Source organism: Ascaphus truei, chromosome 7 (genome assembly GCF_040206685.1).
Source record: "Ascaphus truei isolate aAscTru1 chromosome 7, aAscTru1.hap1, whole genome shotgun sequence".
Classification (NCBI taxonomy): domain Eukaryota; kingdom Metazoa; phylum Chordata; class Amphibia; order Anura; family Ascaphidae; genus Ascaphus; species Ascaphus truei.
In genome coordinates this window covers 35352264-35423959 of record NC_134489.1, presented here as the reverse complement: position 1 = coordinate 35423959, position 71696 = coordinate 35352264, and the positions used below count along the sequence as shown (strand labels likewise).

At 46.4% G+C, this 71696-nt stretch overlaps 2 protein-coding genes across 3 annotated transcripts; both read right to left on the bottom strand.

Annotated features, from left to right (window-relative positions):
- Positions 1–27827: 27827 nt before the first annotated feature.
- Positions 27828–32660, bottom strand: LOC142498513 (ETS translocation variant 3-like protein). Of its 2 annotated transcripts, XM_075606747.1 has the most exons (6): positions 32561–32660; positions 31354–31423; positions 30371–30608; positions 30070–30253; positions 29173–29293; positions 27828–28595 (listed from the first exon to the last, which is right to left on the bottom strand). In XM_075606747.1, exons 2-6 carry the CDS (start codon positions 31412–31414, stop codon positions 28009–28011), a joined length of 1191 nt encoding a protein of 396 aa, XP_075462862.1. In that variant the 5' UTR covers positions 31415–31423; positions 32561–32660; the 3' UTR covers positions 27828–28008. The 2 variants fall into 2 exon arrangements, with proteins under 2 accessions (XP_075462862.1, XP_075462863.1); XM_075606748.1 differs by lacking the exon at positions 32561–32660 and having other exon boundaries at positions 31354–31622.
- A 15264-nt stretch (positions 32661–47924) lies between these two features.
- On the bottom strand, positions 47925–70510 carry ETV3 (ETS variant transcription factor 3). Its single transcript, XM_075607641.1, has 5 exons — positions 70280–70510; positions 66340–66403; positions 63532–63769; positions 60037–60152; positions 47925–58216 (listed from the first exon to the last, which is right to left on the bottom strand). The coding sequence occupies exons 2-5, from the start codon at positions 66383–66385 to the stop codon at positions 57024–57026; spliced, it is 1593 nt and encodes a 530-aa protein (XP_075463756.1). The 5' UTR covers positions 66386–66403; positions 70280–70510; the 3' UTR covers positions 47925–57023.
- Between the last annotated feature and the right edge of the window lie 1186 nt (positions 70511–71696).

Below are 71696 nucleotides of genomic sequence, written 5' to 3'. Positions count from 1 at the left end.
GGTCTCCCCCGGGCTCTCCGCAGGGTCTCCCCCGGGCTCTCCGCAGGGTCTCCCCCGGGCTCTCCGCAGGGTCTCCGCAGGGTCTCCGCAGGGTCTCCCCCGGGCTCTCCGCAGGGTCTCCCCGAGCTCTCTGCAGGGTCTCCCCCGGGCTCTCCGCAGGGTCTCCCCGAGCTCTCTGCAGGGTCTCCCCCGGGCTCTCCGCAGGGTCTCCCCCGGGCTCTCCCCCGGGCTCTCCGCAGGGTGTCCGCAGGGTCTCCGCAGGGTCTCCCCCGGGCTCTCCGCAGGGTCTCCCCGAGCTCTCTGCAGGGTCTCCCCCGGGCCCTCCGCAGGGTCTCGCCGGGCTCTCCGCAGGGTCTCCCCGGGCTCTCCGCAGGGTCTCCGCAGGGTCTCCCCCGGGCCCTCCGCAGGGTCTCCCCGGGCTCTCCGCAGGGTCTCCCCGAGCTCTCTGCAGGGTCTCCCCCGGGCTCTCCGCAGGGTCTCCCCGAGCTCTCTGCAGGGTCTCCCCCGGGCCCTCCGCAGGGTCTCCCCGGGCTCTCCGCAGGGTCTCCCCGGGCTCTCCGCAGGGTCTCCCCGGGCTCTCCGCAGGGTCTCCCCGGGCTCTCCGCAGGGTCTCCCCGGGATCTCCGCAGGGTCTCCCCCGGGCTCCCCGCAGGGTCTCCCCGGGCCCTCCGCAGGGTCTCCCCCGGGCTCCCCGCAGGGTCTCCCCGGGCCCTCCGCAGGGTCTCCCCCCCGAGCTCTCCGCAGGGTCTCCCCGGGCTCTCCGCAGGGTCCCCCCCGAGCTCTCCGCAGGGTCTCTCCGGGCCCTCCGCAGGGTCCCCCCCGAGCTCTCCGCAGGGTCCCCCCCGAGCTCTCCGCAGGGTCTCCGCAGGGTCTCCCCGGGCTCTCCGCAGGGTCTCCCCCGAGCTCTCCGCAGGGTCTCCCCCGAGCTCTCCGCAGGGTCTCCCCGGGCTCTCCGCAGGGTCCCCCCCGAGCTCTCCGCAGGGTCTCCCCCGAGCTCTCCGCAGGGTCTCCCCGGGCCCTCCGCAGGGTCTCCCCCGGGCCCTCCGCAGGGTCTCCCCCGAGCTCTCCGCAGGGTCTCCCCCGAGCTCTCCGCAGGGTCTCCCCGGGCTCTCCGCAGGGTCCCCCCCGAGCTCTCCGCAGGGTCTCCCCGGGCTATCCGCAGGGTCCCCCCGGGCTCTCCGCAGGGTCCCCCCCGAGCTCTCCGCAGGGTCTCCGCAGGGTCTCCCCCGAGCTCTCCGCAGGGTCTCCCCCGGGCTCTCCGCAGGGTCTCCCCCGGGCCCTTCGCAGGGTCTCACCCGGGCTCTCCGCAGGGTCTCCCCCGGGCTCTCCCCCGGGTCTCCCCCGGGCTCTCCGCAGGGTCTCCCCCGGGCCCTCCGCAGGGTCTCCCCGGGCTCTCCGCAGGGTCTCCCCGAGCTCTCTGCAGGGTCTCCCCCGGGCCCTCCGCAGGGTCTCCCCGGGCTCTCCGCAGGGTCTCCCCCGGGCTCTCCGCAGGGTCTCCCCCGAGCTCTCCGCAGGGTCTCCCCCGGGCCCTCCGCAGGGTCTCCCCGGGCTCTCCGCAGGGTCTCCCCGGGCTCTCCGCAGGGTCTCCGCAGGGTCTCCCCGGGCTCTCCGCAGGGTCCCCCCCGGGCCCTCCGCAGGGTCTCCCCCGAGCTCTCCGCAGGGTCTCCCCGGGCTCTCCGCAGGGTCCCCCCCGAGCCCTCCGCAGGGTCTCCCCCGGGCTCTCCGCAGGGTCTCCCCCCGAGCTCTCCGCAGGGTCTCCCCCGAGCTCTCCGCAGGGTCCCCCCCCGAGCTCTCCGCAGGGTCTCCCCGGGCTCTCCGCAGGGTCCCCCCCGAGCTCTCCGCAGGGTCTCCCCGGGCTCTCCGCAGGGTCTCCCCCCGGCCCTCCGCAGGGTCTCCCCGGGCTCTCCGCAGGGTCTCCCCGGGCTCTCCGCAGGGTCTCCCCGGGCTCTCCGCAGGGTCCCCCCCGAGCTCTCCGCAGGGTCTCCCCGGGCTCTCCGCAGGGTCCCCCCCGAGCTCTCCGCAGGGTCCCCCCCGGGCTCTCCGCAGGCTCTCCCCGGGCTCTCCGCAGGGTCTTCCCGGGCTCTCCGCAGGGTCTCCCCCGGGCCCTCCGCAGGGTCTCCCCGGGCCCTCCGCAGGGTCTCCCCCCCGAGCTCTCCGCAGGGTCTCCCCGGGCTCCCCGCAGGGTCTCCCCCGGGCTCCCCGCAGGGTCTCCCCGGGCTCCCCGCAGGGTCTCCCCCGGGCCCTCCGCAGGGTCTCCCCGGGCTCTCCGCAGGCTCTCCCCCGGGCTCTCCGCAGGGTCTCCCCCGGGCCCTCCGCAGGGTCTCCCCGGGCTCTCCGCAGGGTCTCCCCCGGGCTCCCCGCAGGGTCTCCCCCGAGCTCTCCGCAGGGTCTCCCCGGGCTCTCCGCAGGGTCCCCCCCGAGCCCTCCGCAGGGTCTCCCCCGGGCTCTCCGCAGGGTCTCCCCCGGGCTCTCCGCAGGGTCTCCCCGAGCTCTCCGCAGGGTCTCCCCCGGGCCCTCCGCAGGGTCTCCCCGGGCTCTCCGCAGGGTCTCCCCCGGGCTCCCCGCAGGGTCTCCCCCGAGCTCTCCGCAGGGTCTCCCCGGGCTCTCCGCAGGGTCCCCCCCGAGCCCTCCGCAGGCTCTCCCCCGGGCTCTCCGCAGGGTCTCCCCGGGCTCTCCGCAGGGTCTCCCCCGGGCTCTCCGCAGGGTCTCCCCCGGGCTCTCCGCAGGGTCTCCCCCGGGCTCTCCCCCGGGCTCTCCGCAGGGTCTCCCCCGAGCTCTCCGCAGGGTCTCCCCGGGCTCTCCGCAGGGTCCCCCCCGAGCCCTCCGCAGGCTCTCCCCCAGGCTCTCCGCAGGGTCTCCCCGGGCTCTCCGCAGGGTCTCCCCGAGCTCTCCGCAGGGTCTCCCCGGGCTCTCCGCAGGCTCTCCCCGAGCTCTCCGCAGGCTCTCCCCCGGGCTCTCCGCAGGCTCTCCCCCGGGCTCTCCGCAGGGTCTCCGCAGGCTCTCCCCCGGGCTCTCCGCAGGGTCTCCCCGGGCTCTCCGCAGGGTCTCCCCGAGCTCTCCGCAGGCTCTCCCCGAGCTCTCCGCAGGCTCTCCCCGAGCTCTCCGCAGGCTCTCCCCCGGGCTCTCCGCAGGCTCTCCCCCGGGCTCTCCACAGGGTCTCCCCGAGCTCTCCGCAGGGTCTCCCCTGGGCTCTCCGCAGGGTCTCCCCGAGCTCTCCGCAGGCTCTCCCCGAGCTCTCCGCAGGCTCTCCCCCGGGCTCTCCGCAGGGTCTCCCCCGGCCCTCCCCAGGAAGTCGGTTTAGTTGGAAAACATTACAGTCGCTGCTAATAAAGTAATAGAGTTGTGTTTAGCGGATGTGAGCCGGTCTTGTTTTCTCCCTGCTGGACGATTTGCTGCCATTATGCACGCAGGCTGGAATTAACCTATTCCCTGACAGTGTTGCGTCTGTAATGTGCACAGGTCCAACACCGCAATAAAAGGTCCTTCCAGGGACGGGCTCACACAGCCATGGGTTCATTTTCTAAAAGTATAATGTGTTTTCTCAAGAGAATCCGTACGCAGGAGTAGAGCTACAGAGGAACGAGAGAGAGGAGAGGGAGGGGAGAGAGGGGAGAAGAATATATATATATCAGGCACTCACAGGATTTAGCACAAATATTTAAGGTTTAATAAAGAATCAACGTTTTCGGTTCAAATCTAGAACCTTTCTTTCTTGGGAACCGAAACGTCGAGCCTTTATTAAACCCTTCGTATTTGTGCTAAGTCCTGTGGCTGTGAGCGCCTGATTTTTCCTCTCTATGGGGCCTATGCAGAGAGCAGCGTTAGAATAAATTGGAGAGTTTAAGAAAAAGTAGCTTTAATGGAGAGTTTTATTCTCCATATGCAGAAATGGGCGAAATCCGCTATTTTTAGCATTACTGCATGTGGAGAATAGTAAATGAGGAGATGCGCGCAGCTGAAAGGGGGAAAAAAAATCACGCATTTTTTTTTTCCCTATAGCCGGCGAGCTCCTGCTTCTTGCCAACTTTAGTTGGCGGAGAAAATTGACGAAAATCGCGCCAAAAAAAGCCGCTAGATGGCGAGCGCGCCTTTCTGAATTCGGATATTTTTCAGACTGGCGAGATGTAGTTTCTCGCCAGCCGCGCGGCGAGATTTTCAAATAGAAAAAAAAAATGGCGCGTTTTCCCTAGCTCGCCATTTTCAGCTGTTTTTAGCGCGATTTTCTCCGGAAAATGGCGAGATTTCAAAAAGCGCTGCTTTCTGCATGAGGCCCTATGTCTTTATTTGTTATCACGATTACCCAGGCGATATTACCTTATATTGGCTGTGCCGTAGAATTTCCTTTATAAATCTAAAAAAAAAAACGAATGAAAGTGCCTAGCCAAGATTGATTGATTGATTGATATATATAAATATATATATATCTCAAACAAAAATATCACTTGTGAGCACATTCACGTCTCAGACTGCTCTACAATCCTACTTTTCCCAACTTAGCATACAGTGCTTCCATTGCAGCTAGGGATTCTGAGAAATGACAGTCATCTTTTGCTTCAAATCCATTTTGACAGGGACCCCTATAAGCATATTCCTGCCACATTACACAGCCTTGTTTAAAGAAGTGCACAGCCAGTGAACCAACTCACAGACAGCTATTTCGACCTTTAAGCGCTTTCCAACACATCTCCAATAGTTAAATGAAAGTTAACACTATAGGTGACGTGACTTGGAGGGGTGGGGGGCATTGCGTTGACGTTATTAACCCCTTCATAATAGGCAATGCATGCCTGCTCTGGTATGAAGGAGTTACACTGCAGTATATCTGCGTGGCAAAGCTGCCCTGACTATCTTTCAGCAATTCCTCCTGTACATTGTCAATTAAAGCTGCAGTTCAGTCAATATCCTGCATGTGTGATTTTTTTAATAAATCAGTTCTATAGTAAGAAAAAATACTTTTAGCATTTTCTGTTTTAAAAAAAACAACTTTGAAAGACCAATTTTCTTGTATTCTATTTTAACAAGCATGCTTGTTACTATAGCAACCATTTACATTCCCCATATCTAAAGATGTCGCCAAACATTTTTTGCTCAATAGACGGAGAACGAATCGGGATTCAAATTTAAAAAAAAAAAAGAATCGGCAGCTATGCAGTTCTTTAGGTAAATAGAGATTGCCCACATGAAACTATTGAAGTAAAAAAAAAAAACTAAAAAAAAAAGTTATCTTGAACTGCAGCTTTAATATGACTCACACTTTTGCTTATTTACTTTTTTAATCTGCATTGATGCTCTCTCTCTCTCTCTTCTTCTACCTCTCTGTTCTGGGTGCTGTCAATCCACGTAATGACCTCGACATTTTTGGTTACCAAAACTAAGTGGTTTCCCGTTGAGTTCATTGGGGCATTTGGGCTCCGAACGACCACTTCAGGCGATTTTAAAAAAGACCCTAAATCAGGGGTGGCCAACGCCAATCCTCAAAAGACACCAATAGGTCAGGTTTTAATGATATCTTAGCTGATTGAGCCACCTGTGCTAAAGCAGGGTTATCCTGAAAACCTGACCTGTTGGTGGCTCTTTAGGGCTGGAGTTAGCTACACATGCTTTAAACCTTTTCACTGGGATTCCCATTAGAATGATGGCTCTTCGGGCAGATTCGTTACTCCCGACTGTTCCGTTGTTTTTTTGGGAACTGGATTAGTGGTTTTGGAAGAACGGTGAGCGCCAGCTGATCTGCGAATGACCAGGCACAACATCCATTTCAGTTAGCAAGTCACAGTCTCCCTCCATGAAAAGGAGAGGCAGAAATTCAGCGCAGAGGACATGTTCAAAAAGGATTCATGTTGAAGTCAGGATTTGCCTGATCTGGAGTTACCAGTGGGCCAGTTTATCCGACGTTGGCTAAAATATGTCACTACACCACATCTTAGGACACCCCAAGGGTTAAACCAATGTATGGAGTCACAGCAGGAAACCAATGGGAATTCCCGCAGGGGACCTGCACGCAGTTCCTAGGGTGAACAGCTGTGAAAGAGATGGAGTGTTAACCTCTTAGCTGCTGGAAAAGGCCCATTTTAACACATAGCTGGGTTAAGCTGCCACTGTTATTTATTTAACTGCGGCTCCCCACAAAAAGAAATCACTTTGGGACAAACATGAGGAATGACGGAAGCGGATATTCCTCTGCGGCGACAACAAGGTACGGTTTTGTACACTTAACCCTTTCAACGCCAGGTGGGGACGACAACACATTGCTGCACCTCTCACCCTCCATCAACCCAGCACTGACTGGGTTAACTCAGGTGACACTTCCATATTTCCAGCTGATACTTCCATATTTCCAGCTGAGATATATATATATATATATATTTATTGAAGTGGGGAATCAAACTTTAGCATAATCCATGTTAGTTTTAGTATACTAATAATACAGTTATTATTGTACTGTTTGTTTTTTATATTTATTATCCCCCAAATCAGTAAACTCCCTCATTTTGGGGCCGTTGCAGTTGTTATTCTAAATGCAATCTCATTACCAATAGCCTGCAATGTGTCTAGATGCAACATGGGTAGTGTAAACTGCACATGTCCCTGTTCTTTGCGACGGCCTCGGTTTACGGCAGAGCTGCACGGTATCCAAGGGGATCATATGGAGCTCGAAGGCCAAGATAGGGCGCTTTCACAATGACGTCACGCGGCTGCCACACTTCCGGGAGAGCTCGTATTTCTTCAACCAGGCTTGCTGTTGCTGACACCCAGTGGTCACTTCTGTAGTCACACCAAACCTTTCTATGAAGTGTCTCTCTGCTTAAAGAACCAGTTCCCCTCTACTGTGGTTTTATTTTAGCCCACTTTTTATTTATTTTTTGACTCGGAGATTACAGGTTTCGGCCACTTATCTCTGGGCTACGGGTTTAGCTGAATAATCTCCAGGCGGCGGCGGCGGCGGCATCTCCCCCTGCAAATCCCGTCAACATGGCTGCACCGACGTCAAATAGCGCCACGTTGCCATGACAATGGACCTCCAAGGCGTCACGTGATGCACGTTGCCATGACAACCGGACGCTACGTGATGTCACGGGGCAATCTGTTGCCATGACAGAGGGGCGTCATAAGGCTAACCTGTTGTCATGGGAACTTGACACGTGACATCACATTGTCACGGCAACGTGCGCCATTTGATGTCACGGAGCCATGCTGACTGGACCTTGCATGGGGAGATGATGCCGCCGCCGCAGGTAAGATAATGGAGGTTTACGTCACCCACGTCCCACGGCCAATAGGAAGCTGCAACGTCGTCTGTCGTGGCTTCTTATTGGTCTACGTGACGCGTGGAATTTTAAACCTCTGTGAAGTTTTATTGGCGGCAACGTCTACGGTAAGCATCCCGGGATGCTCCGGAGACGCCCTAAACCTAAAGAAAAACGGGGGTCCAGTGGGAAGGTGCACCCATGTGGAGGCTCAATATCTGGGATGTAAAATACAGGCATTATGGGAGGCACCACGTCATAAGCGAAATATAACCAAGATCTGATTTTCACATCCGCCATGCCAGTTGTACACTCTTGTTTGGTCCAGCCTGGCCAGATCATCTACTGCAGGGGTAGCCAACTCCAGTCCTCAGGAGCTACCTAGAGGTCAGATTTTCATGATATCCCTGCTTCAGCACAGGTGGCTCAATCAGTGGCTCAGTCAAAGGCTTAGCCACTGATTGAGCCACCAGTGCTGAAGCAGGAATATCCTGAAAACCTGACCTGTTGGTGGGGTTGCCAGGTATCTTCTCCAAAAAGATTGGACACAATGCTGAAAGGTGTGACGAGCTTGAGACACACACACACTCTCTGTCTCTGTCTCTGTCTCTGTCTCTCTCTCCGCTCCATGCTGTTTCCTTCTTACCTTGGCCTCACACCCAGGCTCCTCAAACCTCCTCCTGATTGGCTACTGCTGGGTATTGCAGCCAATCAGGAAGGAGGAAGCTGCCCAGCCCCATAGCAGCAGCCCTGCTCTCTCGCTGCTCGGGGAAATCCCCCGGCCCTCCCCCCAAGCCGGTCAGGTCACTATGTCCAGAGAGGTAATACCAGACATATCCATTTTTTACTGGACAGTGTCCAAATACAGGACAGTTCGGTTCAATACAGAACACCTGCCAAGCCTATGTCCAGTGGCGTAGCGGCTGGAGGGTTCCTCGGCGGCCAGACGCTGGCGGAGGCTTGCTTTGCGGCGAGAGGGCCGGGGTCAAATGTCCAATTCCAGCCTGGGACTGACCTGCCGGGTGCCCAGGGATATCCACGGTGGGATTAGGCATCAGATGGGCCTTCGAGATCTTGATTGGCCAAATTATCCGGGATGACCAGGAGACTCCCGAAATCTTATGTAACGGGTTTTCTGGCCTAGCCTGACCCACCCAATCTCACATTGGCCCCTGTGGTCTAACCAGTCCCCATTACAGTGTAGTGTCTGGTGGTGCACCTGTTGGCAACAGGACTCCTGAGTCTCCCGCATGATGTTGTGTGGGGATTGCCAACCCAGACAGGTAGCTGAGGTAGTGTGCGTGAGTCCTACCTATATCCAGTGCAGCGCCTCCACCTCATCAGGATCCCAGCATCCGCTTGTGGATGGTCCTGGTGAGGAACTCCTCTGTGGTGCACTCCTCTGTGTAATCACTCCACACTTATACACGAGGGTATGGTTTAACAAGATCATCTTTATTGACTTGCGGCGGGCCAGCTGCCCCTCACAGAGGTTGTACTTAGCCTCTCATGTTCACCGCACTTCCCTTTGAAAGGTGTCCTTTTCCCAAATTGGTGGATTCCCTATCTCCCCTTAGAGAGATCTTCCCTGTGCCAGGTCCCTGGTCACAGTCTCATGAGCTGCATTCTCCCAAGTCTGTACTCAGACTTGCTCCTTCTACAACCAACCAACTGAACTCTACTGATGATCTAACTTTTGAGCAGTGCTATGCCTTATGTATCCTCTGGGGGCTGGCACAACTCTGACATCACTAATCATGGACTCAGAGCATGTGACCACTCCCATCCATACATAGGGCACCTCACCAGGGTGTGAGGGCAAACCTCCATAATTACTGCTGGCATGCCCATAACTTACCAGGCCTTACTGTCAGCAGGAGAGATGACTGCAGCCATTTTACAGCATGGTTACACTTATGTCTTAGCTGAATCTGCCATGACAGTCTGCGTGTGACGGGAGCTGCAGGGAGAGTCAGGGTGCGGTGTCTATCAGTGTGCGAGTGACGGGAGCTGCAGGGAGAGTCAGGGTGCTGTGTCTATCAGTCTGCGAGTGACGGGAGCTGCAGGGAGAGTCAGGGTGCTGTGTCTATCAGTCTGCGTGTGACGGGAGCTGCAGGGAGAATCAGGGTGTGGTGTCTATCAGGGTGCGTGTGACGGGAGCTGCAGGGAGAGTCAGGGTGCTGTGTCTATCAGGGTGCTGTGTCTATCAGGGTGCGTGTGACGGGAGCTGCAGGGAGAGTCAGGGTGCTGTGTCTATCAGTCTGCGTGTGACGGGAGCTGCAGGGAGAATTAGGGTGCGGTGTCTATCAGGGTGCGTGTGACGGGAGCTGCAGGGAGAGTCAGGGTGCGGTGTCTATCAGGGTGCGTGTGACGGGAGCTGCAGGGAGAGTCAGGGTGCGATGTCTATCAGGGTGCGTGTGACGGGAGCTGCAGGGAGAGTCATGGTGCGGTGTTTATCAGTCTGCGTGTGACGGGAGCTGCAGGGAGAGTAAGGGTGCTGTGTCTATCAGGGTGCGTGTGACGGGAGCTGCAGGGAGAGTCAGGGTGCGTGTGACGGGAGCTGCAGGGAGAGTCAGGGGGCGGTGTCTATCAGTCTGCGTGTGATGGGAGCTTCAGGGAGGGTCAGGGTGCTGTGTCTATCAGGGTGCGTGTGACGGGAGCTGCAGGGAGCGTCAGGGTGCTGTGTCTATCAGGGTGCGTGTGACGGGAGCTGCAGGGAGAGTCAGGGTGCTGTGTCTATCAGGGTGCATGTGACGGGAGCTGCAGGGAGAGTCAGGGTGTGGTGTCTATCAGGGTGCGTGTGACGGGAGCTGCAGGGAGAGTCAGGGTGCTGTGTCTATCAGGTTGCGTGTGACGGGAGCTGCAGGGAGAGTCAGGGTGCGGTGTCTATCAGTCTGCGTGTGACGGGAGCTGCAGGGAGAGTCAGGGTGCGGTGTCTATCAGGGTGCTGTGTCTATCAGGGTGCGTGTGACGGGAGCTGCAGGGAGATCAGGGTGCTGTGTCTATCAGTCTGCGAGTGACGGGAGCTGCAGGGAGGATCAGGGTGCTGTGTCAGTCTGCGAGTGACGGGAGCTGCAGGGAGGGTCAGGGTGCTGTCTCTATCAGTGTGCGTGTGACGGGAGCTGCAGGGAGAGTCAGGGTGCTGTGTCTATCAGTCTGCGAGTGACGGGAGCTGCAGGGAGAGTCAGGGTGCTGTGTCTCTCAGGGTGCGTGTGACGGGAGCTGCAGGGAGAGTCAGGGTGCTGTGTCTATCAGGGTGCATGTGACGGGAGCTGCAGGAAGAGTCAGGGTGCTGTGTCTATCAGGGTGCGTGTGACGGGAGCTGCAGGGAGAGTCAGGGGGCGGTGTCTATCAGTCTGCGTGTGACGGGAGCTGCAGGGAGAGTTAGGGTGCGGTGTCTATCAGGGTGCGAGTGACGGGAGCTGCAGGGAGAGTCAGGGTGCTGTGTCTATCAGGGTGCGTGTGACGGGAGCTGCAGGGAGAGTCAGGGTGCGGTGTCTATCAGGGTGCGTGTGACGGGAGCTGCAGGAAGAGTCAGGGTGCTGTGTATCAGGGTGCGTGTGACGGGAGCTGCAGGGAGAGTTAGGGTGCGGTGTCTATCAGAGTGTGAGTGACGGGAGCTGCAGAGAGAGTCAGGGTGCTGTGTCTATCAGGGTGCGTGTGACGAGAACTGCAGGGAGAGTCAGGGTGCTGTGTCTATCAGGGTGCGTCTGACGGGAGCTGCAGGGAGGGTCAGGGTGCTGTGTCTATCAGGGTGCGTCTGACGGGAGCTGCAGGGAGGGTCAGGGTGCTGTGTCTATCAGGGTGCTGTGTCTATCAGGGTGCGTGTGACGGGAGCTGCAGGGAGATCAGGGTGCTGTGTCTATCAGTCTGCGAGTGACGGGAGCTGCAGGGAGGATCAGGGTGCTGTGTCAGTCTGCGAGTGACGGGAGCTGCAGGGAGGGTCAGGGTGCTGTCTCTATCAGTGTGCGTGTGACGGGAGCTGCAGGGAGAGTCAGGGTGCTGTGTCTATCAGTCTGCGAGTGACGGGAGCTGCAGGGAGAGTCAGGGTGCTGTGTCTCTCAGGGTGCGTGTGACGGGAGCTGCAGGGAGAGTCAGGGTGCTGTGTCTATCAGGGTGCATGTGACGGGAGCTGCAGGAAGAGTCAGGGTGCTGTGTCTATCAGGGTGCGTGTGACGGGAGCTGCAGGGAGAGTCAGGGGGCGGTGTCTATCAGTCTGCGTGTGACGGGAGCTGCAGGGAGAGTTAGGGTGCGGTGTCTATCAGGGTGCGAGTGACGGGAGCTGCAGGGAGTGTCAGGGTGCTGTGTCTATCAGGGTGCGTGTGACGGGAGCTGCAGGGAGAGTCAGGGTGCGGTGTCTATCAGGGTGCGTGTGACGGGAGCTGCAGGAAGAGTCAGGGTGCTGTGTATCAGGGTGCGTGTGACGGGAGCTGCAGGGAGAGTTAGGGTGCGGTGTCTATCAGAGTGTGAGTGACGGGAGCTGCAGGGAGAGTCAGGGTGCTGTGTCTATCAGGGTGCGTGTGACGAGAACTGCAGGGAGAGTCAGGGTGCTGTGTCTATCAGGGTGCGTCTGACGGGAGCTGCAGGGAGAGTCAGGGTGCTGTGTCTATCAGGGTGCGTCTGACGGGAGCTGCAGGGAGGGTCAGGGTGCTGTGTCTATCAGGGTGCGTGTGACGGGAGCTGCAGGGAGAGTCAGGGTGCTGTGTCTATCAGGGTGCGAGTGACGGGAGCTGCAGGGAGAGTCAGGGCGTGGTGTCTATCAGGGTGCGAGTGACAGGAGCTGCAGGGAGAGTCAGGGTGCTGTGTCTATCAGGGTGCGAGTGACGGGAGCTGCAGGGAGAGTCAGGGCGTGGTGTCTATCAGTCTGCGTGTGACGGGAGCTGCAGGGAGAGTCAGGGCGCGGTGTCTATCAGGGTGCGTGTGACGGGAGCTGCAGGGAGAGTCAGGGTACTGTGTCTATCAGGGTGCGTGTGACGGGAGCTGCAGGGAGAGTCAGGGTGCGGTGTCTATCAGGGTGCGTGTGACGGGAGCTGCAGGGAGAGTCAGGGCGCGGTGTCTATCAGTCTGCGAGTGACGGGAGCTGCAGGGAGAGTCAGGGTGCTGTGTCTATCAGGGTGCGAGTGACGGGAGCTGCAGGGAGAGTCAGGGTGCTGTGTCTATCAGTCTGCGAGTGACGGGAGCTGCAGGGAGAGTCAGGGTGCTGTGTCTATCAGGGTGCGGTGTCTATCAGGGTACGTGTGACGGGAGCTGCAGGGAGGGTCAGGGTGCTGTGTCTATCAGGGTGCGTCTGACGGGAGCTGCAGGGAGAATCAGGGTGCCATGTCTATCAGTCTGCGAGTGACGGGAGCTGCAGGGAGAGTCAGGGTGCTGTGTCTATCAGGGTGCGTGTGACGGGAGCTGCAGGGAGGGTCAGGGTGCTGTGTCTATCAGGGTGCGTCTGACGGGAGCTGCAGGGAGAATCAGGGTGCGATGTCTATCAGTCTGCGCGTGACGGGAGCTGCAGGGAGAGTCAGGGTGCTGTGTCTATCAGGGTGCGCGTGATGGGAGCTGCAGGGAGAGTCAGGGTGCTGTGTCTATCAGGGTGCGGTGTCTATCAGGGTGCAGTGTCTATCAGGGTGCTGTGTCTATTAGGGTGCGTGTGACAGGAGCTACAGGGAGAGTCAGGGCGCGGTGTCTATCAGGGTGCGAGTGACGGGAGCTGAAGGGAGGGTCAGGGTGCGGTGTCTATCGGGGTGCGTGTGACGGGAGCTGCAGGGAGAGTCAGGGCGCGGTGTCTATCAGGGTGCGTGTGACGGGAGCTGCAGGGAGAGTCAGGGTGCTGTGTCTATCAGGGTGAGAGTGACGGGAGCTGCAGGGAGAGTCAGGGCGCGGTGTCTATCAGGGTGCGCGTGACGGGAGCTGCAGGGAGAGTCAGGGTGCTGTGTCTATCAGTCTGCGAGTGACGGGAGCTGCAGGGAGAGTCAGGGTGCTGTGTCTATCAGGGTGCGGTGTCTATCAGGGTACGTGTGACGGGAGCTGCAGGGAGAGTCAGGGTGCGGTGTCTATCAGGGTGCGTGTGACGGGAGCTGCAGGGAGGGTCAGGGTGCTGTGTCTATCAGGGTGCGTCTGACGGGAGCTGCAGGGAGAATCAGGGTGCCATGTCTATCAGTCTGCGAGTGACGGGAGCTGCAGGGAGAGTCAGGGTGCTGTGTCTATCAGGGTGCGTGTGACGGGAGCTGCAGGGAGGGTCAGGGTGCTGTGTCTATCAGGGTGCGTCTGACGGGAGCTGCAGGGAGAATCAGGGTGCGATGTCTATCAGTTTGCGCGTGACGGGAGCTGCAGGGAGAGTCAGGGTGCGGTGTCTCTCAGGGTGCGAGTGACGGGAGCTGCAGGGAGAGTCAGGGTGCTGTGTCTATCAGGGTGCGCGTGACGGGAGCTGCAGGGAGAGTCAGGGTGCTGTGTCTATCAGGGTGCGGTGTCTATCAGGGTGCAGTGTCTATCAGGGTGCTGTGTCTATTAGGGTGCGTGTGACAGGAGCTACAGGGAGAGTCAGGGCGCGGTGTCTATCAGGGTGCGAGTGACGGGAGCTGAAGGGAGGGTCAGGGTGCTGTGTCTATCAGGGTGCGGTGTCTATCAGGGTGCAGTGTCTATCAGGGTGCTGTGTCTATTAGGGTGCGTGTGACAGGAGCTACAGGGAGAGTCAGGGCGCGGTGTCTATCAGGGTGCGTGTGACGGGAGCTGCAGGGAGAGTCAGGGTGCGGTGTCTATCAGGGTGCGTGTGACGGGAGCTGCAGGGAGAGTCAGGGTGCGGTGTCTATCAGGGTGCGTGTGACGGGAGCTGCAGGGAGAGTCAGGGTGCGCGTGACGGGAGCTGCAGGGAGAGTCAGGGCGCGGTGTCTATCAGGGTGCGGTGTCTATCGGGGTGCGTGTGACGGGAGCTGCAGGGAGACTCAGGGCGCGGTGTCTATCAGGGTGCGTGTGACGGGAGCTGCAGGGAGACTCAGGGCGCGGTGTCTATCAGGGTGCGTGTGACGGGAGCTGCAGGGAGACTCAGGGCGCGGTGTCTATCAGGGTGCGTGTGACGGGAGCTGCAGGGAGAGTCAGGATGCTGTGTCTATCAGGGTGAGAGTGACGGGAGCTGCAGGGAGAGTCAGGGCGCGGTGTCTATCAGGGTGCGCTTGACGGGAGCTGCAGGGAGAGTCAGGGAGCGGTGTCTATCAGGGTGCGCGTGACGGGAGCTGCAGGGAGAGTCAGGGTGCGAGTGACGGGAGCTGCAGGGAGAGTCAGGGCACGGTGTCTATCACTATACATTTGTAGCTGACATCATTATCCCCGTTAATGCAAAATAACGCACACAATTTTGCGGTAAGTAATGTGTGCGTTATCTCCTTAACCGCTGTTTTCTATATCGCTACTCTTAAAGCGCCAGCGTTAAGGTATGTATCACGTTAACAGGAGTGCTAATGTCTGCTACATCTGTATGTATGTGTGTTCAGTATGTATGTATAAAGTATGTACGTGTAAGTGTATGTGTACATGTATGTATTCATGTGTATTTGTACATATATGCATGTTTATGTGTGAGTATGTATACATGTGTATGTGTATGCATATGTATGTATACATGTGTGTTTGTGTGAGTGTATGTATACATGTGTGCATGTGTATGTGTGAGTGTATGTATACATGTGTGCGTGTGCATGTGTATGTGTGAATGCATGTGTAACCCTGAGTACATATATGCCATGTCATAGTGGTTTTTTCTCTGTTACAATCCTTTAATGTGTTTCTCCTGCTGGGCCCTTGATACCATAATCTTACACTGTGAGGCCAGGTATGAAACTTTTCAAGGGGTAAACCAGTTCAACAATATGCACCCGATTTGTGAAAGCAAATATTGAACTGATTCCATTAGGAATTGTTGGGGGGGGGGGGAGGGGATCTTGGAGACTTTAATACATAACCTCCTAAAACCCTGAATGTAAATAAGGGTATGAACCGACCTTGCAGCCATGCGTTCTGCTGGCGGCTTCAATTAAACACCAGGAGGGTAAATCCACCATGATCAAAATCAGAAGAAACAGAGCAAAACCAGTATGTCCTAATTAGTGCAAATGTTATTTTTTCAGCTTCCCAAAATCTTACTCATTTGGGTCATTGAACCGTGGCCGTTCCGTGTCACATCTCCGTGGTCCTTTGAACTGTCTCTGGGAATTATCTTCATGTGATCAACTGTCATACACAGAAACCGTCTGCAGATCACTCTGCCCATCCAGTCGGGCCCTGTTCTTATCTGCTTTTAAGCCTCAGACCCCATTTGAATTTTGTGTCCGTATTAAGGTTCCCCCCCTTCCGACCCCCCGACCCCCCCAGGGTCTCTCCCAAGCAGCTTTGAATTCATGGTATTCTGTCTTGATGTTGTTCCATGCATCCACTACTCTTTCAGTGAAGTCCTTCCACGCGCTTCCCCTGAGCATCCCATCCTCCAGCCTCAAAGCATGACCCACGTATACTTAATCTGGGCCAAATAAAATACAAGAGAGTGGGAACCCAGGGAGGCTGCAGCACACAGCGTTATGCAGAGATTCTTTACTGCTTCCTCTGTGTTCTACAAGTCTAGGAACCACACTGCATCAGCAGTCAGCAGCTTGTAACAAGTAGACTAATAGTGTATGCCAGGTGTGCGCAACGTCAGTCCTCAACCCCCCCAACATGTCAGGATTTCAGCATATCCCAGCTTCAGCACAGTTGGCTCAATCAGTGGCTCAGTCTTTGACCAAGTCACTGATTGAGCCACCTGTGCTGAAGCAGGGATATCTGGAAAACCTGACCTGGATAGCTCCTGAGGACACCCCCCCCCCCCCCTCCCCCCAACCGGTCAGGTTTTCAGGATATCCCAGCTTCAGCACAGGTGGCTCAATCAGTCCCTGCTTCAGGTCAGGTCTTCAGTCTTTGACTGAGCCTCTAATTGAGCCACCTATGCTGAAGCTGGGATATCCTGAAAACCTGACCTGTTGGAGGGGCTTGAGGACTGGAGTTGAGAACCCCCGGACTGTACAGTATGCTATAATCTTTTCATTTAGTGGGCATGTTCTTTTTAGAGAATTCCACTAGGTGGTGCTGTTTCCAAGGCTGTTTTGGGGGTATTGTTTAATTTCTGCATTAGGCCGAGTCCATAGAAGGACAGGCTGCGCTGAGCCGTGCGGACGCTCCGCGCTGAGCCCCTGCATCCTCAATGAGGATGCCTTGAGAGGGGGCTCACGCGAGCGTCCGCAGGCGTGCGGAGGCTTTGGAGTTTTCAGCCGAGCGCCAAGCTGTTTTTCAGCGCGCTGTCGGCTGAAAACATCCAATCAGCCTGAAGCAGCGTCAACGTCACGTCGGCGCCGTGACGTTGACGTCAGTGTGTCGCGGGCGATTGGCCCAGCGACGTCACTGCCCCGCCTCCAAACACCTCCCCTCCGGCTCCCTTCGCGCACGCTGGCTCGCCTGCAAGTCTCAGCGTTAGCGCGCCTCCGCTCTCCTGAAGCCTCTATGGCCCCGGCCTTAGCCTACTGGAAGTGCATAGTGGTACTTGGGAAGGTAGGGGTAGATGTGACTGCTTTGACTAAAGGTTAAGCCCGCCATTACCCCTACCTGTCAGTAATACATCTGTATTATGTTATCAATATCTATGTATTATGTAGCCTGGTTCCTGCACTTCCGGAACCAGGGGTTAACTCTGTACTCAGGAGAAATGTTGCGAGTGTCCTGTGACATTTCCATGTAACTCTTTATGTAGCCAAAGTAATGTTTGCATGTTAACCCACCAATCAGGGGCTGGGTCATATTGAAGGCACCCTGGCCTTAACCCTCCCCTAAATGTATCTTTGTTATGCCATGCGGTATAAAGGTGGGGAGGGAGGCACCCAGTGAGTTTAGAGGGAAGAGGTTGCTGAACTGAACCTGAAGGTATTGCTGTTGCTGTGCTTGTTTCAGGCATAAGGTGCAGGTCCAATCCAATTCCCGTGGGATAGTGTATAGGAGAAGAACAGGGAAACTCCCCTCCCTGAAGTCCCTGCACCTCGGCCTGCAGGGTGTTCCCCAGGTGGGAGTGTGAATTTCTGTATTGACAGTTGTGGATATTATTTTCCCAATACATTCACTTATATTAACTCTGTTGTTCTATCTGGCGAGTGGATCCCTGGTGTGTCAGTCCCGGTCTCCCGTGACGGTATACATAGCTATCTTGTATTGCGGCAGTGTTTATTTCAGGAGGAGACCCCCTGGGCGTGCAGGGCAGCTTCCAATAACAACACCCTACTGAAAAAGTGTTGTAGCAAGATTAGGCAAAGAAGGGCGGGTCACCGGGTCGGTTCTTCCATGTACTAACAAAGGAGGGTTTGAGACCTTTTATTGGACAAACAAGTAGTTGATATGTTACAAGCTTTCCAACCTCTCAGGGTCCTTCACTCGAGGTTCAAAAGCTTGTAACGTATCAACTACTTGTTGGTCCAATAAAAGGTGTCATACCCGCTCCTCCCTCTCCCTCCTGCGTTACTTATAGCGAGATTGTAATACTTTGTAACCTTTTTGCTGCCAAAGAGGTCTAAACACATTGCAAAGTTTCTACAGTCTTAAATAAACCAGCACAGGGGCGGCCAACTCCAGTCCGGAAAGGCCACCAACAGGCCAGGTATTAGGGATATATCCCTGCTTCAATCATTCTGACTGAGCCACCTGTGCTGAAGCAGGGATATCCTTAACTTGGCCTGTTGGCGGCCCTCGAGGACTGGAGTTGTCCACCCTTGCACTAACACTACTGCTATACTGTAGTTGTAGGTTAATCAGTGGTACACTATCCCTTGTAGGAAAGCCTTTCATCGTTTAGGTACCAGATCTGTGTAGCATTGAACGGGTTAAGCCAGACATATGTTAATGCCTGTTCCGGTGTAACTAAAGGCTGCGGTCCGGTCAGGTCAATTACAGATCACTTCATAAGATGTTCATTATGAAAAGACATTTAATGAAAGGTTTATTGTGGTTAATGAACACTTGAGTCCATGTAAATAGTACCGCAGCTCTGTGAGGAGAGAGGAGACCGCACGTGAGATTAACACAGGATGGCTTTTTACTGGGCTCTTGTGAAGGCAGAAAATGTATTCGAATTTGCCGGTGTTACAGAATTTATTCTAATTTCTTTTAATTTCATGGCTAGAAATATTTTATTACATATCCATCGGTGTTTGGTCACAGGAATACGAGGGTAAAAAAAAGCTGGTTAGGGTTCTGAAAGGAAATGGTATTAGGCAGGGCCAGGTTAAAGTAAGTGTAGGCCCCGGGTGCTCTCATAATCGTAGGCCCCAAAGATAGATCTATAGATAAAGCTTTGCATTGTATACAATATATAGGTCCCATAATATAATCGTAGATCTACATATATATATATATATATATATATATATTGTGACAGAAACCAGGGGTTGGTAATAAACTCCATATACAGGGCTCCCAGGATACTGAACAGTTTCTGTCCTGTCTAAGCTGAACAGGGCAGCCTCGTGGTACAGGCACTCCATTCCACAGTTTGTCTGCTGCCTGTTTTCTGTCACCTGTCATGCTGATTAGAGTTCAGGTATATAAGACCTGTTTCCTGTTTCCTCTGAGCCCCGCCCAAGAGCCTGGAAGGCTGCTGAACTGCAGAGGGGTGAGAAAGCCTCTTTCCCAAATCGCTTCATTCATTCTGTTAGTTTGTCTAAAGACTGCAAAGGTACTTATTTTGTTGGTGGAAGTGGACAAGCCACTTCCAACTCTGAGTCAGGGACATCTAAGTTTAAGTTATCGCTCAGACGAGCAGCTTTTTGTTTGGCTTTGTTTTCTGTTTAAACTGTGGCAGTCTCAGTGCCTGGGACTGAATAAACCAGGCATAGCCTGTTTAAAGGAACAGTACGTGACGTCTCATCATTTAACCTACCCTAAAAGACCGTGTTCTAACAGTCCCGGACAGACGGCGGAGCCCCGGAGTAAGCCGTTTGTCACATATGGTGGAGAATGCGGGCAGAACACTAAAAGGTCTGGGGGTTAAAGAACTTTGAAGAAAAAAAAAAAAAAAAGGTTTTTTTTTCTCTCTCTCCAAACAAGATGGAAGACGTGGTGAGTGCGCTGGTACGCAATGTCGCTGTCCAGAGAGACGCGAATGAAGCCCTGCAACAGGCGAATGCAAACCAGCAAGAGACAAACCGCTTGCTGAAAGAGGAGCAACAGCGGTTCGCTCAGGGCTTACAGCAGGAACTCGAGATCCTGAGGGAGACTATCAGTAACCTTCCACTGGCAGCGGCAGCCCCAGTTCCGAAAATGACCAGGGCAAGCCACTACCTTCAGAAGATGGGACCCTCGGATGATGTGGAAGCCTATCTTCTCACGTTTGAATGCACGGCACAGAGAGAGGGATGGCCAGAAGCTGAGTGGGCTGGTCTAATCGCACCCTTCCTAAGCGGCGAACCCCAGAAGGCTTACTTTGATCTAGAGCCAGCCGAAGCTAACGTCTATGCAAAATTGAAGTTCGAGATCCTCGCCCGCCTCGGCGTAACCACGGCTGTTCGCGCCCAAAGGTTTCACGCATGGTCCTTCACGATGGATAAAGCCACCCGAAGCCAGATGTATGACCTCATCCACCTCGCCCGGAAGTGGCTACAACCCGAGATCAACTCAGCAAGCCACATCGTGGAACGGTTGGTCATGGACCAGTTCTTGAGGAAACTTCCCTCTGCCTTACGCCATTGGGTCAGTCGGAGTGACCCCCACAATGCGGATGAGCTTGTGGCCCTCGTAGAAAGGTACAATGCAGCAGGAGAGCACCCGCAACCCACAGTCGTGGAGCAACCCCACTACCCGAGGTTCCAGGACTCTTCCAGAGACGGTAAAAGGGTACCGGGGTTAAGGGGAGCTGAAGAGCGGCGACCACCTTCACGCAGCACCAGCAACAGTGGTTCGCACACTAAGGGCAATAGCCAACATGGGGAGCCGGGAAAAGGCTCTAAGTGGGACACAGACTATGTACCTAAATGTGTAAATTGTCATGAGAGGGGCCACACAGCAAAAATCTGCCCACTAAATGATGAGCCCATGCAATGCAACAGCGTGGAACCTTATTCGCTGTTGTCCCAATGTATGGGCCCTAGCCCAGAGGACCCCTTGAATAACCATCTGTGGGCATTTGTAAAGGTTAATGGTAAGAGGGTTCGGGCACTTCTTGACTCTGGGAGTATGGTCACACTAGTGTCCGAATACCTATTGCCCATTAAGAAGAAACAGGTAAACAGTTCACAAAGAGTGGCAATTTGTTGTATACATGGGGATAATCATGAATATTCCACTGTTGATGTTTTTTTTTAAACAGAATTTGGTTCTTTAGATTTCAAGGTGGGTGTTGTACCCAAACTGGCACATGATGTGTTAATAGGGACCGACTTTCCCCATTTTCTAAAAATGTGGTCCCCAGCTCAGAATAGCGCCCAGAGTTCAATAGCAGACCATAACGAAGTGTTAGAAGAAACAAATCCTTTCCCTTTTTCAGAAATGGAGGTTGACGAGGGCCCAAATAAGAAAGGGGAAAAGGAGGAGTGCTGTGAAATTCCCTTCCCCATCACTACTTTGGTAGGGAATACCCCAAATCAAGATGTTGATCAGGCACTTACCACCCCAGTACAGGATAAGACCCTCGCTGACCTAGAGGTCAGTCCTGGGAGTTTTAAGAAGGCCCAGTGGGAGGACCCCACATTAGCGGTAGCAAGGGGAAATATACGGGACCAGAATAGTACTCATGGCCAACCAGATAGGTCACTTGCTTACCCCTACTTCGAGGTAGAGAACGACCTAGTATATCGGGTTGATAAAAGAAAATCAGTTACAAAACAATTGTTGGTACCACGGACATTCCGTAACGTAGTATTACACCTCGCACATAGTCATCCATTGGGGGGACACCTAGGGGTGGAAAAGACAAAAGAAAAGGTTCTCCGAAGCTTTTATTGGCCTGGGGTTCTGGCAGAAATTACAAACTATTGTTCCTCATGCCCAGAATGTCAGATCACCGCCCCGTTCAAGGCATACCGCAGCCCATTGGTACCCCTTCCCATAATAGAGGTACCATTTGACCGGATTGCTATGGATCTAGTAGGACCCCTAATAAAGTCTGCTAGGGGACATCAGCATATATTGGTAATATTAGATTATGCTACCCGATATCCGGAGGCAGTTCCCCTACGTAGCACCTCTGCTAAAAACATAGCAAAAGAGTTAGTAGTTCTGTTTTCCCGGGTCGGAATTCCTAAAGAGATCTTATCTGACCAGGGAACACCATTTATGTCCCAAGTAACAAAAGAGCTATGTAAACTCCTAAAAATCAAGCATCTCAGAACCTCAGTCTATCATCCACAAACAGATGGTTTAGTGGAAAGGTTCAATAAAACCTTAAAGAGCATGTTACGCCGGGCGGTCGATAAGGATGGGAAAAACTGGGACTGTTTGTTACCATACCTGTTATTTGCCATTAGGGAAGTTCCCCAGTCATCCACAGGCTTCTCCCCGTTTGAACTATTGTATGGCCGACATCCAAGGGGCTTACTGGATATAGCCAAAGAAACTTGGGAACACGAGGTTACCCCTTACAGAAGTGTAATAGAGCATGTTGCCCAAATGCAGGACCGCATTGCTGCAGTCCTACCCATAGTGAGGGAACACATGGAGAAAGCTCAAGAAGCACAAAGGAATACGTATAATAAGGGTGCTAGGGTCAGAATTTTTTTTCCAGGTGATAGGGTACTAGTTCTGGTTCCCACCGTGGAGAGTAAATTCCTTGCTAAATGGCATGGGCCATATGAGGTCTTGGAAAGAGTGGGAGAAGTAAATTATAGGGTAAGGCAGCCAGGTAGGAGGAAACCTGAGCAAATTTACCATATAAACCTACTCAAGCCCTGGAAAGATAGAGAGGTCTTGTTAACTCTAGTACCCCCAGGTCCGTCAGAGAATCAAGAAACTGACCCAGAGGTTAGCATAGCTGAAACACTGTCCGTGCATCAGAAACGAGAGGTCCAGAGTTTAGTGAGAAGGAACAAAGAAATCTTCTCTACACAGCCAGGTAAAACTAACGTAATTAAACATGACATAGTCTCTGAACCGGGGGTCCGAGTTAACCTTAAACCGTATCGAATCCCAGAGGCCAAGAGAGAGGCTATAAGTTTAGAGGTTAAAAAAATGCTAAAACTAGGCGTAATTGAGGAATCCCAAAGTGGGTGGAACAGCCCTATAGTTTTAGTCCCAAAGCCAGACGGTACAACAAGGTTTTGTAATGACTACCGGAAACTAAACGCGGTGTCAAAATTTGATACTTATCCTATGCCCAGGGTGGATGAACTTGTAGAGAGACTGGGCAAAGCCCGATATCTCACAACCCTAGACCTAACAAAAGGGTACTGGCAGGTTCCCCTCACAGAAAGGGCAAAAGAAAAAACAGCCTTCTCAACCCCAGACGGCCTCTTTCAATATAAGGTGTTGCCTTTTGGCTTACATGGAGCTCCCGCCACATTCCAAAGAATGATGGATAAAATTTTAAAACCACATGTTCGGTACGCTGCCGCCTACCTGGATGATGTGGTAATCCATAGTGAAGATTGGCAGTCCCACCTTCCAAAGGTCCAAGCTGTGCTCGACGCAGTTCGGTCTGCTGGACTAACTGCTAACCCCGCTAAATGCACTATTGGTCTGGAGGAGGCCAAGTATCTGGGGTATTCTATTGGTAGAGGGTTACTCAAACCACAAACACTCAAAGTAGAGGCGATACAAAATTGGCCAAGGCCAGTCACAAAAAAAACAAGTAAGGACCTTTTTGGGGTTAATTGGCTACTATAGGAGGTTTATTCCCAATTTTGCAACTAAGGCAACCCCACTAACCGACCTCACAAAAGCAAGAGGACCGCTAATGGTAAAGTGGTCCCCCGAAGCCGAACAGGCCTTTAGAAGCCTGAAAGAAGCTCTCTGTGCCCAACCAGTGTTGGTCACACCTGACTTCTCCAAAGAGTTCGTAGTCCAAACCGACGCATCTGAGGTAGGGCTGGGGGCGGTACTCTCCCAGGAGTCTCAAGGGGAGGAGCACCCCATCCTTTATTTAAGTAGGAAACTAAATCCCCAGGAGAAAAATTACTCCATAGTCGAGAAAGAGTGTCTCGCAATAAAGTGGGCTGTAGAGACACTCAAGTATTATCTGTTGGGGAGAAAGTTCCGATTGGTCACAGATCATGCACCCCTTACCTGGATGTGTCAAAATAGGGAGAAGAACGCTAGGGTGACCAGGTGGTTCCTAAGCCTACAGCCCTTTAAATTTTCTGTGGAACACAGGTCGGGGCACAAACATGGCAATGCCGACGGGTTGTCAAGGATGCACTCCCTAATATCCATGGTCGCTCACCCCTCGAGGTCTGAGCTGGGGGGGAGGATATGTGACAGAAACCAGGGGTTGGTAATAAACTCCATATACAGGGCTCCCAGGATACTGAACAGTTTCTGTCCTGTCTAAGCTGAACAGGGCAGCCTCGTGGTACAGGCACTCCATTCCACAGTTTGTCTGCTGCCTGTTTTCTGTCACCTGTCATGCTGATTAGAGTTCAGGTATATAAGACCTGTTTCCTGTTTCCTCTGAGCCCCGCCCAAGAGCCTGGAAGGCTGCTGAACTGCAGAGGGGTGAGAAAGCCTCTTTCCCAAATCGCTTCATTCATTCTGTTAGTTTGTCTAAAGACTGCAAAGGTACTTATTTTGTTGGTGGAAGTGGACAAGCCACTTCCAACTCTGAGTCAGGGACATCTAAGTTTAAGTTATCGCTCAGACGAGCAGCTTTTTGTTTGGCTTTGTTTTCTGTTTAAACTGTGGCAGTCTCAGTGCCTGGGACTGAATAAACCAGGCATAGCCTGTTTAAAGGAACAGTACGTGACGTCTCATCATTTAACCTACCCTAAAAGACCGTGTTCTAACAGTCCCGGACAGACGGCGGAGCCCCGGAGTAAGCCGTTTGTCACAATATATATATATATATATATATATATATACAGTGGTTGACAAATCACAAAAAAAAATCTACTCGCCACCTAGTACCAAACGTGTGCTGCTTGGGCCAATATTTACTCGCCCGGGGGTTAAATCCACTCGCCCGGGGCGAGCAAATGTATAGGTTTGTCGAACACTGTATATATATATATATATATATATATATATATATATATATATATATATATATATATATATATATATATATATATATATATATATATATATATATACAGTTGTGTGAAAAAGAAAGTACACCCTTTTTGAATTCTATGGTTTTACATATCAGGATATAATAACAATCATCTGTTCCTTAGCAGGTCTTACAATTAGGTAAATACAACCTCAGATGAACAACAACACATGACAGATTACACCGTGTCATGATTTATTTAAAGTATTTTAGTGGAGAGACTAGTTCTTATTTGCATAGCCCATCAGGACCTTGCAATCTACTATTTATGATGTTCAGGTGATGTCTGAGTCATGCCCCAGAAGAAGTCTAAACTCAGGCGAAACTAGTAGGGTGAGGGTCACTTAGTAGATCTCCCTATTTTCTGTTATATTCAGGACTTTTAACTGTCGTTCTATTTGCTGCAAAGCCTTATTTAAAGGCTATTGGGACTGTTATATCAATTTTGCAATTGAGCCCTGTGGCTAATCTCACTGAGTGAACGGAGCCAGCGATATCCCCGTTTAGGGGAGTGACATCACCATCAGAGGACCTGCGCAACTGCTGATTACAGCTGAGCAATGACGCTTCCGCATCCGAGTACACAGACAGAGTGAGCGGTTCCTGAGATTATCAGCCCCTTTGATGCAGCGATCTGAAAGCATTGTACTGATATGCCTGTTATTTCTGCTACATTGTAAGTAGCCTCTGTTGCTTGCGCAATAATTGTATTCATAAACGAACTTCACCATATTGTTATCTTTTTCATTTATAGGTACATCTCGTTGTGGAATTCGAATATAGGACTTGTTCACGTATTTATCCTTCAGGTGTTGTATATCTATGCACCTGTGTCTCTGATTTGCACCTTTTGTGTTTTTTTGTACTTTGTATTTTCTTTGGGGTGGTGTGCACCCATTACATTGTGGCAGCACTCATAGACATCATTGCAACACTATTTAAAATCAGTTTTGAGCGCCTTATACTTTTTCCTTTTAGATATATATTTATATGACTAATGCTATAACTGATATTTTGTCTATTACACTGTTAGCGGTATTCATTCACAGGCGAATCTGCCCAAATCCGTTTCTCAGATCTTCTCGTATTTTACCCCCAGAATCCGTTTCGCGGTGTTAAATCCGTGGATGGATTTGGGGTCATTTTAATCTGTGCGGATTCATAAAAAAATCCGCCATTGGATACAACCCGTGGACGGATTAGTAGAATCCAATCCGCGGGCTCAGCGGATGGTTGGCGGATGTTTAAGAATTGCTGAATCTGCGGATTGGATAATACGAATCCGTCCACGGGTTGCGGAATCCGCAGAATGTATTGGTAATAATAATAACAAATCCGCAAATCGCCCATTTTGAGATTGATCTGTGAAAATCCGCGGACCAAAGGCACCGGCCAATCCGCTGTGGATCATAATCCGCCAAAAAAATTCGCCCATCTCTAGGAGCGTTGCTTTAGGCCGCGCTTATAGTCCCGGCAACGCGACGCTGATATCACACTGCAGTCGCTGAATAATCAAATTGAATCGACTTCCAGCGATCGCGACCAAGCTGTTGCGCCGTCGCGTCGCTCCTACTATAAGCGCGGCCTATATTTGTTTTGACGCGACTGGACTATAAGTGCGGCCTTATATGTAACTGGCCGCCTCTAATGATCAAGTTTTGGGGGGCCTAAAACTGGGAGCTTCGTCTGCCCTGGGCACTGTGCCCGTTGTGCCCAATGGATAACCCAGGCCTGGTACTAGGTCCTATTGAGTGCCAATAATTTTTTGTTTACTGAGTACTTTCATTCCCTGCATTGTGATTTAGTGAATCCCGGCATTAGTGCATTTTTCATAAAGTAATTGGACAGTAGATATAATACCAAAACTGTCAATCCCGTGGCCGCCTTTTGTACAGATTTAGAGCTTTATTCTATATTGTCCGAAACAGCCCTTTCTCTGGAAATCCCCATTTACTTCAGTGGAGTTTTTTGGTTTAAAATTGCCTGCGTCGCCTCTCCGGACACTATAGAATAAGGCCCTTAAGGGGGTCTCTAAGAAATCCCCTATATCTTACAACTTCCCGATGTTTCTTTTGGAGCCTCACAATTTTCATCTCCAGATAAACACCATCCAACCCGCTGGGATATTTCTAATGGAATATTTCCCCTCTGTATTTATCACCATCAAATTACAGCCCTTATAATTGCGCCCTGCCTAGAACTGGGATAATTGGACGAATTGTCAGTTCCAAGGATGTTCAGTGTCGGCATGAAACCATATGGTGGAATCAAGGGGGGTTTCCACCACAATAATTAAAAGCAATGTGAAGGAACGCCTTATTTTTACAAGTTAAAAAGACAGAAGGGCGGAGAGTGCCTACATGGAAACAGAGCTGTGTATTATTAATAGCAGGAGGTCGTGTTCATACTGTCAAGGAAAACGTACCGCTGTATCAGGGTAGAAAACACTATTTTGCATTAATCTGATGCTGAGAGAGGCATTTCTATCCTGGTTCCCATTGAAGTGTATCCGGGTCTTATGAAACCCATTCTGTCCAGCTTGTGATTTTAAGAGTTGAAGCTGCAGAACAGGCTGTATTGCGTTTTTAAATTATTATTATTGTTTCTGTTACAGGATTGAAGCAGGGGGTCGTTGGAGCTGAACTGTTAATTTCAGCTGCAGGGACCCCGTACTTCCGGAGATAACTTACCTCCATAGCAGTGCCAGTATTCCTGCAGCCAGAGAAAGTGTAGCCAACATAATGGCTTTAAATGTCCCGCGGGCCAATAAGAAGCCGTGACATCATCCAGTGCAAGCTTCCTATTGGCCCGCGTGACCGGGACATTTAAACTTCACAGAGAAACCCGGCAACCGCTACTGAGGTAAGTAGACTGTTCTGCTGCTTTAAGATACTTTTATAGGTGATTTCCTAGACCGTGTTATTATTTTTGTAAGGATTGAAGTTTTAACCCCTTTGCTAGTGGCACCAAGCTGTATAATAATGGCAAGCAGCACGGTGCTGGCCCCGCTGGCAGGGAAGGGGTGTAAACATGATCAGAAAGCCTCCCAGAAATTGTTGGTATCACAGGAGGACGAGGACTCCCAACCAAGGCTTTGTCATGTACCTGTTCACAGGTAGCTACGCCACTGCCTTTGTGGGTTTCCGGTCTCTGATCGGTTGCAACATATACTCTTACCTTGTCAATGCTCGCCATAACAAATCAAAACTAAGAGGCGGTGGGCGCTTCTTCTCATTGGACTTGTAAGATCTCCTCGCCAGCAGCTTTCACATATATACAGACTACATTTATAATGATATACAGTACACTTGAGTAATACACTGGTGGTACAGGAAGCTTTATTCATATAATGGCGTGGTACCATACAAAAAAAGGATGGGAAAGCATTGCTTTGTAATGGGTTAAATGCTTTTCAGTGTCCTTACAACCGACTGGGACCACAAAATACATACATTGATAGTGTCCATACCATGGTATTTAACTCAAGGTTGGTGCTGACTTTTATACTGAGAACAGCTAGGTAGGCTTTAGCTGCCATTTTTTTCTGATGCCAGGCGGATGTGGCATGTCGGGGCATACCAAGCGCTTGCTTCTCATGCTATGGTTCTCAGAAGAACGGAGAGGAGCCTTCTCACTTCCATGAGGAGCCATGAGCATGTTCTCCTCCTCTCCTCGTGATCTAAGCTGTGTCTCTGGTTCGGGTTTCACAGCAGAGGAAGCCTGGGAGCGATCTGTCTGCCCCTTTGCGTTGGCGGGCGGTGCCAGAAATGGCAGGGTTTCTTTGGATAGGGTAGCCATTTGGCTCGGAGAAAGGTTGGGAAATGGTCCTCCTGGCAGCCTGTTGTGAATTCCCCTATGACTGAGGCTCTGAATTCTCTCCTCCAAGGACATCAGCGTCTGATGAGGGTGAAACAAGTGATCGGCACAGAGCTGCCACTCAGCAGAACCTGGGAGAGGAGAGGAGTAAAGAGGTCGCCCACTGTGGGGAGCAAAGCCTACGGGATGAAGTTCTGCAGCGGAGGGAGGTACATGGGGGTAGATGTCGTGGAGGCCAAAATGGCAACAGGATCCCAAAAAACAGGAAGAGGAGGCCGAGCTGCATCCTGGGGAGAGAAGCAAAGATTTAGTATGAATATTATGCTACTGTAATCCCAGAGATTCAAAGGCAAAGGAATGAGGACCCAGAGAATCTGAGGAAATATTGACAGAAACTATAAGTATTAAGAACACATTTTTTAAAAAGTCAACGTAAAATATAATTAATGTTAACTTCATCTCTAAATAAGTCATACGCCTAATCATACAAGACTTCTTAGTTTGCTGGTTTGGCAATTACTGGCCTTTCACATACAGTAGTTGTTCCTTGCAATGCCAGAGGTCAGATTAACTCCAGGTGGTTTTATATTGTCCCTTCCTTATATCATCAGTTCCATACTATTTAAAAGCAGTTTTCCACCAATCTCATTTTATTGAACTCTTTCACTGCCAGAAATGTTCATTGGAAATGGATTGAGTTTACATTGACTTTTTAATGGATCTGGATGAAGACCATCGATGGAACATTATTAAAGGTTCTACTAATCTACAATTGAAATAGGCAGATAAGGTCAAACTGAAATGTTGGACTCCAATTTCGAACCCATACCACATCCAATGTCACCAGTTAACCAGAAGACTTACGCCCAGCACCCAATGCCTTTTTCTCCACACTCATGTCAAAGTCCACTGGATTCTGGATCACTCTACGAGAAGCGAGTTGGTCGGCCAATAACTTGTGTGCAAGGATCGTATTCTGTAGGACCTGAAGCGATGGGAAAACATGGTTTGTTCCTCATACAGTTTCAGCCTCACACCGATGTCAATACCAGGATTGTCACCCCCTCACCCCCCCTTTCCTAGTACATATGGGCACATTATACAGCTATATTTTAAGGAAGGAAGTGATATACTGGTTAAGTGTGTGTGTACAGAATCAAATAGATATATGCATAGGCAAATGCTTATGGAGAGGGGCGTAGGAGGGACGAGAGGGGGGGGATGGGAGGAGGAGGGGGAGAGGACCGGAGGGGGGGAGGATGGGGAGAGGACCGGAGGGGAGGGGGTGAAGAAGAGGTGAGGAGAAGGGGGGGTTGGGGGGACAAGGAAGGGGGGGTTGGAGGGACAAGGAAGTGCATGAAACATATACTAAATACCGGTCCTGACAAATGTTATTGAAAAATAAGAGGGTTTCTTTTTTTCCATAGAGCACCAAATATCCCGACGTTTCGGTCGCCAAACACACGCACCGATATGAGCTCACTGTTTCCACTATGAAACAAATACTTTATTATACCTTCATTACAACACAGCAGCACAGATGAACTCCCCCCCCCCCCCCCCTAACACATAATAAAATATTAGTTTCTCTATAATCACCATGCTCCTGTAAAGCTTCTAACTCCAGAGACACTGTGCGGTCTGTTTGTAGAACTTAGACATGTTTTTTGGAGGGTTCGCTTCTCCCCCCTGCACTCGGGAGATTGGAGTTGACTTGCAGCCTCCAGACTATTGTATGTGTGTATAATGCGAACGTATTACCTCCCTGTGCACCCCAGGCGGCACCGCTGCTGAACGATACATATTGCTCCCCATCAGTAGAGGTTGTGCCGGGGCCCTCACGTCCCACACTGGGTAGTTGACGAAAATGAGCTTGCTGAAGTTAAACTTGTAGGTGAATCTCTTCCCTTTGGTCTTGTGCAGTATCCTCTTGTTGTAGTAATACCTAACAAGTACACGTTTCAACCACAATTCAATGCACCGCCGGTCCCTCCGGCAGCACAGGTGATAAAACTGATAACATAACTAGGATTACCCAGCAGGTTCTCCGGTTCTCTCTCACCTGAGTGCCCGGCTCAGCTTGTCATAGTTCATCTGAGGTTTGCCCTTGCGCCGGCCCCACAGTCTCGCCACCTCTTCGGGGTCCTTGATGACAAACTCCCCGTATTCCCCCTGCTGCCACGCGATGACATTTTGGTACTCTTCCTTCTGCAGCAGCTCCAAGATGAAATGCCACAGCTGGATCTGCCGGGAGCCGGGGCTCGATTCCGCCTTGTACGCCCAGTCTGGGAACGCCAGCCCTGCAAACATGGGAGAGTGTTCACTGGACGGTAGAAGAGGGCTCGGGGTAACCAACGAGTCTCTGCATTATTTAGTAGGTTGCCAGGTGTCTTCTGCAAAAATACTGGACAGCTTGGCAAAACGTGCAACGTGCTCAAGACACACACACACACACACCTCCCTCAGCTCCATGCTGTTTCCTCCTCTCCTTGTCCCCACCCCCAGGCTCCTGACACCTCCTCCCGATTGGCTGCAGCTGGGTAATGCAGCCAATCAGGATGGAGAAAGCTGCCCAGCCACCTAGCAACAGCCCTGCTCTCTCCCTGCTCAGGGAAATCCTGCACACCCCCCCCCCCCCAAGGCAATTAGGTCACTACGTCCAGAGATTTAATACCGGACACATACAATTTTTTACTGGACAGAGTATATAAATACAGGACAGTCCGGTTCAATGCTGGACACCTGGCAACCCTAATATTTAGAGGGGTCCCTGGAATCAGTGGGATAGGTTACCTTTAAAAAATAAAAAAGTAGTGAATCCCCGGTTAGAATCTCTGTGTCCGTTTTAGATTTGGCAAGTCTTCTGATCTCCCTGTGCCTCGGGCACCAACATTAGATTGTAAGCTCTAAGGGGTAGGGACTCAATGGGAATGCAACATTAGCGCTGCGTACATTGTCAGATATATATATTTATATATATATAACAAATTGTAATTGCATGCCTACATACACACAACATGACCACATGCTCTTTCTCTACCGTACCTGGTATCCAGTAAGAGCTGGGAACAACGGTGCCTCTATCCGTCACACAGCCACAGTGCATCCTATCAGCCTGGGAGCAGAGAGAAAGATCCTTTCACTACTGGTCTAGAGTAGCAGGAGACAAGGAGTGCAGCACCGCTTACATTACTAGTGCGTGGGGTGTCGGTTATAATAGTCAACTAAACTTGTGAGTTCGATTCCCCTGTGGGGCTTGTGCACATGAGCATGTGGGTTATTTAATACGACATTGCAGATGCAGAACTGGTACAAAATCACTGCTTTTATCATGGAAATAGCGTCTCTTGGAAGCATTGGATAAACCTGGTGCTGTTTGTGTTATTTATCACAGTGCGGTTTGATACAAGGCAAAATATCATTCTAAATAAAATGAAAGCTCCCTGTAAAATAGGCATTATCAACACAGGGGGAAAAAACCCACGAACACATATCTGTCTATCTATAACTGCGGTTACGTGTAGCACGTTAAAAAAAAAAAAAAAGATGACAGCCCAGACGCGATGTTTGAGGTCTAGAAATCTCATGTTGGAAATCATCGCCGAGAATCGTGTGTGAAGAACAAACCTATGCGGTTTGAAAAGCTGTTCCACAAGGTGTGAAACCACTTTCATGTGAACCACAACGACGATCGCTAAAAAAGAAAGAAGTGAAACTGTAGCATGGGTATGTAAAAAAAAAAGATATTATCTATCACCCTTCAACCGCTGATCGTTACAGACCAGACGAGCGTGATGCAATGATACCGGGGCCTAATTGCTTTTCAACCAGGCGAGATTGTTACAGTCGCTGCCAAGATGAAAGGGTTAAAGGTTAAATTGCTGCGAAACGTGTATCTCACGGCTAGAACTCCAGCGCAGAGAATGTGAGTTATATGACATAATATAAATAAATATATTTTTTTAGATCTATGTTTTTTTTTTCTTCTTGTATTAAATCAAGAGCAAATATCTGCTATGTATAAAGCATAATGTGTGTGTGTGTGTGTGTGTGTGTGTGTGTGTGTGTGTGTGTGTGTGTGTGTGTGTGTGTGTGTGTGAATCTGGTAGAAATAAGAGAAGATAGGAAAGAAATACTAGAAAATAAGTGTTATAAAAAGAGAAAGGAAGAGGGTGAAGGAATTAAAGGGTTATAGAAGCCCAAAGTAAATAATAATAAAGAATATATATATATATATATATATATCACTTACACGGCTTCGGGGAGAGATTCTTTGGGTAATAAGTCGGTGTTCCCCACTGGATCAAACAGCTGAGAGACAAACAAGGAGAAAAACTAAGAGGTTATACAGAGTATCTAATTTATAGGGCGACGAGAGGAGGGGGCACCCTTCCAATCCTTATCTTCTTATCCACCCCAAAATAAGAAGTAACATACACCGCGGCTTAGTCACAGGGTTATCCTCCTACGGCTGGCTTTAAAGGGATTTGGGATTCTCCTGCTGGATGCTCACCGGCCAAAGAAAATATATCATTAGACTAAGCCCGTTTAGTGCAACAGTATGTAAATATGTCATTTCATTACTATGGACCCAAGTGTTGGGGGAGCGATGCTGTTGATGGGATGCGTGTAACATTTAAATATGAAGGATTTGATTGTATTTACCAATGGGTGGCCAATACCAGTCCTCAAGGGCCACCAACAGGTCAGGTTTTCAGGATATCCCTGCTTCAGCACAGGTGGCTCAGTCAACTGAGCCACTGATTGAGCCACCTGTGCTGAAGCAGGCATATCCTGAAAACCTGGCCTGTTGGTGGAGCTTGAGGACTGGCATTGGCTACCTCTGGTGTATAACATGCAACAAAATCAGTGATAAATCAGACACACAAGGTTACAGAGCCAAGTCTCCCGGGCTGCCACACTGGTTCACCCAATAGCACCCAAAATTCTAAAGCAAAGGAACCTTGAAAGAAAGTCATGTTTTATTTGAAATCTGGTGCCGTCTTTTGGCTCCCGGATACGTTGACAATGAAGTACTCAATTGCAATATTTAGATGGATTCAAATGTAACTCCTGTTTCTTTTATTATCGGGCAAACGTCTCAACTCACAAACACAGCCAGCGGAGCGCTAAGCAGCGAGACGTGGCTATAGGATTTTAAATAGCTGTTTAAATTCAGTGAATTCTTGTCAACAGTTTCCCGACGAGAAGGATTTTCTCTTTACGGCGTTGCATGATATTTCTTACGCATGTGGACATTCACGAATGTATTTCTCAATTTTTATGTTATATATATATATATATATATATATATATATATATATATATATATATATATATATATATATAGCCACTCATATAATAATGATTATAATTATAATGAATGAGCAATGTTTTAAATAACCTGAAAGAGAAGAGGGTCTCCAATGACTTGCTGATCCCTCCAGCGCAGAATTGGGGTAATCAGTGCCATATATTAAAACCCAGATACGGGATCCCGTACAATAACACGATGTGTCACTATCCCGATGGTAGCAGCAACTAATATTGTATTGCAGGCTTGACGCAACTTGTTGAATAAAATTAAGAGATAACAAATGGCTAATTATATGTGTATTGCAGGCTCTGAAGCAGCATTAAATGGAAAAAGGATAGGGATCTAGAGCAGTGTTTTTCAACCGAGTTTCTCCGGGCATCTCTACAAGTTTCATTTATAGAAATTGTACCATATACAAAAGAATTTACAATGCATCTGATCTCAGGCGCGCTATTAGAGAGGGTTGGGGTTCCTTACAATAAATCTGCTCTCAGACGCGCTATTAGAGAGGGTTGGGGTTCCTTAAAATGCATCTGATCTCAGACGTGCTATTAGAGAGGGTTGGGGTTCCTTAAAATGCATCTGATCTCAGCCGCACTATTAGAGAGGGTTGGGGTTCCTTACAATGCATCCGATCTCAGCCGCACTATTAGAGAGGGTTGGGGTTCCTTACAATGCATCTGATCTCAGCCGCACTATTAGAGAGGGTTGGGGTTCTGCAGAATTTCACAATATAATTCCTTAGCCAAAAAAAGATTGAACACCACTGATCTAGAGGGATGTGCAACGGTATGTTTTATTTGACCTGTTATAGATTGGGTTTCACCTCTGCAGCCCTCCTATAGAAACGGTATACTTGGGCATTACCATGTATTGGATGAGCTATTGCCAAACCGTGGATTCAGCTGTAAATATTTCTTAGGTAAATGCTTACATTTCCCTTTCATAATTAGTGATATAAGCATAAAAAGCAATTTTGAAATGGTAAACTTTGAACACTGCAATGGATTAAACAAACAAACAAAAATAATATATATATATATATATATATATATATATATATATATATATATATATATATATATAATCAAATAGGCACAAACAGGACTTTGGCAAACAAAGAAAATTCATTTATTCAAAAGATCAATGTTTTAGTTCTTATAGGGACCTTTCTCAAGACTATATATATGAAAACATTCAGTCAAGACACATTGAAGGGGATGATGATAAACACAAAGAAATAACAGCACCTTAGACAGGTGTTGAGAGTCAGGCAGGGCGCGCAGGCAGGCGAGGCGCGCACACAGTGTGCTGCAGGCAGGGCGTACACAGGCAGAGCATGCAGGCAGGGCACACAGGTAGCATGTGCAGGCAGGGCACACAGGAAGCATGCGCAGGCAGCATGCGCAGGCAGGACGCGCAGGCAGGGCGCGCAGGCAGCATGCGCAGGCAGGGCACACAGGCAGCATGCGCAGGCAGGGCACACAGGCAGCATGCGCAGGCAGGGCACACAGGAAGCATGCGCAGGCAGGACGCGCAGGCGGTGCGCAGGCAGGGCACACAGGAAGCATGCGCAGGTAGCATGTGCAGGCAGGACGCGCAGGCAGGGCACACAGGTAGCATGTGCAGGCAAGGAGCGCAGGCAGGGCGTACAGGTAGGATGCGCGGGTAGCATGCGCAGGCAGCACGTGCAGGCAGGGTGCACAGGTAGCATACGCAGGCAGGCAGGGCGCACAGGTAGAGCATGCAGGCAGGGTGCGCAGGCATGGCGCGTAGGTAGCATGCGCAGGCAGGGCATGCAGGCAGGGCGTGCAGGCAGGGCGCGCAGGTAGCATGCGCAGGCAGGGCGCGCAGGTAGCATGCACAGACTGGCGCGCAGGTACCGCGCACAGGCAGGGTGCGCAGGTAGGGCCCAGGAGGAAAAACATAAACACAACACATTAATTTAAAACACAAATATTCTCTACAAACTGAGAATTCCACTATCATCAAGATAGTAACAGATCTCATTTTATAAAATGTAAAGTGAAAGCAAATGTTAAAATTGGGCCTTTTTCCGAGGTTTTACTTTTACATGGTTCACCTGTCATATTATTACTCATTTTAAATATTTCACAGTAAAGCCTGTGTTTTTTATGCTTGTCATTTGAAACATTGCACATCACCTTTATAATTATACATGTGAGCCACTAATTAAATACTTGGAAACAAATATATTAGTAAAATCTATTTATTTTTTTAAAAACCCCATAAATGTAGAAATATTTTTAGAACAAGTAAAACATGTGAAGCCGTAAAGATAAAATCCTGGTCGTCATGAAATTGTTGACAAGAATTAACTAAATTAAACAGTTATTTAAAATCCAATAGTCATTTCTCACTGCTTAGCACACAGAATCAATAGTGTCTCTAGAAATAGGACTGCTGCCTATATTTATGGATCCTGTATATGCCGATTTTAAAATAATACAAATTGCCCAAAATTAAATAAAGACAGAAACACAGATTATATTCTTATTTATAGCATCTAAAACACTTTCCCCCGTGTCATTTTTACATCATAAAGTGGTTTAAATATCCAGGTATTTTTTGTAATATATAGTATTTTAAATAAGAGAGACAAATACATGTCATATAAAAACTTAAAATATATCAACGTAAAATAATAACCCTGTATGCAGCGATAGTAAATGCATTAGATATATAATGTCAAAGGTAAATAAACGCAGAGGAAGCAGAAAATGATTTGGTAGGAGGTGGGTTGAGGGTGTTAGGCTTTTTAATAGGGTATTTAATACCAGACTACACTGCCATCCCACTGACTAATTAATCCTTCACCACTTTGCAGTCTCTTTAATTAATTCTCTAACAGCACTGATGGACACATTGACACGCCACGGTTTTGAGAATCTCGACATGTATTTTAATACCCTCTCACCTCCGTTTAACACCACCGAGTTACCCCATAAGGGGACGGCGATGGGTTTGTATTTTCTCATCAATTAGATGATCATTTACGAAACAGAGAACCCTGCCCTCAAATGTACTTGTCGCTGCACAGCTGGGGCACAGATCCAGCCACGGATTCATTAACCTAGCGCTGCTACCCTTACGGCGGGCCGGTGAGACCACGGTGACAGATACTCCCCGTCATGAGCTGCAGAAAGAACCATCATCCTTTAGGAATAGAAGATTAATGGATTTAAGAAACCCTCTTTGTCTGAAAGCAACTCCTCAGCCAAATCATTCTTTGGGATCTATGTATTCCCATTTAATAGACAAATTGGTCTTAAAAAATGTGGTTGCCAGAACACCAATGATCCTCAAATATTTTAGGGCAGGGGCGGCCAACTCCAGTCCTCAAGGGCCACCAACAGGTCAGGTTTTCAGGATATCCCTGCTTCAGCACAGGTGGCTCAATCAGAGGCTCAGTCAAAGACTTAAGGACTGGATTTGGCCACCCCTGCTTTAGTGGGTCTTTAAAGTACTTCTTAAACACGGCGCTGTCCTGCAGTCTGCGGCTTTTCTGTCATAGCCAGAATATCAGAGCTGAAGGATGAATTTGTTTTATAAATCCAGATATATATACTGCAGGAGGTCGAAGCACATTAAAAAGATGTAGTATCGGATCTGAAAAACTCCCAAACCTGTTAAATATTGAGTCAAAAATATTGTAACCTTTTTAGACAGGTTTATTCAATAAGTCTGGTAGAAAGACAACAGAAAAGGAGAGATTTTTTTTTTTTTAGGGTGAAAATCGATCCCCTTTTCTGTAAATAGAAAAGTGGGACTACGAGGTTGAAAACAAACAAACAAAGTGGTATTCCAGTTGTGTAAATACTAAACAGCGGTAGCTTGTACCGTACTATCACCAGTGATTATACATGAGTATATATATATATACACTGATGAACTGGGCATGGTGGATCCTTCACACCATTACTAACAATTAAATTGTCTCTGATTCATAACCTTTGACAAACTCGGATTTAGAGTACAAAGCATTTTGTGGTTCTGAATTTCCTTTGGGGGGGGGGGGGAGGGAGACATCAATTCTAAGTAGGGTTTTTGCTATGTGGTATTAGTTTATACAAATTGAAGAGACTATTAAAAGACTCAACCACAAAGGGTAGGGGGGCAGCAGCAGCAGAAGCAAGTGGAAAGAGAAAGGGTCTCACGCTTGTTAGCACAAAACTAACAGCCGTGTGTCTGTTGGGAATAATTCCCTGGGTCTCCTTCCCTTCATCCCTCTAAATCCCGTGCCAATCTTATTAATTCTCTCTGGGGGCTGGGAGATTAATCACAGGCGATTGGACCGTCCCAAGTTAATATAACTGAAGCCCAGGGTCAAGTCCCTTGTTTTCTTTAAAAGCCGTTTAATGCTATTAGGCCAAGAGGATTAGGTCCATCGGAACAGCCATAGGACAGAGCATGGAAGACGCAGGGATGTTCATTTAGTAATGAGGCGGACAGAATAAGCAAAATAATTTTTGACAAGAGTGTTCATTTGATTCATATGTGCTATAAATGACAGGCATTAGGGATATATATATATATATATATATATATATATATCATATTCCCTCACACAGCTATCAATACCTTCTGCCCATAAAGATATCCGGGATACGTACCTCTCAGCTCTGCTCCTCTCTAGCACTGCTCCAAGAGACATCTGGGGCATGCTCCCTCTCAGAGATACAATGGCTACATAAATCTTATCCCTTCCAACCTTTACGGGCATCATACCTCTCACCTACCCCTGTAACCGAGATCAAGGGCATCATACCTCTCACCTACCCCTCTAATCGAGATCAGGGGCATGAAACCTCTCACCTACCCCTCTAACCGAGATCAGGGGCATGAAACCTCTCACCTACCCCTCTAACTGAGATCAGGGGCATCATACCTCTCACCTACCCCTGTAACCGAGATCAAGGGCATCATACCTCTCACCTACCCCTGTAACCGAGATCAAGGGCATCATACCTCTCACCTACCCCTCTAACCGAGATCAGGGGCATGAAACCTCTCACCTACCCCTCTAACCGAGATCAGGGGCATCATACCTCTCACCTACCCCTCTAACCGAGATCAGGGGCATCATACCTCTCACCTACCCCTGTAACCGAGATCAGGGGCATCATAGCTCTCCCCTACCCCTCTAACCGAGATCAGGGGCATCATACCTCTCACCTACCCCTGTAACCGAGATCAGGGGCATCATACCTCTCCCCTACCCCTCTAACCGAGATCAGGGGCATCATACCTCTCCCCTACCCCTCTAACCGAGATCAGGGGCATCATACCTCTCCCCTACCCCTCTAACAGAGATCAGGGGCATCATACCTCTCACCTACCCCTCTAACCGAGATCAGGGGCATCATACCTCTCACCTACCCCTCTAACCGAGATCAGGGGCATCATACCTCTCCCCTACCCCTCTAACCGAGATCAGGGGCATCATAGCTCTCACCTACCCCTCTAACCAAGATCAGGGGCATCATACCTCTCACCTACCCCTCTAACAAACTTAGTGGACACATACTGCTCACCTCACAGATATACGCGGCACATACTGCTCACCTCACAGATATACGCGGCACATACTGCTCACCTCTCACAGATATACGCGGCACATACTGCTCACCTCACAGATATACGCGGCACATACTGCTCATCTCACAGATATACGCGGCACATACTGCTCACCTCACAGATATACGCGGCACATACTGCTCACCTCACAGATATACGCGGCACATACTGCTCACCTCACAGATATACGCGGCACATACTGCTCACCTCTTTTTCCCACAGAAGCATCAGAAGGCAGGAGTGGCTCAGTGAGTAAAGACACTGACTCTGATACAATGATATTGAGTGCGGGTCAGGGGATTCCTGGGGTCAGCTCCTTGTGACCTTGGGCAAGTCACCTTATCTCCCTGTGCCTCACGTAGATTGTAACCTCGTCTGGACAGAGACACAGGCCCGCAAAATGAATAAATACAAAATGAAGATCTACGCACAGCGCTGTATACACTGTCAGTGCTATACAAGGGGAAAAAACTATTATTAGGTATCTCTACTTAATTCTTCTTACTGTAACAAAGACATTAGTAGCACATACACCGTACCCAAACCCTTCTTAAAGCAGCAATCCCACCATCTGTTTGTCTTCATTAATGTTCTTTACATCACCCGGCGGATCTCTGGAGTTGAACCGACCTCGAACATCCACAGTCCCCACTTCCCAAGATACTCACTGGATTAAGTGTTTCTTCCACCGGGGGAAAAAAAATGGCTGCCAAATTGTGCATGTCTCACGGACCAACCGCAACGTCATCGAAGGGATGTTGTCGCGACTTCCTATTGGATGATGGCGGACGCCATCTTTGAAATTCCAGCAGGGACCACCACCAATTAAACTAGTACCTTGTGAAGAGGGGGGGAGGGGGGGTTCCCAGAGATGAAACAAGCTATTTTCAGCTACGGGACCCCCTCGGTGTGAATGCTACAGTAGATAAATAAAAAAAAATCTAAATTGAAATAGGAAAATAACATTAAATAAACCATAAAACCAATGTTTGCCCATGTAACCCAGTCTGTTGCAGTAATCCCCTTTCTATTTAACCGATGCTTTAAAAATAAAATAAAAAAGGTCAACGTAAAATTAATTTATTTTGCATTGAAGTTTCCCTTAAACACCAAAGAAGTTCTGGCAATTTCTTGACATCTATTCCGTTACTATTATTGGCTGTTACCACTCCTTGCCTTTTAGTAAAACAAGAATAATTATAATAATCACCAACCCCCCCCCCCCCCCACCCCCAGTCCTCACCCACCCACCCACTCCTTTCACGCCCTTGCTTTGTGTCTCCGGGGGGAGAAAATGATCGTTCTAAGGCTTTTGTAATACAAAAATGAAATCCTAAACACGACCGGGCGGAAAAATAAATAAATATATATTACAAGAAGCCGGAAGGTCAATTCATTTCGATTGGGACACCGGGGAGACACCCGGATAAGGAGGCCGCTGATCTCAAGGCAATATACTCTGCAAAGCAAACTGCGGTATTGATGGGTATCGTGGTCGTTATTTAACCATCTCACTGCTGAGTGGGTCCAGCCGTGCAATCACTTCAGATCCCGGCATTTGGAGGTGCACATTGACTCACTGCACCCCTATGCAACACACCCTGAAGCCGTCTTCCCCCTGCATGGGAACATTTAGGTTCTATTTATTTGAATGAGGCTCAAGTCTCCCCCCCGACAACGGAAAGCAGCTCTGCAGTATGTGGTACAGGGGAGGGAGAGGATAGATCTTTGTCCATCTTGGTAGTAATGTATCGTTGCCTCTGATTTTTAGATGGGTCGTCCCAAATAGTGGTCAGAAAATGAAAAATTGGCCACGCGCGCAGCCTATGTCCACACCGAGACCAGGGTTAGAAACGTGTGGGTAATCAATGTGCCACCCACAACGCCCACACGTGAATAATGTTACCGTTTGACAAGCTTTACATTTGATCTGTCAACGATTAATCTTTCCATGTTCTGTAGATCAGGGGGGGGGGCTCAACTCCAGTTCTCAAGCCCCCCTCAACAGGTCAGGTTTTCAGAATATCCCAGCTCCAGCACAAGTGGCTCAGTCAAAGACTGAGCCACTGATTGGGCCACCTGTGCTGAAGCAGGGACCTATTGAGGCACCTGTGCTGAAGCAGAGATATCCTTAAAACCTGACCTGTTGGGGGGTCTTGAGGACTGGAGTTGAACAACCCTGCTGTAGATTACACGTTTTTCGTTTTCCATGAGTATAAACATGACCGCCATGTTGTCTAACTGGAAGTGGCAGTTTTGCTGGTTAAATCCTTATTACATCATTTCTGGGAAGTAAATCTAATAATAATAATAATAATAATATAAAAAGACTGAATAACATATTTTAGAATACTTTATCTCTATGCCGGTATAACACATACTTTCAGGGCAAATATTTTAGATTGTTACAAAGTTGAATATACTTCCCGTGCTCAGTGCTGTACATAAACAATAATAATAATTCAGCATAAATGATAGGGGGAAATATATATATATATATATATATACTTAACTTTGCAAAGTACCAAACCAGTATACAGACCTAAGGAGGAATGTTATCTAGGTGATAAGAGGGATACATTATCACCATGCAAAAGATCCCTTCCAGGAGCAAAACTTTCCTTGCGATGACGAATGAAGCACCTATTTTGATGTGTGTGTCTTGGGGTGCCCAGATTGCATTAATAGTGTCACAGCTAACGATACATGAAAACAATGCATTCAAATGTTGCTTTGCAAAGTCTTACCTTAGCAGGTGCTGTGTGATCTGCTCCGTGTCTCTCTGTTTCTGTCACAGGCGAGTGGCAGGTTTCATCACACGCTGCATTAGAGTTACTTAAAATGATAACCCAGTGTTCACCAGTCCCTGGAGAAGCGAGGTGGGTTTGAGGCAGTTCGCTTAACCCTTAAATCGCACTCGTGGTCTTCTCCATTCATAACTTAACCACACACGGCTTTTCTAATATGAAATAAACACTGCGGTACCCAATGATAAATATATATTAGCAGTCTGCGTGTGTGTGTGTGTGTGTGGGGGGGGGTAACTCGCACACACACATACAATATTGTGATATACATTGCCATTGAATCCTATGGAAAATCTATTATATTCTCAGTTACTCTGGGATGGATTGAGTTATCTGGGGGAATAATGTCACTTGCTTCATCCATAGGTTTACAGTAACCCCCAAATCTTCTAGTACTTCTCCCTAAAGCAGGGGTCTCCAACACAGTCCTCAAGGGCCACCACCAGTCAGTCTTCGACTGAGACACCTGCGCTGAAGCAGGGATATCCATAAAATCTGGCCTGTTGTCCCTTGAGGACCAAGTTTGAGACCCTTACTTTAGGGAGAAGTACTAGAAGGTTTGGGGGTAACTGTAAACCTTTAATTCCTTAATCTCCTCCAGGAAGAGACATAGTGGGGCTGGGAAGTGCATGTACCAGGACACAGAAACATATAAACCTTGTGAAGAGTTTTTCCATAATGCACATAGGTTATCAAAGCAATGCAGACCTGGAGTACACCGGGGCAGGTATACAAGTCACCTCCTAGCAGATCTGAAAGCGGCAGAGTTTTTACATTGAATGGAAGGATGGGACGAGTAGGAGGAGAGAGTGAGAGAGTGAGAGTGAGTGAGGAGAGAGAAAGAAGGAGAGAGAAGGAGAGAGAACATTTGACTGTTTTTAGAAAACCTGCAATTTGTGTTTGCAAAAGTAGTAGGGACAGGCTCCCGAGCCCTGTGTATTGGTTTGGGAGAAAGGTAAATACTTTGGAGGTTACCATTGTTTGCACGAGTAAATAAAACTATCATGTTGTGAGCACATTCACATGTCTCGGACAGCTCTGCCCTTCCCCATTATCTCTTTGAATAGTGCTTTCACTGCAGCCACAGATTCTGGGAAATTACATGCAAATGAGCACAGTGTCACGTTTTACTTCTAATTCATTTTAACATGGACCCCTGTAAGCTTATGCCTGCCGTATTACACAGCTTTGAAGCACAGGCTGAGTAAAAGAAGTGGAGAGCCAGTAACCCGACTCACAGACAGCTGTTTTTACATTGTGAGTCTCATCAGCGTGAGGCTGACAGGTTTTCAACCACACATTAAATAAGTTATGGTGGGTAAAAAAAAGGTACAAAAACCCTCCACCGTACAGTAAATTAAAAATACCACTTGTGAGCACATTCACATATCTCAGACAGGTCTGCAACTCTGCCCTTTCCCATTATCTCTTAGGACACACTGCAGCCAACAAACCAAAGTCCTACTTCTTTAGAGATGCTGATATGCTATGAGCCCTGCGCTACATTGTACAAACTGTGCAGAAATGGCGGCCACAGAATAACCCCGTCCCTGGGGTGGCTGCATTAAAATCGAGACACCTTGTTATAATTATGATTAAAGAGACAATGAGGGCTGAGCCTGGCAGTGGGCACGACGGCCAAAACAAACCATCAACAGAATAAAGATGAGGCAGAGGGGAGAGGTATCGCATTGCAGGAGTAAGAGGCTGCTTGCTCTGGTTACAGAAGGTTTGTCATGTCCCATTAGCAGCAATGAAAGCTGACAGCTAAAGATCAATAACAATTCAGGCAAACAGACTGAGTAATAAGCCTATTCCACTCAGATTTCAGCATCAGCTCATTGCCTGCTCCCAAACCCTCCCATATCTATAGAATATAGGGTAACCAACCTTTACAGAGGACTTTTTAAAAGCTTCTCTCGGATACTGCTATACAGGCACAGAACGTCCCTTCCACCTTGCAAACACTTTATAATGAGCGGTTTTGTCTCCACCTTGTGCCAGGAGTAACTGGGTATGTTGGGGTAGATTTATGAACCCACAGGACGGACACCAGGGAAATATTAATGTAAGGAAAGTGAATAACAATGGAGTGTATGTAGGATCTGCAGCGTGACGGTGCAGAACATGGATGGAGCCTTTATCAAGGGGCCCTCCTGGATGCGAAACGCGTTAGGGCTGGAGGAGGCGCTCATTGGGGGGGGGGGGAGCACTACTTGTATGTACTATTTGCATATTTTTTTTTTTTTTTTTTTAAAAGATTCATTAATAAATGACTTCTTTCTGATACATCTGTTCCCGTGCTCCTTTGGGCTGTATATTACCATTGGGCATTTGTCTGTTTCCATGCATAAAGATGGGCAGGAACTTTAAGAACAGAATATTGTATTTGGTCTTATCGTTTACATTAGGACGCTTTTACGATAGGATGGGGTAATTTACATTCACCATGAATTCCTGCTGTACAGAACATCCAATCAAAGAGAAGCGCATAAGGTACTGGCAGCGAGTATTGTACCAAAAAAAAAACTAGATTGCCAATTCCTGTAGCAATACAGCGCTATGTGCATTAATGGCACTATATAAAGACATACAATACAGCAGCAGTTCACTCTATAGGGTTTTTAAATTCAAATCTACAATTTTGTTTTAACAAGGCTGGTAAAAAGTGTGGTGGAGAGACCCATTAAAACATGGATTAGCTTGCAGATGCGTTCTTCCTTGATAGTGGCCTGAAGTGGGTGCTATAAATTGTAAATAGGACACTAGACGCCTTTGCGAATAGTCAGATTTGGAGACTAGTTCACCCATCCGGTGAGGAAGATCAGACAGGATCAATGTCATTGAGACAAGAATATCAAATACGGATAGACCCGAGCCACATCCCTTCCCCCCCCACCCCCACCCCCTTCCTTCTTGTCTTCCCCTTTTCCCCCCATTTTCCTTGAATTTTTTGAAATACGTGTTTAATTGGAATGATATGTTATGGTAAAATTACTTCAGATGCTATGACTGTTTATGTATGCTTTCGAAAAAACAAAATAAAACCAGTTATTAAAAAAAAAAAAAAAAAAAGGGGGGGGGTTAGCTAGTGTTTAAATTTCAAGAAATTCTAAAATGGTTACACAATGAGGCAAACCACATTTAATCCGATTTAAACATGTAATTGAAAACGTTTTTGAAAGAATTTATTGTTTTAGATAAATCACCTTTTCTTTAAATTGCAAATAAGCGAGTTTCTTACTCACTAGCATCGTCAAACCTCAACCTCGTTTAGGGCCATCCCTTGGGATTATTCAGAGAGCCAGCCTGCAAAATCCGATATGCTTAGTTTGCCTACTAATGGGTAGAAGTGTTTAACCTTTTTTTTGTTAAGGAACCCTATGTAAAATTTTGCGTAACCCCAACCCTCTCTAATAGCGTGTCCGAGATCAGATGCATTGTAAGGAACCCCAACCCCCTCTAATAGCGCATCTGAGATCAGATGCATTGTAAGGAACCCCAACCCTTTGGCAGCACAGGGGGTTAAAAGATACTGTAGCACATATCCAATAAATCTCAGTTGAATGTGTCAACGAGAAAAATAAAAATTCCTCAAGTTTGCGAATGGCATGCATACCAGAAGAACGTGCCTGCAGTATAAAGGTTGAGGCTGAGGAATAGCCACCAAGGTAGTTTTATTTCATCTATCCATCTATTTCACGGGTGGCCAACTCCAGTCCTCAAGGACCAACAACAGGTCAGGTTTACAGGATATCCCTGCTTCAGCAGAGGTGGCTCAAACAGTGGCTAGGTATGGTCTCGCTAACTAGAAGGCGAAGATCCAGATGTCTCTCCCAGAAATTTTGGCAAGGGCAAACGAGAAGGTGGGATCATTTTTCGGCTGGACTACACACACCAGTTTGTACCTTTCTTTTGTTAGGTTGCTGGGCCGTCACTGTAGAATTATTCTACGGATTCAGGGTATACCGACAGAACTGGCTATGTGGTGTCCTCAGGGGGGACAACACCATGCGCCAAAAACAGACTATCACAGTATTTCTATAGGATTTAATGGCAACATTGGTGAAGATCACAATAAATCCCAGCAGTAGGAACAAAGCCTACTACCCCTGTATTAGTAACCAAACTCCTGCAGTTAAACCAGAAAGCCAATTTCTTAAAACATCAAGGCTTGAATTGTGTAATTATTAAACCGTACGACTCCAACGAGATGGACCAGCATTTTTTTATTTTATTATTATTGAATCGGCAACCGTGTCAGAGCGAGTGAAACTAACCAAGAAAGTGAAAAGCAATAGAAAAGGAACGCCATGTCTAAATGAGATCTGAGATCAAGCAATTACATGATCAATACTGCTGAAATGGAGTAATCTTACAGATCAATAACGCTGCTCATACACTGCTTCTTATGCCTTCCTTGACCAAGATGAGAGAATTAAACATCCTTGGGCTGCACAAGAGCATGGCTTTATCAAATAAAAGGACTGAAGCTGGTCAAGTGCGCAAGTTACGGACTGAATTTTCCAGCAGAAAATGTAACAAACCGTGGGCCGTGTACAGTCCATTCTAAATCAAAAAGGTTACACAGATTATACGCATCAAATTATTTCAAGATTAATTTATCTCAGCACCATATTTTTATTGTCAGGTACTTTTTAATGCAGCAAATTTCTGGGACGGAATGCAGGCAGCAGATGCAACAAACCATAGTCTAGAACAATTTTACAGCAGAACTATTTATGGGCAAACGCAAGAATAGCACCCACCTCTCCGCATATCCAAGTAGTGTTTAGAGTAGCAGACTGAAACCTAAAGCAAAGGCAGAATCAGTTCCTTTACCACCTTGGCAACAATGCATCGCTGGAACCGCTGGCACTGAAAAGGTTAATCGTGTTTCAAGAGGGGTCCATGTAACCACAGCAATAAGCTACGACATTCTCCTTCCTTTCAATGCTCTACAACTCCATACATCTTATCTCTGATCCCTTGTTACACCACTACTGTCTCCTCTGCTCAACCTAAGGCTTGGGACATGGTACCACAGAGCGCGCGGAGGCGTCCGCACGCTGAGCGATCACATTGCCTTAAGGCAGTGATCGCGTCCATGCAGCGTGAGTTGCGCAAGAATTGAAACTAATTTCTTAGCGCGACAGGCCGGTCGCGTGAGCGGTTTGCCCAGCTCCGTGACGCCCCTAGGCGCGTCTCCACTGGCCACAATACACACACGCTTCACGCGTGTGATGTCATGGCCGCACATGCCTCTGCACGGGCGAAGGCACCATGGCCCCAGCCTAAGGTTGTCTCATCTTTGCACCTTTTACCTCTGCAGCCTTTCCCCCCCCCCCCCCGACAAACCTTTAATCATTCAATCCCTCCCTCCCTACGAGACGCTCTTCCACTCCATATTCGTAAACACCTTCACTTTCCATATTCAAAGCCCAGACGAAAACCCACCGCTTAAAAGCAGCATCTCATTAAGCTTTCTCCGCTACAAACTCGAGGTGCACTGGACCGGCCAACTGACTCTTGCCGTTTGCATGCCTCCCAACATAGAAAACTCAAGTGTTAAGGGCAGGCTCCCCCTTTGTCCTATGTTGCCATCTACGATTTGCACTTTTCACCTCGCTTTATAGTTTATTTACCTTGCATTGTAATTTTGTGAAGTGCTGTGTACATTGTTGGAACTATATAAATAAAATGTGTACACGCAGTCCACACCCACAGTAGCACTTTGTATCTAAGCAGATGAAGATCTAGATAATTAAAAGTGTGTAATCAGTACTACATTTCCAAGTGTTTCCAATGTAATGCTGCTCTGATACACAGAAATCTCTAACCACACACAAACTGCAGACTCGTCAAAATCACGACACAAAGAAATACACAAAACATATTGAAAAGGGAATTTTATTAACTTTTTTTTTTTTTTTAATCTTAATTTGAGGTAAAATACTTTACTTTCAAATTCCATACAAAATAACAGAGCTATCACATACCCCTGGGAAAATATGTATATTATACATATATTTCTATATAACATTACATCATATATATAATATATATGCCAAAAAAGTTGTGTTTTTGAAGACTTTATAGAAAGTGGAACGGCTAAAAGGCACTGCACAGAAGTTTAGCTAGAATACAATTATGTACATATGCCCACTTCACACTGCTCATCAAGTAGGGCTGGTTACATTACTATGTCTCCCTCCCCAGTGTCATAATTAAAAGTCAAGAAATGAAACATGCAAAGGGGGAGAAAAAAAAATAAAAAAAAAAAATTACTACAAGTAAAATTAACCCCTGAAATTTCTAAGAAGCCGTGAGAAAAAAGTTTACAAAATAAAAATATCCAGCAAAACACTTGGAACAAATGCAGAGCTGGACTTCAGGACAAATCAACCAAGGGAAATTGAGATTTGAATAGAAAAACAATTTGGCTTTTGAAGATCCTTCTCTTTTGTCCTTCCAGGAAGGGTTTTTTTTTTAAAGTTGGAAATTTAAATAAAAAGGCAATAAGGAAAACCCATTATTCAGCTTTGAATATGAGCTGAAATGGATAATGCAATGTAGTGGGAAGAGGGTAACACAGTCAGTATATTAACTTCCATGCAAGTGAAAGGTTATGGTGCTTTTACTGATGTTTGACCTTCGACTGGCAGCAGAGGCGTTGGCCTGCATTTCCTCCCCTGTTAATGCTTAGTGTCTGCCTGTCTCACTGCCACATCATAGGTTAGCAACGCAATGTTGCACATTTACGCTTACAACGGTCTTTTCCTGGAAGAACAGAAAGAAAAGGCTCCTCTTGCCCTATGTTAGCCATTTACTTGCGGGTCACTCCCCCAGTGTTTGCACTTTGTTTTCCCTGAATTGTAACTGCAATAGGAGCGCTGCGTACACTTGGCGCTATACAAATAAATGCATTCATTCTATGAATTTATTAAGTAGGTAAAGCTTCACCCGCTCTTACAAAATTAGTTAGACGTGTAAAGCATTACTAAGATTGTGCCTAAATAGCAAGGGAGTCGTTAAAAGTTGTTGTGGGGAGGGGTGGTTTTTGAACTAGATAAAAAGGGCATGTAACAGGAATAATAAATGGAGTGTAAGCCACCTCAAGTCCTCAAGGGCCACTAACAGGTCAGGTTTTAAGGGCATCCCGGTTCAGCACAGGTGGCTCAACCACCAGAGCTGTTGGTGGCCATTGAGGACTGGCTACTCCTGTTGTAGGCAGTTAACATGCTTTGGTATGTCTTACTGTAAAGACAACCATGCAGAACATTAAAAAGTGTGTACTGTGAGCAGGAGTCAAAGCTATCTGTAAATGCCCTGTGTGTACATGCCCCATACCAGCTTTTGAAACTTTGCAAATTACAAAGCCCAACACCTCATTAATACTGAAAGTGTTGTGAATGCCTACATTGACTTCAGATTATGTAAGAGCAAGGAGTATCTTTAGTTGAGGCATAAAACAAATGAAGAGTGGAGATCATCTTGAAGTTGGGGGGGGTGGGGGGGGGGGGGGAGGGGATTAATGCTTAATTGTAATCCGCCACACTTCCTCCTATCCGTTTGGTTGATTGTCCAGGTAGTGTTAGACTTCACAACAAAATCGTAACTGCTTTATTTTTCTTTTCCACTTTTTATATTTGTACAGTTACTTGAAATCATTATTAAATAAAAATTAAAAAAAAGTTAAAATATTTGGCACTTTGTTTTGAAGATTTACAAAAATGTATTCATAATATAAAGGTTTTCCCTCCATCTTGTAATAGGTATAATTAATGCACAAAACGGCGTCACCAGCATTCTAAAAACCTTTGCAATGATGATTTGTGAACACTAGAGGGAGCTCTTGAACAACACAAGATGCTACCATCCGTCTCAGAGCCTTAGTTACACATGTGTACTGGTAATGCACCGTGGCCTTTAATGGTCCAGTGTCCGAGACCCTGAGTACTTCCCTGAACGTTTATTTTTTTTTATTTTTTATTTTTTAATCAGGATGAAGTGCAATTCCGACAATTAATACGTGGAATGGCTCCTCCCACCCTCTTAAACCCCTCCCCACTTAAAAAAAGTTAAATCATTAACTTAATGTTACTATAAAGCTGGAGTGGCCAAATCTAGTCCTCAAGGGCCACCAACAGGTCAGATTTTCACGATATCCCTGCTTCAGCGCAGGTGGATCAATGATTGAGCCACCTGTGTTGAAGCAGGGATGTCCTGAAAACTTGACCTGTTGGTGGCCCTTGAGGACTGGAGTGGGCCATCCCTGCTAGAAAAAGGTTAACTAAAACACACATTGTACAATAGCAAGCCTATGCCTGAAAATAAGCAGCATCTACATATTCCTGGCACTTGGGTAAAGAGAAAGGGGATTATACATCCAAAGCAAACCCATTTGCTTCCAAAGGGTCCAGCGACACACAGCTCTGCATGTCATGGATCATGCAGGAGTCACCTGCAGAAGTGAAAGGCCTCAATGCCTCTTTTCTGTTCCTGAGTATATGCAATTATCCGGACAATGTATTTCTAAAAGGTTTGATCGCCACCATAAAAATTATCCCAAATCAACAAATCTCTATTTGCAGTACAAGCTGTAGCTCAATAAAAGTTGCCTATTTCTTACTTCAAACGTTAAAGCAGCAGTACTAGGAATCAACACCAAAACACCTTTTAGTACTTATGTGAACAGAGATTAATAATACCAGCCGCAACAAAGATGTAACAAAAACAGCTCTTTTCTCAAAATGATCAACTGTGCCTTATACTGGCTGAGAAATAAACACTGATCTTTCTGTACATGGTTGCTCCCAGGGAGAGCTGCCAGCATCGTGATCATGCCAACAGGAAGTAAATATCAGAAGAACCCCGAGATGCAGAGGTTGCTGGGAGCAAAACTGAAAGCAGTCGGTTGTTTTTTTCCTTCTATTTAACCTCTTAGGTGCCAGGTGGGCTGCAACACCAACATTCCAGGCCTCCTCTAGAAACAGAGTTTGTGCAAGTCAAATGGATTATATATTTTAAGATATAGGGCTATTTAAAAGTTGGTTTCACTGATCATTTTGATTACATTTCTTTTGAAACGCACGCACACACTATTCTTCCTAAGGCCGCGCTTAGTGCGCGCGACGGCGACGTCACCCGCGAAAGTTGTATTTCGCTTTGCAGCGACGTCACAAGCGACCTGGCCATTGATTGGTTCAGAGGCTGTCACGTGGCGACAGGCTCTGAAAAATCAAATTTGACCGGCTTCCAAATTTTACACCACCACATCGCGCTTACTATAAGCGCACGCGACAGCGCCAACACATTTGTTTTTCCGTGACGTCGCATCGCCGGCACTATAAGCGCAGCCCAAGTCATGAAATTCACAATGCTTTTGCCGATTAGTAGGTAAAATATAAAATAAGTTACCAGGAAAAGGTTACTAAATGCAAATACATACATTGCGGCTTATTTCTTTGTAATTCTGAATTTTATTTCAAATGGTATGTGCTGTGGCAGATATCATCCAGTCCCAGTAATGGTCACTTATTCTTCTCGTAAGAGTTGGTGATTTCTTTCAAACAAATACTACGTACTGTATTTGGCTGTAGCTCAATTCACGCACATCGGTAATGACACATTACAAGCGGTTCAGCCAGAAACTGGGTTGTGTTTAAAATGGCAATCAAAACCAGCGATTTTTATATAGCATTGAAGCAATGGGTCTCAGCTCCGGGGACCCCCTGCTTCCGAAGATACTTACCTCCGCAGTAGGTGCCGGAAGCTACCAGTAGTCGCTGTTCAAAGCTTCCGTACCCTGTGGGCCAATAGAAAGCCGTGACGTCATCAGTGCAGCTTCTTATTGTCCCATTGGACGCGGGAGCTTTAAAACCCCAGCTATCTCAGCTGGAGAGGCGACCGGCACATACTATGGAGGCAGGCATCTCAGGAAGTAGGGGGTTCCCGGAGCCGACAGACAGGCTTCAGCTCCAGAGACCCCCTGCTTTTCTGCTAACATTTAAAAAAAAAAAAAAAAAAAACACAATCGCTTGGTGCTCCTTTAAGATTTAGACCTGTTTACTATAACCCTCATTGTATAGCAATAGAGCTGTATGACTGTAAATTAGCAAAGAGGAGCATGACAGGAGGTGGAGAGGAAGAGAGTAAATTTCAGACAGGACCCGAGGCTGCCGTGGAAATACTTTAAAATCACTTGGATTTCAAAGGTCCCTGAAGCGAATTACTTAGTGTGATACAGGAGCCTCAACAAGCAGGACTAGGACCTCTTATCATAAAGATTGAATGTTTTAATATGTATAGCCAACAGTTTTAGGTAAAATGAAGCGATTTGTAGTGTTTGCCAAAAAATGACTAGAGTTAGATGAAAGCTGTGGAATTACTTTGCTTTACAGCAGGGGTGCTCAACTCCAGTCCTCAAGCCGCCCCCCCCCCCCCCCATAGGTCAGGTTTTCAGGATATCCCTGCTTTAGCACAGGTAGCTCAATCAGCAGCTCAGTCGAAACCTGACCTGTTGGGGGGGGGGGGGAGGAGCAGGGGGACGGAGTTGAGCAAAGCTGCTTTACGGGATTCTAAAACATTGCCTAGATGGGAATATATTCACCCATGGAGTATTAATAAGTGCATATTTAAATGCTGCAGGATGAAAAGTTTTGAGTTGGTATCTGGCAAAGCGGTCCCCATCACTTCCGGATACACAGGTATTTTTATGTTTGAGGTTTCTACAAGCCTGGCTGGCTACAGGTCTGACTACATTCTTCGACGTGACAGAGAGGAAACCTGCTCCTGGTATTCTGAGAAGCGGCAGTCACTGTGGCTTACCACGAAGCAAAAAACATCAGCTGCAACACAAAGATTGTAAAGCAGCACGGTGTCGCTGGTGAAATGATGCACCTTGAGTCATGATGGTGGCAATTTGGCTCCACTATAATCAAAAACATTTCTGTAAACTATGAGAAGCCTGTGAGCTTTCAGCAGCAACGAGAACGGCGATATATTTTTAGTTACCAGATTCAGGTTTAAGCTCTGGTTGGACAGTGCCATTCTCAGAGACCGTAAGAGTACCAAGGTGACTGGATCCCAACAGACAAACAGATCATGGACATTGGTCATTAGGGCAATATTTCATTTATTATAGGAGAAAATTGTGTCTCTAGCTTGTAAACTCCACTTGCACATGTAATTTAGGTCTGCAGCATTTGCAATGACAATAGCCAATGCTTTCTCATTTTAAGCACTAAATTACAGCCGTATAAAGATTAAAAATGAAAATAAAATGTAATATGAACATTCAAGCTACATTCAGTGAATTTGAAGAATATTGAGGTTTTTATACAGAAAATGTTGTAGACCATGTTCAGAGAACAAATATATACAATATCCATCGAGTCAATTCTGCTCACTTCCAGTGTTCTATATATAGTTTTATGGATTATCCCCAACAGGGAAACTATGAAGGCCGTTTATCCCCCCCAGAATCCACTGCTGGTCTTATCCTCTGTTTAAATTTGTTTTGCCTACCAGGTGAGTACAGGGAGAGAGTTGAAAGAATTTGTAAGGGTAAGAAGCACTTTTTGCACTTTCCAAAATCTGTTAACGGAACAAATTTGGTAGTTGGTGGTTGTGTTGAAACTTGCTATCCAAAAATTACAAAGTCACCAAGAACTACATAAAATTCAGGCTAGATTAAGAGTATGTAAAAACGTTGGTTTTTATATACACAAAATAAAAAAATAAAAACTACAGTAGTGACAGATTTACGTTTTGTGAAGGTTAGACCTGCCCCCAATGAACCTGACGGACTAGAAATACAATACTCCAAAAGCCCAAGGATAGAAATAACTCCAGAAATTATGTCAATTGTTAAAAAATACCATAAAAAAAAAAAAAGATCAAAACATTTGGAATAATATGGGATCAGGCAGGGTCATGCGATTTAAAAGCTCTTGTTTTTCATGAGTACTACTAAAAACCACTGCATAACATCAACCCAAATCCACTAATTGTTCTCAAACTTGTGCCTCAGTCCGATCCCATAGCAAGTTCAGTTCTCTTTCAATAGTAAAGAAATATTAAAGGACAAGCTCCATAGATATAAAACTCACACTGACAATATGAAACAGCATAGTTAGTATTAAGGTTTTAAAAAAGGCCATTAGCCAATATCAACAACAATTTATAATAACCTCAGTGCCTGCAATTCACTGCAAAGCAAACGCATCCAAAACACATACACATGAAACTTTAGATCTGGTTACCACAACAAGATTATCGCAGGAACTAAAGTCCTTTATACTGTATGTTTCCAAGTCAGGCTGGCTGTTTCCACAGGGTAATATCCAACTCTCCTGAATTCAATGCCAAAGCCGCCTATAGCACGGAGGTTAACACTTAAAATAAAAAAAATAAAGTCTTGTGACAAAAGCAAGATGACTGCTCCAAGCCTCTTTCCATCTCATTAAAACCCTGTCCCACTGCGTTCTTTTTGCATTCCTTGTAATGATCATGCTATAGATTAAATTCTGTCTTCAACAGAAAAACATTCCTGTCCAAACGGATTCACTCTTTGTTACATTGCATATCATTCTTCCTTCACTAAAATGTCCCTCAAAATAGTATCCAGAGAATTTCCCCCTTCTATATATATTTTTTTAAATATTTTAAAAGCTTTAAGAAGATTAAAGCAGCAAGCCCACCATTTTTAGCACAGGGGAACACAGTTTAGTTGCCCATGTTACTTCCTGGGCATTTAAAAATGTCGACCAATAGAAACCTGCAATGTCATCCCCAACAACGTTGCGGCTTGTTCGAGGCCTGCAGGAGAAGAGATTGGGGGACATTGATTTCGGGGGAGGAAAACACTGGCAAATAAAACCGGCAATTACTTTAGGAATAGCGGGGGGGGGGGGGGGGGCTAAAAATAGCACAGTTCAGCTCCAGACAAATCTCGTGGATCAAATTGTGATTTTTTTTTTTATTATTGGGTAGGTGGGATTGCTGCTATAAGTCTGTTTTGAGCATCTTTTGGGTGTGTACGGAGTAAAAATAATAATGGTGCTTTTAGGTTGATTGGCCCTAAACATGCTCATTTGAAACTCCAGCCATCCAATTTTTTGGGAGCAAGCAATACATTTGCCAACACATGCGTGCAAATGTATAGGATAAGTATGGGATATGCAATGTTATCCCAAAGTAGTAGTCTGGCTGGGAGCTCATGCAATTGTCAACAAAACCACAAAATTACTTCTATTTACCTAAAGGAATTAATACCATATATTATTGGTAACAAAATTGTCTTCTAAACATAAGAAGTATTTCAGGTTTTAAAAGCTATATTGTTACATATAATAGGTTTAAACACCTAGTAGTTTGACTCAAAAAGCTGTCCATCGCTAAAAGGGATCTGGTTTAAAAGGACACGCAACAAGCAACTTTGAGTCTATTTAAACAGATTCCCTTGGGCTGAGAAATGTTTAGCTGCGCGGGTCACGCTTGGAAATAGGAGATGTGCAACTAATGTCCAGACTGAACAGGACTTGACATGTTTATACAAACTTGTGTTAGAACCAAAACATGATCAGTCAATTGTCCTGTAACCGTAATACGTTTTGATGGAGGTGAAATTTAAATAAATTACATGTTGGACACAGCTTACCAACACACACCCAAATATCTTCAGGAAACCAGTTTTCCTAATGCCTGATTTTTCTACACCCCATAAAATACAATGCAGCCCCTGTGTTGAAAGGCTTGAAGCGCAGAAATGCTGCAGCCAAGACAATGCTAGAACATAATTGGCAGGAATGTGCGAGTGTCATTAGGAGGCAATGCAGGTTGATTTCTGCAAAACGTGCCGCTCAGATGTAAAGAACCTACACAGCTGATCTAGTTTTTGCTTCCTCCTGCCTTCTATTCACTTTGCTTTGATTCCTGTAGATCAGGGGTGCTCAACTCCAGTCCTTAAGCCCCCACACTACAGGTCAGGTTTTCAGGATATCCCTGTTTCAGCACAGAAGGCTAAATCACAGCTGCTTAAGGGCTAGAGTTGGCCACCCCTGCTGTAGTCCAACAAATCAGATATTCCTCAGCCAGGCACCATTACCCATAGAAAGCATTTGAGTGTAATTTAAATTAATATACCATTATGATCAGTAAAAATACATACAACGCAGGCAGCAAATACAGAAAAATAAAAAAGTGGGACTGACTAAACAAGGCCTTTTTTTAATGTAAATGTTGCTAGTACTGCTGCTTAAACGTTACATAGAAACTAGGGACGTCTGGTGTACAATTATTTACCGTCTTACCAGTAAGCCCATGACATCATAAAGGAAAAAAGTCATATACTGTACATTCGTTTTCCTTTTCCCTCCCACTCTCACACCTTCACACTCATCTCATTCAGTGTTGGAGTTCCTACAGCTCATTGCATTGCAACGTATGTAAGACTTTCCAACAATGGCCCCTTTCTCATTGCTTGGGAGATTTACCCCCGCCCCCCCTCCTCCTCCTCTCCCCCATTCCTTTGAACGAGACTGCTTTACAGCATACTGAAGGGCCAATGAAACGGTTAACAAAAATCAAAAGCCAAGTGCAAGATTCCTCCACTCCAAACACTCTCCCAAAGCCATGACAAGTCTTCAGCGGGAAATGCACCACCACAAATCAAATACTCTTACTAAAGCAAGATTAATATGTCTAGATGTTATCACCTAGCAGGCAAAAAGAAAGCAAAAGCCAAGTCAAAATCTGGATCTGCTGTTTCTATTTCTTTTTAGTCTTTTCCTCGTATATAAGAAGTATAGTTCTCCCACCAACCTTAAACTCAAAAAAATAATAATTCTATATATGCATCATCTGCAATGTTAAGAAAGTCTGGGGGAAAAATAAAAATAATAAAACCAAAACCTTTAACCCACCCTTTCTGCAGCAATGCTACATAAATAGGATTATACTATTAACACATCTGTCTGCTTGTTACAGTACTAAGAGTCAACGGCAGTGGCTATTGGCTTGGTTTCTGCAGGAAGGGTTGGAGATCGCAGGCCGCTGATGATGCAGCTGACCTTCCTGCACTCTCTATCCTCCATGCTCTCTGCTTGTCGTTCACCATTCCAGAGACGTTTAAGGCGCAGCTTTGGCGGCAGAGAGTCTTCTTTCCTTTCCACTACAAGCGTTTCGCCAGAAGTGTCCTTGGCAGCTTTATCCCCCACCCCGGCCTGCTCTTCCATACCCTCCCTGGGGTAGGTGACACGGGTTGGCACCGGTGGGAATGGCGGCCAGGATGGAGCAGCCGGCCTGGCAAATGTATGCTTCTTTTCCACATCCTCGCTTAGTGGGAGTTTCTCTGGCTCCTCGTCGCTATCGTAATCCTCTCTCTCGGCTTGGTCTGAAGAGTCTAGTTCCTCATCTGAAATGGGTTCCTCGTCAGATATTGGCTCCACCTTCATAACAGGCAGGGCAGGAGCTTGCTGGGGGGTGGCCCTTTTGTCATCAGGGCTCTGGGGACGTTCCCTGTTCTTGCGTCCCATTGGAGGCGGCTGCAGCTTGATGGGGAAAGCCGGCAGCTCATCTGGAGAGAAATGACGATGTGGTGGTGGCATCATGAAACCAGGGTATCTTGGTAAATTCCGCGGACTAAGGTGGTAGTTGAATACAGAGCAGGCCTGGGCCTGCAGGTAGTGTTTCATCTCTTCAGGGTTGAAGTTGAAGCAGCTGCCACTCTGGAAAGCTGGGCTCAGGCCTGGTGAGGGACTGTAAGAGAAGACTGTTGGAGTCAGGGACAAGGCGGGCGAGATTGGGACGTTCAGGATGCCTCCACGCCCATGGAGAGGAGACACCGAGAAGGGGCTGTGGGGGTCCGTGTACATTCCTGGCATTGAGAAGAGAGGGAGCATGATTTCATTTTTGTGCTTCAGGTGGCCGTGGGGAACTGGACCCATAGCATTTCGAGAGGACATGAAGTCCGCACTGCGACGCCATTCTGCCGAGAGGTCATCCAGCTCTGAAGGATTCGGCTTTCTGTCAACGGCATCGTTTAAGGATTCGTGGCTAGATTGTGCTGTGGAGCCCCCGGAGAAACGGCTTCCTTGGGCGTCGTCGGTGGGGGAGTCCAATGTTGAGAAATGGAAGCGGGACGAGGCTGTCGGGACTGGTGGAGCACTCTGAGGGACTGCGCCTGCGGAATGGGAAAGGGAGGTACACGTGAATCCAAGAAGCAAAAAAAAAAAAAAGGTAAAAAGAATGCTTTACGGTGAAAGTTATTAGAGGTATGAGTAACTCGTGGTTATATGACCATATCAAAACAAAGGTTAGCACAAATGCTGCACTGGTGTGGTCTTCATGGAAGTTTTCCCACTACATTCAGAGATTCAAACCAGAAAGGAGCTAAACAATTGTAAATCAGTGTGTGACTGTGCAAATGAAGTTAGTTCATTAGAAGTCTGAGTGCCACAAACCTCAACATCCTCACTATTACATGTTGTATTGCTGCCCTTGCCAGCAGCAAGGTCAATAAAATAATTTGTTTACAAGGAGGATGGTGCTTGAAAGACTAGGTGCTGTAGCTTTAGTGGTCACTAACTCACACGGCTTGTTCTTACTCTCACACACACTGCACCATCAACCAACAGCTGCTGCTGAGAGCAGAAATGAAACCGGATTTTAGGTCCCCGCAACAGGTTGCATTTCCTGTCTCCTCTGCCTCGGGCAGGAAGATTTTTCTTTTTTTGCTTTTTAAATCTAGCAATATACAGCCAGAGATGCACTCCAACACTACAAACATTTGGAGCGTTTGCATGCACGCCTCAGGGATAGGTGTGGTTATTTATCAAAATGAAGATGGCAAAAAGCAACCACTGCAAGAGGAAACCACCCAAACTTGCCACTCCTTCAATTATACAAAACACAGGCTTTCCTTATTCCTAAATCATAAGCCTTCAACCACAAGAGTGCTCCACTCCAGTCCTCAAGCCGTCCCCCACCAGGTTTTCAGGATATCCCAGCTTCCGCACAGGTGGCTCAGAAGCTCAGTCGATGACTGAGCCACCTGTGTTGAAGCAAGGATATCCTGAAAACCTGACCTGTTGGGGGGGGGGGGGGGCTTGAGCATCCCTGAACTAGAACACGCGTTGCTGTTTTACAATGCTTTCCTAACAAGTGAAACTGCACATGTGCAGCAAGATAGATCGATCCCACTCCTGCAAGCTACAATATATCTTGTTGTAGATAACTATAATGCAGCCTGTATGTTTTCAGCAGCCGTTAAACATTGAGTGACATTGAATTAAACTTAGTGTGGCAAGTTTTAGAATGTTATACTCTTATACTATTATTTCCCCGCCCAATAAAGATTGAGATTAGGCTTCAACATTTGTAAAACGTGCCTCTACTTTGTTTATGCCGCGTGATTAAGAAGGAGTCTTCCACATCATTGTTCTTAGACAAATATATAATAATAATAAGAAGAAGAAATAATAATAATAAAAAAAGAATATTCTCATCTCAACTAAAAAGGAAACTTTCTAAATAAAAGCTTGCACATTTGTTAGTAGCATTGGCAATGCAAGGTAAACTTGAAAATAAGATGAGGTTCCATCCCTGCTAAAAGAAAAGTAACAAATGAAAGACTCCTACACACTAACATGCACATTGTCAGGAAATGTATATAAATGTACTTACGTGAACACCATTAACAGGTTTATATTTAATTCCTAAAGACACGTGTAAAACAGTATTATCTTGTAACAATCTATGTCAGGGGTGTTCAACTCCAGTCCTCAAACCCCTCCCCCCACAGGTTGGGGTTTCAGGATATCCCTGCTTCAGCACAGGTGGCTCAGTTGAAGACTACACTATCTGTAGCGAAGCAGGGATATCCTGAAAACCTGACCTGTGGGGGGGGTGGGGAGGGGGGGGTCTTGAGAACCCCTGATCTATGGCCTTTAAAAGTCTGCATCTTTTCAGATTTAATATAGAACACATGGGTTTAAAGCTTACCATTAGGTCTTATGTTGATGAAAGGATAATTGGGCATAACCAGCTTGTTGAAGTTGAACTTGTAGGTGAACCTTTTTCCTTTAGTTTTATGAAGGATCCTTTTGTTGTAATAGTATCTGAAAACATCAAACCAAAGCAGTCAGCGGCCAGGCAATTAGTAGTCAGTAATGTCATATTTCAAACATAAAAAAGGGTGGATTTGAAACAAGATGGCAACAATGAATTACTAGTATTTAGCACCTACAATTCCAAAATGATTTAGGCTTAGGACAGGTATTTCATTACAACGATTATGAAAGTCTGCCTCCAAAAAAAGATGCATGCGCTCAATTTGATTTAAAAAAAAAAGCAGAGATGTCATGTTTTACTGAAACATGTGGTATCTGTCCTAGGCCAATTTGTTGCACATTCTGAGTTCCACTAAGTGAACATGTGGCTTGTAGTTAGCACACACTGAAGGAATTTACACATCAGTCCATTAGCAGAGCAATTTAACAGGTGAAAAAGCAATTGTGATCAGAATTGTTTATGCCATCTGGCTAAATGGACATTTGTTTTCTTGACTGGATGCATTTCATACAGAATACATCTGCACGCACTCACCTTTACAGCAGTGTTCCATGTGTGGGAATCAGGCAGTAATGTGCACATTGAAACAGAGCAAGTCAGAAAGCGACTACAAACTTCAATAAAGTGTCAACTTTACTTAGAACAGGAAATTGAGGGGGGGGGGGGGGAAGCCCTCAACTACAAATACTGGTCCCTGTAGCTGTATGTAATTGCTCTTCAATCTTAATACTTAAGGGGTGGTAAGACACTCCCTTATTATTTAAATTGATTTATTATTTAAATATTATATTAAATTATTCGTAATTAAAATAGAGTCAAGACATTCAGTGGTAGCTATGGCATATGTTTTAGTGCTATGTTATATTAACTAGGGAGAAAAGTGTTGATAGGTTCATGGCTAATAACGATAATATTGCAACACTTATTTTTAGGACTGAAGAGAATATTGACTGGCAAACAATGTAAATGTAAAATATCAAGTCTCAAGTTGCTGCCCTAATGAGTGACAAGGTGGGTCATTCTTAAAGCCAAAGTCCACCCGCCCAGGGCTGTGTGCGCATGACAGATATCACAACCACGTGACTATTACCGTAAGGAAGGAGAAAAGGAAAATCTAATCACTCGGATATGGATGTGCCCAACAGAAAACAGTCATGATTAGGAGAGTGTAAGCTTGGTAGTGAGCAAGCTGAAGTTTGTTTCTCAAGCAATGGGTAAGAGTATACCTATGAGGTTTTGAAAGATCAGTATAAAGTACATGTAGTCCTAGCTATCCAACGTTTCACTTTACAACGAATGGCATATCCAACACAACCCTATGGGCTGTTTTTCGATGCCGGAATGCGTTATCCAACGCTCACCGTCAGTAATGAACATGGGACTCACTTTACAATGGTTCCACTGTCCAACGCTACTTCCAGAACAGATTCTGTTGGATAACCGAGGACTACCTGTACTACAATTTTATCTATGAAGACCTCATATTGGCCCACTAAAGTTATGTCAACAACAAATCTGCTTTTCTCCAGGACCACATGAGCAATGAAGTAAACCTGCATTAAAAAAAGAACTCTAAAATATTTACTTTGTTTGGTTTAATTTTTCATAAGTAAAAAAATAAAATATATATTATATAATCTATATATCTATCTCGATATCGAGAGAAAAAAAAACAAGACTTGTAAAACAGAGCAAATCAATCTACATTTCTGAGCAAAACAGAAAGCCAACATATGCTCAAAAGATGTAATAGTCTTTTTCACTCCAACTCTTAAAGCAATCATATAAATTACACAGGTCTCAGCCCTAGGAGTTTAATAAAAAAATATCCATTTGGTTCCATTTTCTATCATTGTCCCTTCTATAGATAGGGGAATGGTGAAGTACAGCCTTTAACGATGCATGAATATAAGACAGGAAACATTGAATGAACCCACTTAGAAGCTATGTTATGGATTTGCACCTTTTAGTGCTGGAGGGACACCCGGTGATGCATTCCTCTCACTACCAGTACCAACTAGTTTCAAGACTAGGGCTGTTGACGCAAGCAATAACACCTTCCTACCATCAACGTGATATTCTTTTCCTTCCCACTTTTTAAGCATATTTAGAATTTAGAAATGTGTTTTGCTTTTTGGGAGTCACGATTACTCAGAAGCATCCAAATTCTATGTTGCTTTCTGGCCCTGTTGCAAACTGCACAGGTGGCTGTGGAGGAGGTATAGAGTAAAAAAAATAGGTAATCGATGCGAGTGATGACTCTAGTTATGTCAATCCTACAATTGGAGTCCAGCCTCAAAACATTATTGAAGTGACCCTCAACATCACTATTTTGCAGCTCCCTCTTTGCTGTCAGGTTTCAAAAGAACTAGCTGGTGATGCTCCTGTTGAGAAGTTGAATTTAAAAAAAAAAAAAAAAAAACACAATTCTGATAAACTTTCCACCTTTACATAACCCATGGGTGGCTCAAACAAGTTCCTACTTCAACCCAGAGTGGCTTAGTCTTCCACTGAGCGACCTGTGCTGAAGGGATATCCTGAAAACCTGACCTATTGGTGGCCCTTGAGGACTGAAGCTACCCAGCCCTGGTATAAAGGAAACCAGAAGGGCTATATCCCTGTGATGCCCCACCCAGACTCATTAAGAGGGGTTGTTCTCTGACTAATAGTTGGCCCTGTGATTGATTTCCCAACCATGCCTCTGTTTACCCCAATTAATACCGAACTTCCCAGTACCTGATATTTCTGCTTCTTGTGAAAAGTAGACCAATACTAACGCACTTAAAACCATGTTCTCCTATTTCTCAGAACCTTTTTTCAAGAGCAATGTCAGCTCTATGTGACCATGGGGGAAATAGCTATCTCACTGCTCATTTGCAAGTCGGAATTCCTTTGCTCGTGTAAATTCTACTTCCAGTGCTGCACCCACAGCCTATTTATGGGATTTATGGGATTAAAGAACATCTATGAGAGTAAACAATTTATTTTCCATTTGGCCATCATTCCAGTCCCAATATAGGACCATAAAGAAAGATCAGATAGTATATGATGTGTTGGGTAACCTTCATAACGGCCCAGATCCAAACACTTAATATACAGTAGGGCCCCGCTTTACGGCGTTCTGCACATACGGCGTTTCCCAATGTATGCCCATATTCATTAGGTTCGGCCCGTTTTTTCGGCATGATGTGCACAGCAGCAAAGTGTCCGGCTGTCACTTAACAGTTTGAGCGTGCGCAACTTGTCAGATGCCATGTCAGCGAAAGTCTGTTTACAGCTCTGCATCTCTGTTTTCAAAAGGTACAATACAGTACAGTAGGGCCCCGCTTTACACTATACAGCGGCGGCCTGGAACCCGCCATATGAGCGGGGCCCTACTGTAGTTACACATTAATTAAAACCACTTTGGATACTGCGGTCTCTCACCTGAGTGCCCGGCTCAGCTTGTCATAGTTCATCTGAGGTTTGCACTTCCGCCGACCCCACAGTCTCGCTACCTCGTCTGGGTCCTTTATGACAAACTCCCCGTATTCCCCCTGCTGCCACGCGATTACATTTCTGAACTCCTCCTTCTGCAGCAGCTCCAAGATGAAATGCCACAACTGGATCTGCCGGGAGCCGGGGCTCGATTCCGCCTTGTACGCCCAGTCTGGGAAATGATAACCTGCAGATCGTTAAAGAAATAAAATAAATGAAAGAAAAAAAAAAAAAAAAAAAAGAGAGAGAGAAAAGACAAAAAACGGATGCATGACGGCAAAAGAAAGGAAAGACAAAAATATGGAAAACTAAAAGACAATTAAGCAAAACACAAAAAATAGAGAAGAGCAAAAGATAGATTAGAATTGCCAGCATTAGACAAAAGCAGAAAAACAGTCTAAACAAATGACATCAGAAGAGACACTGGACATTCTTGGGAGCAATAGACATGTCCATTTATCACACACCGTTTGCAATTTAGGAAGCCGTGAACAACAAAACACATGAGTTAGAGAGCAGGGACAGCAATCCAGGCTAATAATAATTTAAATTTTTTTTTTTTTTTTTTTTTTTTTTTTTAAAGGACTGGCAAATTTTACTATGCCATGTCAGAGAAAGGAGGCGACAAAGCAACTGGATGACAAGATGTGGAACGGGGAAGAACAAAAGAGTGATGGGGAATAAAAAGGATTTTGCAATTGAAAATAAATTATTTCACAAACAGCATACAAGTATAACTGATTTTTTTCTACCACCCATTTTACAGATTGGCATAATTGCCGTCTGGTGGGAGTCTGATGTGAAATCTGGAACCTACAAAATGATCGGTGGGAATTTGAGTATAGTACAACATACATGAATGTCTTCAAAACAATGCCGAAGCAATAACTGCTTGAATACACATTTATGCGTTGTACAGATGTGGTGTAGCACTGTTTATGTAGCAGACATTGTGAAATAGTCAGATTATAATGTAATATTAACCACACAGAGCACAATAGATTAACGTTATTGGACACAAACAAACAAGAAACCAGTCTAAGAAAACAGAACAAATACAAAAGCAAGTGGAGAGAGATTGAGTGTTACAATAACAGCGACAAAACTAGCAACCATAGTCAAAAAACATTTGAAGCTTATGCAAAGAAGGCATGTATTTATAAACGATGATTGCAATTAGGGCAATTGGCACAAAAGTAAATTTCAGCAGATTATTACATATCAAAAATTATGCAATGTGACAGCAAGACACATTCAAAAAAATTACAAACGGGTTACTATTGCTTGACATTTTTGTAATCGTTTTTTTAAAGCAATTGATCACTCTTAAGTGGATTAGAACGATAAGAAACCAAGCAGCCGAGTATCGATCAGAAGATAGGAAAACTGAAGTGTCACCAGACTGCAATTGTGACAGAATATTTAACTGAAATCTTATTATTATTAAACCTTAAAACTATCAAATGTATTATTTAACAAGTCTGCTTAAAAATACCAAGACTAAAGCTAAAAGTATAATAATAAATACTCCTTTTATTAAGTATTCACTGGTGAAGGAACCTGCACTGACTATCAACGAGCAGGCTGCTCTCCTTCAGCAGTGACTGGATTGAAAGTGGAAGGGGACACTTTATTTGTGCTTTACTGGAGACCAGATGCCCCATTGCTTCCTCAATCACAAGGCTAGTATAAACAGTCCGGTACCATGTATGTCAATACTGTTAGTTCTTTCATAGTAGGAGTGCCAATTTGAAAGAAACATACCTATATTCCACAAATGTCACATATACTGTAGGCCTCTTTCAGTATAATCAACCATTAAAATACGGTCATAAAAAGGCCCACTAGAATACTTTAAACATGACTGTCATAACTTGAAATATTGTTACAATAAGATCTACGACACAAATTCACCCTTTAAAGCAATGTTACCTCGGGGGGCTGGGGGAGCAGTGTGTTAAAGCCTGGGGTCACCAGAACTGAACCGCTTTAATTTTAGCTCCAGGGACCCCCTGCTTTCTGAGTATCGTCAGTGCTTGGAAAATGTCGGTTTAGAAGGTCCCACGGGCAAATAGGAAGCAGCAGCGGCATCCCTTACGGCTTCCTATTGGCTTGCATGACTAGCATTAAATGGATACCAGCTTCACCTTCAGGTGAAAGTATCTCGGTGAGCAAGGGGGGTCCCCAGAGATGAAATTAATGCAGTTCAGCTCTGGAGACCCCCGGCTTTCCACCTGGAGATATAGATCTACATACACAAATTTTTAAAGATATAGCTCCTTTAACTTCAATGGGAGTTTGAATGCGATAGAAATGAGCACTATCGCACTTTAATAAATAACACGCTATGGACTTATTCTAGATCAGCCGAAGCGGAAAATTGGTCTGTTTTAGGTCGCAATCCCATACGAAAACGTCATCTTCAGTTGATATTGGAGTCCAAAAGGCAGTTATTTGGGTTCATTATGGAGACATCTTTAAAGACAGAGTGCAGAATATTTAGGGAGAAACCTCAACTACCAGAATCCTATACTGCAGCCTTGAGGGACATATTTACTAAGCAATGCTATGCCACAAGATAACCTCCAACCCATTGACAAATGATTATAGAAGAGCACCACTAAATATGGGGCTGAGTGTTCCTAGGACTACAATGATTGTTAATGTCGTGTCTGTTCGCGTCATTTTCTTTAAGGAAAAAAAATAAAAAAGCAAAAAGTAGATGTTTGCATAAAAATTAAGGAACAGCAATCTTACCTCCCCCTCCTTTTGGCTTATCCACAATACTGCAACCAGTTTTCATTTTACTTCTTCCTGATCACTGTATTTATAAAAAAAAAAAAAAAAAAAATAAAGGAAAGAAAATATTAAGTGACTAATTGTATAAAGCTATAATGCTTATTCCAAAAAAGGTTTTAACAGATTATACATATGCATAAATATAATGGCATAATTCCAGGAACCAAGACTAATCACCCAGCAATTTGGTAAACCTGGCAACATCTAGAACACTATTCAAAAAATTAGACCACGCAACAGGTTTTAAATATATTATACTTATATGTCCTGGTGCATTTTTCAACTCTTAACCTTTCCACTACGTAACCTTGAATGGAAAAGACCGAATTTTGAAATTCCTGAACAGCTCAAAAAAAAAAAAAAAAATACAAAGGGGAGGAAATACAAAGTGGTCACAATTTGAAACCCCTCTTTTCAGGTGAGCTATACACATCTTCGTGATCTCTACATGACCCTTTTTGTTTCATAAACAGAAGGAAACATACAGCGTACGTATTTCCTTCCCTGTGATCACAGAACCATTCTAACTACAAAATGCCCTGTACCAGCCACTCTCACATCCAACCAACACTTCAATAAAAGAGATTTATAAACCTGCTCTGAGGGTGATTCTTGTTTTAAGGGGCCACATTTTATGGCACCCAAATAATTCTCCAAAACAGAACTATGTCCTATGGAGAAAAATAAAATTTAAACAGGATAAAAATTAAAAAAAAGGGAGTAAAGACTATATGTAACACTTTCTGATCCAACAGAAGAGTACATTTAACAGATCTACTGTATACACAAATTAAATGTATGGCTACAGTAATGCACTATATAGGTCCATCTTTAATTGAAAAAACAACAACGTTATAGAATATCTTCCATATATTGTAGATTGTTACAAATGAACACTTATGGAAAGGAACTCACACTATCAATATTCCCCTTGATTCTAAACTGTACACTTGACCGCATTGTGTTTATGGCTGGTGAGCAAGAATAATAAAACATCTAACACGCACAAACCTCATACATAAGAAGTATTTTAAATTCATATCTCACATTTTATGATACAGTTATATATTTAGACAGAGTAGACAACAGTAGAACCAGGGTAAAAGTGCACGGTGATGTTTACATTGAAATAATCTATACTGCAACGTCATTGTTCACTTGAACAATGGTGCATTCCAGTATAACAGTGTTTTCTTTCCAAAGAATTGAAACATGCAGGATAACATTGCCTCTGTATAATACACAGGAAATGTGAAAGAAACTGTCTTTCTGAACAATGACTTTCCTTTATCAAGTCTTAAGTGCTAGAACATTTGCTTTTGAGTACAACATTAAAACCAACATTAGACCAAAGGAACAATAAGTGTTCAAACTATTTATAATTATGTGGTCAGAATAAAATCATACATATCTTAACGGGAAGTATAGTTCATATCAGGAAAACATGGACGACCGTAATGCAAAACAAAAAGAATTCCGATTAAACCTCAATTTCCCCTCCCTTTCTGGTGTTCTGATACAGTGGGAAGGAAGGGGGGAGGGTGTATGTTCAGGGCAGATCAGATGATCCCAACTGTAAACTATGGTTTTAAGTGTTATGAGGACAGTGGGTAGAATAATTGTATTTGAATTACAAAATAAACCTGTGTAACAGCAGAAGGAAAGCAAGACTCCGTTGCAACATGGTATAGTCTAACTACAAGACAGACCTGTTAATTCTGCCACGCAGGCTTATATTTAAAACAGATTGATTCTATTAGTCATCTCATGACTACCAGACAATTAGTAAGTCTTGCTATTATACATGAGCATTAAAGTAGTGTGGTTACCATTAGGTAATCTTATTTTAGGTAGCATTCAGTCACTTTTACAGTGCATTATCAGACACGCCACTTAACATAATTTCAACTCACTCATTCAGACCTGTCAACATATTAACCAAAATCAGATTTAATATTTCTTGTATTCTACAATTCACACATATCTATCCATTTAAACAAATGTTGATAAACCTATCCAGCAAAACATTGAAGAGGTGAAACAAGGTAAATGCAATCTTCTCTAGTGAGTTTCTGGGAGAAACTTAAAAACCCTTAAAAAAGGGTTTATGGAAAGGTGAAAGACAAGTAGTATGTGTTTCAGAGTAAAAGTAAAGCTCTTAATACATATTCTATTTGCAATAAAGTGCAAATTGTGATTGGCAATAGAAATCTACAGAGTATGGGAGGGGAAAGCTTAACATTATAAGGAGTTTTTTCCCCTTTGATTAAACTATTAATTTAGTATTCTTGCCATACAATTTTTCGATTAGCAACAAATGCAAACAGTTCTGGAGGCCAAGATGGCAATAACACCAAACACTTACATTAGATTGTAAGGTCCACCAAAGAAAAAATAACTTATAACTAACTCATCAATATGAATTTATCGTGTCTTTGGTTCTAGCCAATGCTTCACTGCAATTTACATAGTTGTCTAAACTATGTAATCAGCATCCAGGAAGTGTGACTACACAAAAATTATTTATTATGATTACATCCACATCAAATAAAAGGCACTTAATTTATACAGTTTTTTTCCAACTGATGCAGAACGGTTTACCATCTGACCTATCATTTTTAGGATAATGAGAAAAAGGACAGTACACACCACTTGATACAACTTATTGTATATATAAACACACACTAACAGAACACGTCTTACATAACTTGGTAAATCTAGGTATCAAGTTACAGATATTTTTTTTCCCTCTAAAGTAAGTCACTACCAAATATTCAAGAACTGATTAATACATTTTGTACACCAGGCTAACCTTAGATGCAGAGGTACATGCTACCATTGAGTTAATTTAATACATTGATCTGGTTTTATATAAAAGAAAAACAAAAAAAGTAGAAATATGTTGTAATACAAAGCCCGGGTTGTCACGAGCAAACACTACAATCTCTCTGGAAGTAAAGGACTTAATACAACTACTTATATAACCACTGCAAATTACTCGTTGATATTAAAGTTTCATAAAATATTTCTATACCAAAGCCTTATGACAATGAAAACTGTCAATTTAACACTAAAGCAACCAAACACCCACCCCCAATTTTGGGATATATATATATATATATATATATATATATAGATATAGATATCTATATAGATATATATATATATATATTACACATACATATACACACACATTGGGTGTATATATCCCCCAAAACTACTGTACTGATCAAAGCCACGCATGTTTGTGGAATATGAACCCAATACAATCACACATACAAACCACCTCCCCATAGTAAAACAGATTGTAAGCTCTTTGGGACAGGGACGACTTTCTCCCAACGTTACGTTTAAACCTTGACACGTATCCCCACTCTCTATTATTACATCCCGTGCAAATTGTCATGTTATATATATAAAAAAAAAAAATTGTACCTAACAGGAGAACAAAAAACACAAAAATAAGAGAAATACATTCCCATGGAATAGGAGCAGCACAGTGTAGGGGGGGGGGGGGGAGACAAGAAATAGAGGTCCCTGCTAGAAACAATGGGGGGTTAGATTAGAAGTCACTCCCTGGCCAGCTCAGTACCACTAGTGTCTCTCTCCTCTTCCTCCCCCCCCCGCCCGTGAGCAACAACAAGTCTCTAGCATAGTCTTTAACCCTAGTATAGGCCGCAGGCGGAAGCCGATTCCTCCTCCCAATCAGGACACCGACCATCCCCCATCTTTACCCCGACAGTGAGGTCAGGCCGGGGTCCCGGGGGGCCCCCCTGGAGGGGATGTGGGGCGGAGGCCTGCGGTTAGAGGGCGGCCTGGCGAAGGGGGGGGGGGCGCGGAGGTTGGGGACTACACCGGGGGTAGCGGTATACAGAGAAGCGGTGCGGGAGGGCCTCACCTGTGCCGGCCCTGGGCGCTCGGTCTCGGTTACCACCTCCGCTGCTGTTTCCTCCTTCTTCTTCTTCCGCCTCCAGCCTCCTCATACAAGCGAGCAGGAAGTGCCTGCTTGCTGGCTTTTTTTTTTCCCCCACCACTTCCGGTTTTCTTGGCGGGGGCGGCAGGCGGTGACGAACGTTTGGAGAAGCGCGAGATAGAGAGCGCGCGTGCACATGCGCGCGAGAGGAATGGGGCGCGCGCCGTCAACGGGAGGGGAGGAAACCGCGCCCTCGCCGCGTGCCGTCACCAGGAAAGGGGTGGGGTGGTTGAAGCCCCGCCCTCACTCCTCGCGCCCACACACTCTGAGCCAATCGGCGTTTGGCGTCACTTCCAGTCTCGCGAATGACGTATGGAAAAAAAAACAACAACACAATGTTTTCCATTTAACTGGGGGAAAAAAGGGCGGGATTTCTTTTTTACCATACGTCAGGGCTGGCGGCGGCGGCGGCGGCGGCGGCGGCGGCGGCCATCTTTGTCGTGGGCAAGAGAGCAGTCTGTGAGGTAAAAAGACAGCACAAGTGAAAATTGATGTCACATTATAAATGTATATATGTGTAGCTCCTTTCCCCGTGACTAAGGGAACTACGTGTGTTGCTTATACCTGTGGCTCACAGAAGGCCTAAGGCCGCGCTTATAGTGCCGGCGAAAGCGAAGACACGTCAAAACAAATGCAACGAAGGCGCCGGCGCTTATAGTGGACACGACAGAGCTACCAAAATTCTGGTAGTCAGTGGAATTTGATTTTTGGTGAGAGGGTCTCCACATGTGACTGGCTGTATAAGCGCAGCCTAAGCCTCCACCACTGGGAGCCTGGGGTGAGTGCCTCCACCTGGGAGGGATCCTAGCACTGCAGGATAACCCCTCACAGGAACCAATTCAGACAGTGAATATGGATACACACACGGGTATAACTAACTTATATTTACTTGCACATATAACTAGATAACACAATAACCATACAAGGCCCCCACAATACAGTACCCACACAATATACATCACCCAGAGGGAACCTTCCAAAGTACTGAGGGTGCCTGGGCACCTAACCTCCTTAGTGTCAACAGACAAGACCCAGAGTCGGTCCAATCCTCTCTCTTTACCGGAGCCGCCCGCCTCTTGAGGGAGCTCCAGCTGGAATGTCTCCCTTAAAGTCTATTAGTGTGCCTGTGGTCTGGTCCCAGACCGCAGGTCACAGATCACGGTGTGGCTTTGTCCACCGGCGCAGCAACACTCTACTATAGAATGCTAAGGGAAGTATCCCTGGCCTTCTCTACAGTGCAGAAACTGAAAGAAGGCTCAGGGCCTACCTAGGACCCACGAGGGATGTCTGGCCTAGTCCGGGTGCCAGTGCAACTACCTTCTCCCTCGCTGTCCTTCTCATG

Bases quoted from the DNA above. Each gene is read 5' to 3' on its own strand.
- ETV3 (XM_075607641.1), bottom strand. From the start codon at position 66,385: ATGAAAACTGGTTGCAGTATTGTGGATAAGCCAAAAGGAGGGGGAG. The intron at 63,770-66,339 runs GTAAGATTGCTG...AACGATCTGCAG, and splicing joins TAAGCCAAAAGGAGGGGGAG to GTTATCATTTCCCAGACTGG. The intron at 58,217-60,036 runs GTAAGCTTTAAA...CCCATTCCGCAG, and splicing joins CATCAACATAAGACCTAATG to GCGCAGTCCCTCAGAGTGCT.
- LOC142498513 (XM_075606747.1), bottom strand. From the start codon at position 31,414: ATGCACTGTGGCTGTGTGACGGATAGAGGCACCGTTGTTCCCAGCTCT. The intron at 30,609-31,353 runs GTACGGTAGAGA...CCATGTTTGCAG, and splicing joins CAGCTCTTACTGGATACCAG to GGCTGGCGTTCCCAGACTGG. The intron at 28,596-29,172 runs GTAAGTCTTCTG...TTCTCTCCCCAG, and splicing joins AAAGGCATTGGGTGCTGGGC to GATGCAGCTCGGCCTCCTCT.